This window comes from Sapajus apella, unplaced genomic scaffold (assembly GCF_009761245.1).
Source record: "Sapajus apella isolate SASKATOON/1434 unplaced genomic scaffold, GSC_monkey_1.0 scaffold261, whole genome shotgun sequence".
Taxonomy (NCBI): Eukaryota; Metazoa; Chordata; class Mammalia; order Primates; family Cebidae; genus Sapajus; species Sapajus apella.
The window spans coordinates 230,701-302,789 of record NW_022437201.1 but is presented as its reverse complement, the minus strand read 5'-3'; the positions used below and the strand labels follow the sequence as shown (position 1 = coordinate 302,789).

The following is a 72,089-nucleotide window of genomic DNA, read 5'->3' as shown; positions in this document are numbered from 1 at the left end:
ATGACCATTTTCACTATATTGATTCTTCCTAACCATGAACATGGAATGTTTCTCCATCTCTTTGTGTCCTCTCTTATTTCGTTGAGCAGTGGCTTGTAGTTCTCCTTGAAGAAGTCCTTTACGTTCCTTGTTAGTTGTATTCCTAGGTATTTTATTCTCTTTGTGGCAATTGTGAATGGAAGTTTGTTCTTGATTTGGCTCTCTTTAAGTCTGTTATTGGTGTATAGGAATGCATGTGATTTTTGCACATTGATTTTGTATCCTGAGACTTTGCTGAACTTGCTTATCAGTTTCAGGAGGTTTGGGGCTGAGACGATGGGGTCTTCTAGATATACAATCATGTCGTCTGCAAATAGAGACAATTTGACTTCCTCCTTTCCTATTTGAATGCCCTTTATTTCTTTTTCTTGCCTGATTGCTCTGGCTAGAACTTCTAATACTATATTGAATAGCAGTGGTGAGAGTGGGCATCCTTCTCTGGTGCCACATTTCAAGGGGAATGCTTCCAGTTTTTGCCCATTCAGTATGATATTGGCTGTTGGTTTGTCATAAATAGCTTTTATTATTTTGAGATACGTTCCATTGATACCTAGCTTATTGAGTGTTTTTAGCATAAAGGGCTGTTGAATTTTGTCAAAGGCCTTCTCTGCATCAATTGAGATAATCATGTGGTTTTTGTCTTTGGTTCTGTTTATGTGGTGAATTACGTTTATAGACTTGCGTATGTTGAACCAGCCTTGCATCCCCGGGATGAAGCCTACTTGATCATGGTGGATAAGCTTTTTGATGTGCTGTTGCAATCGGCTTGTCAGTATTTTATTGAAGATTTTTGCATCTATGTTCATCATGGATATTGGCCTGAAGATTTCTTTTCTTGTTGAGTCTCTGCCGGGTTTTGGAATCAGGATGATTTTGGTGTCATAAAATGATTTGGGAAGAGTTCCCTCTTTTTGTATTGTTTGGAATAGTTTCAGAAGAAATGGTACCAACTCCTCTTAGTATGTCTGGTAGAATTCAGCTGTGAACCCATCTGGACGTGGGCTTTTTTTGGGTGGTAAGCTCTTAATTGCTGCCTCAACTTCAGACCTTGTTATGGGTCTGTTCAGGGTTTCGGCTTCTTCCTGGTTTAGGCTTGGCAAGAGGCAAGTGTCCAGGAATTTATCCATTTCTTCCATGTTTTTTGAGTTTGTGTGCATAGAGTTGTTTGTAATAATCTCTGATGATGGCTTGAATTTCTGTGGAATATGGGGTGATATCCCCTTTATCATTTTTTATTGCATCAATTTGGTTATTCTCTCTTTTCTTTTTTGTTAATCTGGCTAGTGGTCTGTCTATTTTGTTGATCTTTTCAAAAAACCAGCTCCTGGATTTATTGATTTTTTTGAAGGGTTTTTTGTGTCTCTATCTCCTTCAGTTCTGCTCTGATCTTAGCTATTTCTTGTCTTCTGCTAGACTTTGAGGTTTTTTGATCTTGCTCCTCTAGCACTTTCAGTTTTGACGATAGGGTGTCAATTTTTGATCTCTCCTTGCTTCTCATGTGGGCACTTATTGCTATATATTTTCCTCTAGAGACAGCTTTAAATGTGTCCCAGAGATTCTGGTATGTTGTGTCTTCATTCTCGTTGGTTTCGAAGAACATATTTATTTCTGCCTTCATTTCATTGTTTATCCAGTCAACATTCAAGAGCAAGTTGCTCAGTTTCCATGAAGCTGTGCGGTTCTGAGTTAGTTTTTGAATTCTGAGTTCTAACTTGATTGCACTGTGGTCTGAGAGACTGTTTGTTATGATTTCCGTTCTTTTGCATTTGCTGAGGAGTGATTTACTCCCAATTATGGGGTCAATTTTAGAGTAGGTGTGATGTGGTGCTGAGAAGTATGTATATTCTGTGTTTTTGGGGTGGACAGTTCTGTAAATGTCTATTAGGTTTGCTTGGTCTAGGTCTGAGTCCAGGTCCTGTATATCCTTGTTAAATTTCTGTCTGGTTGATCTGTCCAATATTGACAATGGGGTGTTAAAGTCTCCCACTATTATTGTGTGGGAGCCTAAGTGTCTTTGTGAGTCATTAAGAACTTGCCTTATGTATCTGGGTGCTCCTGTCTGGGTGCGCATATATTTAGTATCGTTAGCTCTTCTTGTTGCATCGATCCTTTTACCATTATGTAATGTCCTTCTTTGTCTCTTTTGATCTTTGTTGCTTTAAAGTCTATTTTGTCAGAGATGAGAATTGCAACTCCTGCTTTTTTTTGCTCTCCATTTGCTTGGTAAATCTTCCTCCATCCCTTTATTTTGAGCCTTTGTGTATCCTTGCATGTGAAATGGGTTTCCTGGATACAGCACACCGATGTGTTTTGGCTTTTTATCCAATTTGCCAGTCTGTGTCTTTTGATTGGGGCATTTAGTCCATTCACATTTAGGGATAATATTGTTATGTGTGAATTTGATACTGCCATTTTGATGCTAGCTGGCTGTTTTGTTCCTTAGTTGATGCAGATTCTTGATTGTGTTGATGCTCTTTACCATTTGGTATGTTTTGGAGTGGCTGGTACTGGTTGTTCCTTTATATGTGTAGAACCTCTTTCAGGAGCTCTTGTAAAGCATGCCTGGTGGTGATCAAATCTCTGAGTACTTGCTTGTTCGCAGAAGATTTTATTTTTCCTTCACTTATGAAGCTTAGTTTGGCTGGATAGGAGATTCTGGGTTGAAAGTTCTTTTCTTTAAGGATGTTGAATATTGGCCCCCATTCTCTTCTGCCTTGTAGCATTTCTGCTGAGAGATCTGACATGAGTCTGATGGGCTTCCCTTTGTTGGTAACTGGACCTTTCTCCCTGGCTGCCCTTAGCATTTTCTCCTTCATTTAAACCCTGGTGAATCTGATGATTATGTTCCTTGGGGTTGCTCTTCTTGAGGAATATCTTTGTGGTGTTCTCTGTATTTCCTGGACTTGAATATTGGTATGCCTTGCTAGGTTGGTGAAGTTTTCCTGAATAATATCCTGAAGAATATTTTCCAGCTTGGATTCATTCTCTTCATCACATTCAGGTACATCTATCAAATGTAGATTTGGTCTTTTTACATAGTCCCACATTTCTTGGAAACTTTGTTCATTCCTTTTTACCCTTTTTTCTCTCTTCTTGCCTTCCCATTTTATTTCATTGAGTTGATCTTCGACCTCTGATATCTTTTCTTCTACTTGGTCAATTTGGCTGTCGATACTTGTGCATGCTTCTTGAAGTTCTCATGTTGCGTTTTTCAGCTCCATCAATTCACTTATATTCCTTTCTATTTTGTCCATTCTCGTTAGCATTTCGTCAAATCTTTTTTCAAGGTTCTTAGTTTCTTTGCATTGGGTTAGAACATGTTCTTTTAGTTCACAGAAGTTTCTTACTACCCACCTTCTGAAGTCTGATTCTGTCATTTCGTCACACTCGTTCTCCATCCAACCTTGTTCCCTTGATGGTGAGGAGTTGTCATCCCTTTTAGGAGGAGAGGTGTTCTGGTTTCGGGTGTTTTCATCCTTTTTGTGCTGGTTTCTTCCCATCTTTATGGATTTATCCGCCTGTCGTCTTTGTAGTTGCTGGCTTTCAGGTTGGGTCTCTGAATGGACATTCTGTTTGTTGATGATGAGGTTATTTCTGTTTCTTGGTTTTCCTTCTGACAGTCTGGCCACTCTGCTGTAGGTCTGCTGAGGTCCACTCCAGGCCCTGCTTGCCTGGGGATCACCTGCAGCAGCTGCAGAACAGTAAGGGTTGTTACCAGTTTTCTTCTTCTGCTGCCTTTGTCCCAGAAGGATACCCGCCAGGTTTCAGTCTGATCTCTCCTTTATAAGGTGGCTCTTTGGATATACAGGTGTCAGGGAGCTGCTTGAGGAGACGGTCTCTTCTTTATAGGAGCTCAAATGCTGACCTGTGAGCTCCATTGTTCATTCAGAGCTGCTGGGCAGGTACATTTAGGTCTACTGCAGCAGAACTCATAAACCGCTTTTTGTTCCCAGGTGCTCTGTCCCAGGGATTTAGGGCTTTATTTACGAGTTTCCATTATGCTGTTGCCTTCTTTTTTTTTCCTTCAGAGCTGCCCTGCCCAGCAAGGAGGCAGCCTAGTCACTGTCTGCCTGTAGAGGCTTTGCTGAGCTGCTGTGGGCTCCGCCCAACTACCGAGTGAACTTCCCTGCAGTCCTGTTTATATGGGTATAGTTAGAACTGCCTCAGCAAGAGTGGCCCGCCTCTTTTAAGGCGGAGCCTCCCTGTAGTGGCGGGTTGCCTTGGCAATGGCTGGCTGCCTCAGCAATGGCAGGTTGCCCTGGCAACGGTGGGCTGCCTCAGCATTGGTTGACTCCCTCCGTAGTGGCGGGCTACCTCGGTAATGGCGGACGCCCCTCCCCCACAGAGCTGGACTGTCCCTCGTTCAGCTGCGCTTGCTGTGAAACTCTCAATCCAGAGAGTTTGTGAATGCTGTTCTTTTGTGGGGGTGGGACCAGCTGAGCCTGCTCGCCTGGCTCCCTGTCTCAGAGCGTTTTTCTTTTTTTTTTTAAGTTGGTGTTCCAGTCGCCTGTTGAGTCGCTGGGGTCTGTTTGTTTTCCTGTGTCGCGACTCACTGCTCTGGCTTAAACAGCAGCACTGAGATTTGTGGCACTTTTTTTTTTTTTTTTGCCCTGGAATCTACTGTCCTGGTTCTCTGCTCAGTCCCCTTTTTCAACAGAGGAATGGGCGACTTCCCGTGGCTCCAATAGCCAGCCAGAAGGGCACCCGGACCGGTGTATTTTGTGTGGAGAACCGCTGCTCCGGGGCGCCGACAAAGCAGCCACGCAGGGCAAAGCAGCGGCGCCGGCCAGCACAGCCACGCTGACCGAAACAGCCGAGCTGGCGACCTGTGGAGCTCCTCTGCCTGGGAATTTCCTAGTCTGTGGGCAATAAAAATGTGGCATCCATTCACCCTCCGCGCTTTCACTGGGAGCTGCAATCCTGAGCTGTTCCTAAATGGCCATCTTGGATTGATCCTCCCGAAAATGAGTTTTATACACACACACACACACACACACACACAAAGAAAACAATTCAGCCTTAGTTTTACCATTCATGACAGCATGGATGAGCCTGGAGAACATTATGCTAGATGAAAAAAGCCAGATGCAGAAAGTAACTGCTGTGTGATTTCACTTATATGCAGGAAATCTAAAAAAGTTTAAGTCACGGGGAAAGAGTAGAAGGGCTGTTACTTGTGGTCAGAGGTGGGAAAAATGGGGAGATGTTTGTCAAGGGTACAAACTTCCAGTTGTAAGATGAATAAGTTCTGGAGAGTCAGTGTACACCATGGTGACTATAATTAATAATGCTATATTGTATACTTGAAATGTGCTAAGAGACTAGATTTTAGCTATTCTCACCATCCACACACACACACACACACACACACACGCACACAAACTTTGTAAGGAGTTGAATAATTTAGCTTGATTGTGTTAATTATTTTACAATGTATATCAAAGCATCACATTGCATACCTGAATATACACCATTTTCATTTGTCTGTAACTTCTCAATACAACTTTAAAAGGTAATTTTAAAAATTACATATATATATATATATATATTATTGTGTTTTAGGTTTGGGGTTACATATGAAGAACATGCAAGATCGTTGCATAAGTACATACATGGCAATGTGGTTTGCTGCCTTCCTCCCCACCACCTATATCTGGCATTTCTCCCCCTGTTATCCCTCCCCAACTCCCCACCCACCGCTGTCCCACCCCTAGATTCCCCCCACAGACCCCAGTGTGTGATGCTCCCCTCCCTGTGTCCATGTGTTCTCATTGTTCAACACCTGCCTATGAGTATGACCCCTATGCCTGTTCACTCTTTGGAAATATCTTATTCCAGAATCCAACAAAGTCTAGATTTCTAGACTTGAGCTTTGCATTCCAGGTGACTTGTGATACTCTGTTCCCAAGAAGGCTATGTGACATGGGTTCCATTTATAAATTAAACTTAATCAAAAGAAAACATCAATTTCATCTGTTAGAAGAATAATTTTGGTAGAAGAGGACACCTATATATTTTTCTAACTTTTCACATTATCCTTTCGTGTTTTAAAGAGGGAATTGGTGTCCAGTCTATTGGTTAGCCAATTCTCATAAACACAGTGTGGGAATAAAATAATGCCTGTGTTCTAAGGTTGTAGTGGATTCATGAAACATATCATTAAAAAATATAATATATGAAAATTTCACCATTGTTGTCATCTGGGGGGATACATATAATGTGTTTAAATATTATTCAATTCAATAGGAGAGTACATCAGTGAATACACCCAATAAAATTGTCCTTCTACAAAAAATAAATAATAAGGGCCTAAATTTGAAAGGAAGAAGTGAAATTATCTCTGTTCACGTATGACATAATCTTTTAAAAATATTTTTTATTTCAATAGCTTTTGGAGTACAAGCGATTTTGAATAGATGGATGAATTGTATAGCAATGAAGTCTGAGATTATAGTGCACTTATGACCCAACTAGTGTACATTGTACCCAACATGTAGTTGTTTTTACCCCTCACGCCCTTCCATGCTCCCACTTCTGAGTCTACAAAGTCCAGTATACCACTCTGTATGCCTTTACATGCCCACAGCTTGGCTCCCAGTTATAAGTGAGAACATATGGTATTTAGTTTTTTATTCCTGTGTTACCTCATTTAGAATAATCTTATATGCAGAAAACCCTAAGCATTCTTTTTAAAAGCCACTATAATTAATAAATAAATTTAGCAATGTTGCAAGGTTCAAAATCAACTCAAAAAAGCAGATTTTTTTCCTATGTTCTACTAATAGTGAACAGTACAAAAAGATAATTTAGAAACAATCCAATTTTCAATAGCCTCAAAAATAATAAAACACTTAGGGACTAACTTGACCAAGGAGATGAAAGACTTACACACTGAAAACTGAAACACATCACTCAAACAAATCAAAGAAAACACATAAACAGAAAAAGAAAAATCCTGTGTGGATTAGAAGATTTAATATTGTTTCAAGTCCGTACTGCCCAATCTATAGACTTAGTGCAATTCCTCTAAAATTCATGTGGAATCTCAAGGACCCTGAATAACTGCAACAATCTTGAAAAGGAAGCGCAAAGTTGGAGGTCTCACTTTTCCTGATTTTAAAATACACAAAAATGCTACAGTAATCAAAACATTGTGGTACTGGTTTAAAAACAGACATATAGGCCAATGGAACAGAATAGAGATCCCATAAATAAACTCTTGTATATATGGCCAAATGATTTTCAACAAGGGTGCCAAGACCACACAGTGAAAAAAAGAACAGTCTTTTCAACAAACACTGTTGATAAAACTGAGAACCCACATGCAAAAGAATAAAATGGGCCAGGTGTGGTGGCTTCCACCTGTAATGGCAGCTACTTGAGAGGCTGAGATGGGAGGATTGCTTAAGTATAAGAGTTTAAGGTTGCAATGAGCTTTGATTAGGCCACCGTACTCCAGTGTGGGTGACAAAGAGAAGCCACTTCTCTTAAACAGAAAAAGAGTAAAGTGGAATTCTTACCTTAAGCCATATACAAAAATTAACTAAATATGGATTAAAGACCTAAACAGAAGACCTAAAACTATAGACTCTTAGAAGAAAATTGCATTAGTCTGTTCTCACACTGCTATTAAAGACATACCAGAGACTGGGTAATTTTAAAAAGAAAGAGGTTTAATTCTTCATCATGGCTGGGAGGACCTCAGGAAACTTACAATCGGGAAGTTTCTCAGGAAGGAGAAATGCCAAGCAAAAGGGGTAAAAGCCCCTTAAAAACCCATCATATCTCATGCAAATTCACTCACTATTATGAGAGCGGCATGAGGGTAACCGACCCCATGATTTAATTACCTCCCACCAAGTCTCTCCCATGACACATAGGGATTATGGGAACTACAATTTAGGATAAGATTTGGGTGGGGACACAGCCAAACTGTATCAAAAACATAGGGAAAAAACCTTCATGACACTGGATTGGTAATGATTTCTTGCATATGACAACAAAAGCACAGGCAACAAAAGCAAAAATAAACAAATGAGACTATATAAAACTTCTGTAAATCAAAGGATACAAATAGAGTGGAAAGGCAATGTACAGAATGCGAGAAAATATTTTCAAATTATAATCTGATACAGGATTAATATCCAGAGTATATAAAGAACTTTTTCAGCTCAACAACAACAAATAACCCCATTTAAAAATAGGTAAAACCAAGCAATCTACAGATTCAATGCTATTTCTACCAAATTACTAATGTCGTTTTTCACAGGATTAGAAAAAACTATTCTAAAATTCATATGGAACCAAAAATGAGCCTGAATAGTCAAGGCAATCCTAAGCAAAAAGAAGAAAGCTGGAGGCATCACATTGCTGAACTTCAAACCATACTACAGGCAACACTAACCAAAAGAGTAAAGTACTGTTATAAAAATAGGCACATAGACCTATGGAACAGAATAAGGACCCCTGAAATAATGCCACACACCTAAAACCAACTGATCTTTGGCAAAATCGACAAAAGTAAACAGGGAGGAAAGGACATGCCATTCAAAAAATAGAGCTGGAAAAACTGGCTAACTATATAAAGAACAACAAACCGGGACCACTATCTCTCACCATATGCGAAAATTAACTTAAGATGGATTAAAGACTTCAATGCAAGATCTTAAACTATAAAAGTCCTAGAGGAAACCCTAGAAAATAACCTTCTATACATTGGCCTAGACAAAGAATTTATGACTAAGTTCTCAAAAGCAAATGTAAATAAAACAAAAATGGACAAATGAGATCTAATTAAACTAAATAGCTTCTGCACAGCAAAAGAAACTATCAACAAACAGACAACCTATAGAATGGATGGAGAAAATATTTGCCAACTATGCATCTGACAAAGGACTAACATCCAGAACTATAAGGAACTTGAACAAATCAAAAAGAATAAAACAAATAACACCATTAAGAAGTGGGAAAAGCACATGAACAAACACTTATCAAGAGAAGACAAAAAAGCAGCCAAAAAAACATATGAAAATGTACTCAGCATCACTAATCAGAGATATGAATCAAAACCACAATAAGATATCATCTCACACCAGTCAGAGCGGTTATTATTAAGAAGTTGGAAAATAACAGATGTTGGCGAGGTTGTGGAGAAAAGGGAAAATTTGTATACTATTGCTGGGAATGTAAATCCATCCAGCCACGGTGGAAAGTAGTCTGAAGATTTTTCAAAGAACTTAAAACAGAGCTACACATCCAAAGAAAAACAGATCATTATATTAAAAAGACACATGAACTCATATGTTCATCACTACACTATTCACAACAGCAAAGACAAGGAATCAATCTAGGTGCCCATCAATGATGGATTAGATAAAGGAAATGTGGTACATATACACCATAGAATACTACACAGCCATAAAAAAGAATGAAATCATGTCCTTTGCAGGAGCATAGATACAACTAGAGATCATTATCTTAAGTGAAAACTAAATATCACATGTTCTCATGTATAAGTGGGAGCTAAACATTGAATACATGTGTACACAAAGACAGGAACACTAAACAATGGAGATTTCAAAACAGGGAAGAAAGGAGGGGAAGAAGGGTTGAAAAACCATCTATTGAATACTGGGTTTACTACTTGGGTGACAGGAACCAAACCTCAGCATCATACAGTATACTCATTTAACAAACCTCCACATGCACCCCCTGAATCTAAGACAAAAGTTTAAAAACTGGCAAAGGACTTGAATAGACATTTTTCCAAAGCTGATCAAATGGCCAAAAGGCCTATGAAAAAAGATGCTGAACATTACTAATCATTAGGGAAATGCAAATTAAATCTACATATCACCTCACATTTATTAGGATGGCAAATATCAAAAACAAAAATAACAGGTGTTGTCAAGGATGTGGAGAAAGTGGAACCTTGTGCACAGTTGGTGGAAATGTTAAATGGTGCAACAAATATGAAACAGAGTATAGTGGTTCCTCAGGAAAGTAAAAACAGATTTAACCACATGATACAGAAATCCCACTTTTGGCAATATGCCCAAAAAAATTTTAAGGAAAATCTCAAAGAAATATGTGTACTCCCATGTTCATTGCAGCACTATTTACCAAAATAAAGAGGTGAAGAAATCCAAATATTCATTGAAGGATTAATGGATAAATAAAATGTGGTATAGACACTCCTATCCAACATAGTATTGGAAGTTCTGGCCAGGGCAATCAGGCAAAAGACAGAAATACAGGGTGTTCAAATAGGGAAAGAGAACATCAAATTATCTTTGTTTGCAGATGACACGATCCTATATCTAGAAAACAGCATCATCTCAGCCCAAAAGCTTCTTAAGCTGATAAGCAACTTCAGAAAAGACTCAGGATACAAAACCAACATGTAAAAATCACTACCATTCCTATACACCAACAGGCAAGCAGAGAGCCAAATTATGAATGAACTTCCATTCACAATTGCTACAGAAAAATACAATACCAGGAATAAGACTAACAAGGGAAGTGAGGGACCTCTTCAAGGAGAACTACAAACCACTGCTCAAGGAAATCAGAGAGGACACAAACAAATGGAAAAACATTCCAAGCTCATGGATAGGAAGAATCAGTATCGTGAAAATGGCCATACTGCCCAAAGTAATTTATAGATTCAATGCTATACCCGTCAAACTACCATTGACATTCTTCAGAGAATTAGAAAAAAACTATTTTAAAATTCATATGGAACCAAAAAGGAGCCCGAGTAGCCAAGGCAATCCCAAGCAAAAAGAACAAAGCTAGAGGTACCATGTTACCCAACTTCAAACTATACCACAGGGCTACAGTATAAAACAGCATGGTACTGTTGCATGAACAAACACATAGACTAATGGAACAGAATAGAGAATTCAGAAATTACACCACACACCTACAACCACCTGATCTTCAACAAACCTGACAAAAACAAGCAATGGGGAAAAGACTTCCTATTTAATAAATGGCGCTGGAATAACTGGCTAGCCATATGCAGAAAATTGAAACTGGACCCCTTCCTTAAACCTTATACAAAAATTAACTCAATATGGATTAAGGGCTTAAATGTAAAGGCCAAAACTATAAAAACCCTAGAGGAAGATCTAGGCAATACCATTCATGACATAGGCACAGGCAAGGATTTCATGACAAAAACACCAAAAGCAGATGAAACAAAAGCAAAAATTGACAAATGGGATCTAATTAAACCAAAGAGCTTCTGCACAGCAAAAGAAACTATCATCAGAGTAAACAGACAACCTACAGAATGTGAGAACATTTTTGCAATCTATCCACCTGCCAAAGTCTAATATCCAGAATCTACAAGTAACTTAAAATAATTTGAGAAAAAACAAATCATCCAATTAAAAAGAAGGCAAAGGACATTAACAAACATTTCTCAAAAGAAGACATTTGTGTGGCCAACAAACACATGAAAAAAGCTCAACATCACTGATTATTAGAGAAATGCAAATCAAAACCACATCAAGATACCATCTCATACCAGTCAGAATGGTCATTATTACAAAGTCAAAAAACAACAGATTTTGGTGAGGTTGCAGAGAAAAAGGAATGCTTTTACACTGTTGGTGGGAGTGTAAATTAGTTCAATCATTCTGGAAGATAGTGTGACGATTCCTCAAAGATCTAGAACCAGAAATATCATTTGACCCAGAAAACAAATAACACCATTAAGAAGTGGGAAAAGCACATGAAAAAACACTTCTCAAAAGAAGACAAAAAAGACAAGATGCATACACATGTTTGTTCACTGCAGCACTATTCACAATAGCAAAGACATGATATCAACCTAAATGCCCATCAATGATAGACTGGATAAAGAAAATGTGGTACATATACACCATAGAATACTATGCAGCCATAAAAAAAGGCTGAGTTCATGTCCTTTGCAGGGGCATGGATGAAGATGGAAACCATCATTCTCAGCAAACTTTCACAGTAACAGAAAACCAAGCACTTCATGTTCTCACTCATAAGTGGCGGCTGAATGATGAGGACACATGAACACATGGTAGGCAAGAACAACACACACTGGGGCCTGTCAGGGGAGTGGGTAAAGGGAGGGAGAGCATCAGGAAGAATAGCTAGTGTATGCTGGGCTTAATATCTATGTGATGGGTTGATCTGTGTATCAAACCACCATGGCACACGTTTACCTATGTAACAAACCTGTACATCCTGCATATGTTCCCTCTAACCTAAAATAAAAGTTAAAAAGAAAGAAAGAAAGAAAGATCCACAGGATAAAAGGCATGCTTGAGTGGAAAATAGGAGATGATATCTAATACACATGCCTTTCCATTGCCGTCACTCAAATGACAAGTGCTGGGGGAATTTTTAGGCTACAGTCCCCCCCCTCCGGGAACTATAGAGGTTTTTCCATTATATTCTCTATCAGATAGCTTTTGTGCCCATCTTTGACACCAGTTGTTTTCTGGTCTTGGCATGCCTGACCTCACAGTGCTTTACATCAGCTGTGATTCTCCTCCTTTCTGCCCTTGGGCTTCCCTAACCCTGTATGGTAAGAGGCTTGTGGGGATCCAGGCAGCACTCACCCCATGGAGCAACCCTTGACTGATGGGGGTTGGATGTCAGTTGATAAATACTCTCTTCTTCCATTCTTCACGTAGATAATTTTGAGGCTCCTTCTACTGAGAACAGAAGGTTGCAATAGCATTAAGTCCCAGTTTTTCATAGCACAAACCCACGCAATAATGTGACTTGCTGTCAGCTTTTCTCCCTTAATTGTTTCCCTCTTCCCAGTGTCCCAATCCTGTGCCCTGGTACCAATATTCTACATAAACTGCCTGCACACAAACCATTGTCTCAAGCTCTGATTTCTGGGAGGAACCAGCTGAGATTCTTTTAACACTCAAAGTTACACAGAAGGCAACTAAGGTCAGCCTGATGATTTTGCTTTTTTATGGATAACTACTTTTTTTCTGGATGCTTGTGGGATTTCTTCTTTATCATTAAAGTTTAACAATTCTATCAGTAAAAAAGAAAATTTAGCATATACGCATATAATGGAATGTTATTACAAGTTAAAAAAGAAAGAAATCCTGTCACATGCTATAGCATGGATGAACCTTAAGGATGTTATGCTAAATTCATTAAGGCAGTAACAAAAAGACACATATTGTATGATTCCAATTATATGAGGTATCTGATGTATTCAAATTCATAGATGCAGAAATTGGAACTGTACATACAAGAGGCAGGGAGGGAAAGTGGTAAATGGGGTTTTTGCGTTGGCAAGAGTCAGTTCTGCAAGATAAAAAATTTCTAGAGATATGTTGCACAACAATGTGAATGAATGTACCTAACATTATCAAAACTTTAAAAATGTCTAAAACGATAAATTTCATGTTATATTCATTTTTACAACAACTAAAAATAAAATAAATGAATAAGAAATTGAGGGAGGAGGACACAAGATGGCCAAATAGGAACAGCTCCAGAGTGCAATTCCCAGCAAGAACAGTGCAGAGGGTGAGTGCTCACTGCATTTCCAAACAAGTTTTCACTGTCCAAGGACCAGGAGATTCCCAGCCAAAAAGTGCCACAAGTTTTCAGTGCAATGGTTTCAGCCAGTGATGGGTCGGCGCACAGAAACTCACTCTGGGAGGCTGTTTCGACTGGTGCCTGGAATGCCTGGGAAACAGAGCCTCCCATTCAACTGAAAGGAAGTGGGCTGAGACAGGGAGCCAGGCAATCTGGATCAGTGGGTACCACCCCAACAAAACAAGCAATCTGAAATGCTCTGGGTTGAGAGTTTTGCAGCAAGTGTAGCTGCACCCAAGACGGTCCAGCTCAGTGTGGAGAAGGGTGTCTCCCACTACCGAGACAGTCCACCACTACCAAGGCAGTTCACACAGCAGCTGGGCAGAGCCTGTGGCAGCTCAGCAACACCTCTGCTGGCAGACTGTGACTAGACTACTCTGTGAAGGGCAGGACATCTATGAAAAAAGGAAGCACGACAGGAATTTATAAATAAAGCCTAAATTTGTAGGACAAAGCACCTGGGAAAAGAGGCGATTATGAGTTCAGCTGCAGCAGACTTAATGGTACCTGCCCAGTTACTCTGCATGGAACAATAAGGGACAGACTGTCTTCTCAAGAAATTCCCCGATCCCTATATTCCCAAAGAGACACCTCATAAAGGAGAGCTCCAGCCAACATCTGGTGGATATACTTCTAGGACGAGGATAGCAGAGGAAGAAACCAGCAGCAACCCTTGCTGGTCTGCAGCCCCTGCCAGTGATCCCCAGGCAGGATCTGGAGTGGACCTCCAGCAGTCCTGCAGCAGAGGGGCCTGACTGTTAGAAGGAAAACCAAGAAGCAGAAATAAATAGCTTCAACATCAACAAAAAGGATGTCCACTCAGAGACCCCATCCAAAAATCACCAACTACAAAGACCACAGGTAGATAAAGCCACTGAGATGGGAAAAAAACAGTGCAAAAAGGAAGAAAATACCAAAAACCAGAACACCTCTCCTCCAAGGGATCACAACTCCTCACCAGCTAGGGATCAAAGATGGATGGAGAATGAATCTGATGAATTGACAGAAACAGACTTGAGAAGGTGGGTAATAACAAACTTCTTAGAGCGAAAAGAACATGTGCCAGCCCAATGCAAAGAAACTAAGAACCTAGAGAAAAGGTTAGATGAGATGCTAACTAGAATAAACAGCTTAGAGAAGAATATAAATGACTTGATGGAGCTGAAAAATACAGCAAGAGAACTTTGCGAAGCATACACAAGTTTCAATAGCCAAATCGACCAAGCAGAAGAAAGGATATCAGAGATTGAAGATAATTCAATGAAATAAAACAAGAAGATAAGAATAGAGAAAAAGGAGTGAAAAGAAATGAACAAAGCCCCCAAGAAACATGAGATTATGTGAAAACACCTAATCTACACTTGATTGGTGTACCTGAATGTGACAGAGAGAAAGAATCCAAGCCGGAAAACACTCTTCAGGATATTATCCAGGAGAACGTCCCCAACCTAGCAAGGCAGGCCAACATTCAAGTCCAAGAAATAGAACACCACAAAGATATTCCTCAAGAAAAGCAACCCCAAGGCACATAATCGTTAGATTCACCAGGGTATAAATGAAGGAAAAAATGCTAAGGGCAGCCAGTGAAAAAGGTCGGGCTACCCACAAAGGGAAGCCCATCAGACTCACAGCGGATCTCTCAGCAGAAACCCTACAAGCCAGAAGAGAGTGGAGGCCAACATTCAACATCCTTAAAGAAAAGAACTTTCAACCTAGAATGCCATATCCAGCCAAACTAAGCTTCATAAGCAAAGGAGAAAGAAAATCCTTTATGGACAAGCAATTGCTGAGAGACTTCATCACCACAAGGACTGCCTTACAAGAACTCCTGAAAGAAGCACTAAACAAGGAAATGAAAAACCAGTACCAGCCACTCCAAAAATGCACCAAATGGTAAAGACCACTGACACAATGATGAAAATGTGTCAACTAATGGGCAAAATATCCAGCTAGCATCAAAATGGCAGGATCAGATTCACACATAACAATATTAACCTTAAATATAAATGGACTAAAGGCCCCAATCGAAAGACACAGACTGGCAAATTGGATAAAAAGCCAAAACTCATCAGTGTGCTGTATTCAGGAAACCCATCTCATGTGCAAGGACACACATAGGCTCAAAAGAAAGAGATGGAGGAAGATTTATCAAGCAAATGGAGAACAAAAAAAGCAGGAGTTGCAATCCTAGTCTCTGATAAAATGGACTTTAAACCAACAAAGCTCAAAAGAGACAAAGAAGGGCATTACATAATGGTAAAAGGATCAATGCATCAAGAAGAACTAATGATCCTAAATATATACACACCCAATACAGGAGCACCCAGGTACATAAAGCAAGTTCTTAATGGCATAAAAAGAAACTTAGACTCCCACACAATAGTAGTGGGAGACTTTGCCACTCCACTGTCAATATTAGACAGATCAATGAGACAGAAAATTAACAAGGACATCCAGGACTTGAACTCAGATCTGGACCAAGCAGACCTAATAGACATCTACAGAAATCTCCACCCCAAATCCACAGAATATACATTCTTCTCAGCGCCACATGGCACCTACTCTAAAACTGAAAATATAATTGGAAGTAAATCACTCCTCAGCAAATGCAAAAGAATGAAACATAACAAACAGCTTCTCAGACCACAGTGCAATCATATTAGAACTCAGAATTAAGAAACTGACTCAGAACCACACAACTTCATGGAAACTGAACAACTGGCTCCTGAATGTCGACTGGATAAACAATGAAATGAAGGCAGAAAGAACGATGTTCTTTGAAACCAACAAGAACGAAGACACAATGTACCAGAATCTCTGGGACACATTTAAAGCAGTGTCTAGAGGGAAGTTTATAGCAATGAATGCCCACATGAGAAGCAATGAAAGATCTAAAATCGACACCCTATCATCAAAATCGAAAGAGCTAGAGGAGGAAGATCAAAAAACCTCAAAAGCTAGCAGAAGACAAGAAATAACTAAGATCAGAGCAGAACTGAAGGAGATAGAGACACACACAAAAAAATCCTTCAAAAAATCAATAATTCCAGGAGCTGGTTTTTCAAAAAGATCAACAAAATAGACCGCTAGCCAGATTAATAAACAGTAAAAGAGAAAAGAATCAAATAGAAGCAATAAAAAAATGATAAAGGGGATATCACCACTGACTCCACAGAAATACAAACTACAATCAGAGATTAATACAAATAACTTTATGCACATAAACCAGTAAACCTGGAAGAAATGGATAAATTCCTGGACACTTGCACCCTCCAAAGCCTAAACCAGGAAGAAGTTGAAACCTTGAACAGACCAATAACAGCACCTGAAGTTGAGGCAGCAATTAATAGCCAACCAACCAAAAAAAGTCCAGGTCCAGAAGGGTTCACAGCTGAATTCTACCAGATGTACAAAGAAGATCTGGTACCATTCCTTCTGAAACTATTCCAAACAATACAAAAATAAGGAATCCTTCCCAAATCATTTTATGAGACCAACATCATCCTGATACCAAAACCCGGCATAGACTCAACCAAAAATGAAAACTTCAGGCCAATGTCCATGATGAACATAGATGCAAAAATCTTCAATAAAATACTGGCAAACTGATTGCAACAGCACATCAGAAAGCTTATCCATCATGATCAAGTAGGGTTCATTCTGGGAATGCAAGGCTGGTTCAACATACACAAGTCTATAAACGTAATCCACCACATAAAGAGAACCAAAGACAAAAACCATATGATTATCTCAATAGGTGCAGAGAAGGCCTTTGACAAAATTCAACATCCATTTATGCTAAAAACTCTGAATAAACTAGGTATTGATGGAACGTATGTCAAAATAATAAAAGCTATTTATGACAAACCAACAGCCAATATCATACTGAATGGGCAAAAACTGGAAGCATTCCCTTTGAAATCTGGCACTAGACAAGGATGCCCTCTGTCACCACTACTATTCAATATAGTATTGTAAGTTCTAGACAGAATATTAGGCAAGAAAAAAAATTTTAAATATATTCAATTAGGAAAAGAGGAAGTCAAATTGTCTTTATTTGCAGACGACATGATTGTGTATTTAGAAGACCCTACTATCTTAGCCCAAAATCTCCTTAAACAGATAAGCAACTTCAGCAAAGTCTCAGGATACAAAATCAATGTGCAGAAATCACAAGCATTTCTATACACCAATAACAGAAGAACAGAGAGCCAAATCATGAGTGAACTCCTATTCACAATTGCTACAAAGAGAATAAAATACCTAGGAATACAACTAACAAAGGATGTAAACGGCCTCTTCAAGGAGAACTACAAACCACTGCTCAAGGAAATAAGAGAGAACAGAAACATATGGAGAAACATTCCATGCTCATGGTTAGGAAGAATCAATATTGTGAAAATGGCCATACTGCCCACAGTAACTTATAGATTCAATGCTATCCGCATTAAGCTACCAATGACCTTCTTCACAGAGCTGGAAAAAAACACCTTAAACTTCATATGGAACCAAAAGGGAGCCCGCATAGCCAAGATAATTCTAAGCAAAAGGAACAAAGCTGGAGGCAGCACGCTATCTGATTTCAAACTATACTACAAAGCTACAGTAATCAAAACAGCATGGTACTGGTACCAAAACAGAGATATAGACCAATGGAACAGAGCAGAGGCCTTGGATGCAACACAACACATCTACAACCATATGATCTTTGACAAACCTAACAAAAACAAGCAGTGGGGAAAGGATTCCCTGTTTAATAAATGGTGTTGGGAAAACTGGCTAGCATGTGCAAAAAGCAGAAACAGGACCCCTTCCTGACACCTTACACTAAAATTAACTGCAGATGGATTAAAGACTTAAACATAAGACCCATAAAAACCCTAGAAGAAAACCTAGGCAAAACCATTCAGGACATAGGCAAAGGCAAGGACTTCATGACTAAAACACCAAAAGCATGGGCAACAAAGCCAAAATAGACAAATGGGACCTAATTAAACCCCAGAGCTTCTTCACAGCAAAAGAAACAATCATTAGAGTGAACTGGCAACCAACAGAATGGGAAAATATTTTTGCAATCTACCCATCTGACAAAGGGCTAATATCCAGAATCTACAAATAACTAAAACAGATTTACAAGAAAAAACCATACAAACCCATCCAAAAGTGGGAGAAGGATATGAACATACACTTTACAAAAGAAGACACATATTAGGCCAACAAACAAATGAAAAAATGCTCATCATCTGTGATTATTAGAGAAATGCAAATCAAACCACATTGAGATACCCCCTCATGCCAGTTAGAATGGAGATCATTAAAAAATCTGGAGATAACAGATGCTGGAGAGGATGTGGAGAAATAGGAACATTTTTACACTGTTGGTGGGAGTGTAAACTAGTACAACCATTGTGGAAGACAGTGTGGCAATTCCTCAGGGCCCTAGAAATAGAAATTCCATTTGACCCAGCAATCCCATTAATGGGTGTATACCCAAAAGATTATAAATCATTCTATTATAAAGACACATGTGCACGTATGTTCATAGTGGCACTGTTTACAATAGCAAAGACCTAGAACCAACCCAAATGCCCATCGATGATAGACTGGACAAGCAAAATGTGGTACATATACACCATGGAATATTATGCAGCCATCAAAAACGATGAGTTCGTGTCCATTGTAGGGGCATGGATGAACCTGGAAAGCATCATTCTCAGCAAACTGACACAAGAACAAATCAAACACCGCATGTTCTCACTCATAGGTGGGTGTTGAACAATGAGAACACATGGACACAGGGAGGGTAGCATCACACACTGGGGTCCCTGAGGGGGAGCTAGGGAAGGTACTGCAGGGGGTGGAGTGTTGGGGCGGGATAACATAGGGAGAAATGCCAGATGTAGGTGATGGGGAGGAAGGCAGCAAACCACATTGCCATGGATGTACCTATGCAACAACCTTGCATGTTCTTCACATGTACCCCAAAATCTAAAACGTGATAAATATATATATATATATATATATATGAAATCAATGACATTTGCAGCAGCATACAAAGAATGCCTGGGAATAAATCTACCACAGGATGTGGAAGATTTGTACACCAAAAACTATAGAACATTTCTGAAAGACATTAAAGAAAACTTTAAAAAAATTTTTAATAAATGTTTTCATGGATCAAAAGACATTATTCTCAAAATATCAATGCTATCTAAAATGATGTACAGATTCAGTTCAATCCCTATCAAAATTTCAGTGGCCTTTTGTGTAGAAACAGAGTAGTAGAACCATAAAATGTATGTAAACTCCCAAAGGAAACTTAATCACCAATATAATCTTGAAGAAAAATGTTGGAGGAATCACAATTCTCAATTTCAAAAGTCACTACAAAGCTACAGTAATCAATAGTGTGGTACTGGCATAAAGACAGACACATAGACCAATGGAATATAATAGAGAGTTCAGAAATAATCCCTTGCATACAATTTTCTGAAATTTTATTTTTAATTGACACATAAAAATTATACATATTTATGGAGCATGAAGTGATATTTCAATAAATGTATACAATGTTGTAATGGCCTAATTGGGGTAATTAGCATATATATCACCTGAAACATTTACAATTTCTTTGTGTTGGGAACATTCAAAATCCCTGTTTCTAACTATTTAAAATATAAAATAAATTATTGTTGGAAAGTGTATTAGTTTGTTCTTATGCTGCTCTGAAGAAATGCCAGAGACTGGGTAATTTATAAAGGAAAGAGGTTTAATTGACTCACAGTTCTGCATGGCTGGGGAGGCCTCAGGAAACTTACAATCATGGCAGAAGGGGATGCAAACATGTCCTTCTTCACAGGGTGGCAGGAGAGAGAAGTGCTGAGCAAAGGGGGAAAAGCCCCTTATAAAACCATCAGATCTTGTGAAAACTCATTCACTACCACAAGAACAGCAGGGTGTAACTGCACCCATGATTCAATTACCACCCACTGAGGGTTATGGGAACTACAATTCAATATGAGATTTGGATGCACACACAGCCTAACCATATCAGAGAGCTTCCTGGTAGCTGAACATTTGGAGGTTCCTGGAGCATGGCATGCCAACCTCAGTCTACACATCTCTTCATCTTTATCCTTTGCAATATCCTTTATAATAAACCCATAAAGGCACTGAAGACATATGCTTGTGAGACAAAGGTGTCTACAAAACTATGGGCAGTACAAGAGCTTCACTTTATATTGAATAGTACCCAGATACTAAGGAGCAGAAAAACCAAGTCCTAACTCTGCAAGAATGTCAAGACAAGTAGATGAACTGAAATATTGATTTTCACCAAAAACAAGGACATCAGCTATTAAAGAAGCATTTTGTGCTCATCATCATTGGTCATTAGAAAAATGCAAATCAAAAGCACACTGAGATACCATCTCACACCAGTTAGAATGGCAATCATTAAAAAAAATGGAGACAACAGATGCTGGAGAGGATGTGGAGAAAAAGGAACACTTTTACACTGTTGGTGAGAGTGTAAATTAGTTCAACCATTGTGGAAGATAGTGTGGCGATTCCTCAAGGATCTAGAAATAGAAATTCCTTTTGACCCAGTAATCCCATTACTGCGTATATACCCAAAGGATTATAAATCATTCTATCATAAAGACACAAGCGGCTGGGCACTGTGGCTCATGCCTATAATCCCAGCACTTTGGGAGGCCGAGATGGGTGGATCACGAGGTCAAGAGATCGAGACCATCCTGGTCAACATGGTGAAACCCTGTCTCTACTAAAAATACAAAAATTAGCTGGGCATGGTGGCGCACGCCTGTAGTCCCAGCTACTTGGGAGGCTGAGGCAGGAGAATTGCTTGAACCCAGGAGACAGAGGTTGCAGTGAGCTGACATCACACCATTGCACTCCAGCCTGGGTAACAAGAGTGAAACTCTGTCTCAAAAAAAAAAAAAAAAAAGACATATGCACACATATGTTCATTGCTGCGCTCTTTACGATAGCAAATACCTGGAACCAACCCAAATGCCCATCGATGATAGACTGGACAAGGAATATGTGGCACATATACGCCATGGAATACTATGCAGCCATCAAAAACGATGAGTTCGTGACCTTTGTAGAGACATGGATGAACCTAGAAACCATCATTCTCAGCAAACTGACACAAGAGCAGAAAACCAAACACCGCATGTTCTCACTCATAGGCGGGTGATCAACAATGAGAACACTTGGGCACAGGGAAGGGAACAACATTCACAGGGCTAGGTGGGGGGGGAGGGGAAAGGAGGGAGGACAGTGGGGGGGGGGGCAGGGAGGAGGGGGAGGGATAACACCAGGAGAAATGCCTGATATAGGCAACGGGGCGGGGGGAGCGGGGGGATGGAGGCAGCAAACCACCATGGCATGTATGTACCTAAGCAACAATCCTGCAGCATGCAGGATGTGCACATGTACCCCAGAGATCAAATACAATTAAAAAAAAAAAAAGTCCTTTCTCTTCCAGTCCTAGGCGCTTCGGGAACCGCGGCTTAGGTGCAGACATGGCCAAGTCCAAGAACCACACAACACACAACCAGTCCCGAAAATGGCACAGAAGTGGTATCAAGAAACCCCGATCACAAAGATACGAATCTCTTAAGGGGGTGGACCCCAAGTTCCTGAGGAACATGCGCTTTGCCAAGAAGCACAACAAGAAGGGCCTAAAGAAGATGCAGGCCAACAATGCCAAGGCCATGAGTGCACGTGCCGAGGCCATCAAGGCTCTCGTACAGCCCAAGGAGGTTAAGCCCAAGATCCCAAAGGGGGGTGTCAGCTGCAAGCTCGATCTACTTGCCTACATTGCCCACCCCAAGCTTGGGAAGCGTGGTCGTGCACGCATTGCCAAGGGCCTCAGGCTCTGCCGGCCAAAAGTCAAGGCCAAGTCCAAGGATCAAAACAAGGCCCAGGCTGCAGCTCCAGCTTCAGTTCCAGTTCAGGCTCCCAAAAGTGCCCAGGCCCCTACAAAGGCTTCAGAGTAGATATCTCTGTCTGCCAACGTGAGGACAGAAGGACTGATGCGACCCCCCGGGGCTGCCGTCTGCATGGGGCTGGGGTCCTCCTGTGCTATTTGTGCAAATAAACATGAGGGAGGAAAAAAAAAAAAAAAGCATTTGGTTACTTTTCTTAAAGGTGAGAGTGGAGTGAGGATATTTTTTCCTGTTTGTGGAAAAGCAGTTGACATGAAATATTTTGCAGACTGGGGACACAATGATTGGTGTGGAAATCATTGAACTTGGGATATGATTTTTTTGTAACAGAGCAGAATTTTTATTACTCAGAAAAGCCAATCACTGAAATTCCTGGAGCCAAAGTGTTTAAGAGTTCTTCGAGGAGCATTTCATTGTACTGTTGCTGTATATTTTTTATTTTCCTACAACAAATATTGGCAAATTTGAGAGGATTTGGGATAGAAGAGCGTTAGTTGCCATTAATCCAGGTGATCACAAATGCTATGCAAGTATAATGTCATCCAACCTGTGAAAAGGGTTTCAGTACCTCATGTGTGTTCTTCCTTATGATCCAACTAAACATGCAGACCCACAATTTTATATTTTACTTGCTGAAACTGAAAGGCTGTTCAGCACAGTTTGTAATATTCACTATCTTGAGAAGGTTGATGCTTTTGATGAATGACATAAAAGTTTGGGAACTGATTGCATTTTTGAAAAGTTATATCTACTTATAGAAAAGTAAATGATATGTAAATAAAGTAACACCAAAATGTTTTTGAGTTTCTGAGCAATTGAAAATTATGCTGAGGCCTCAAAATGTAATGGATGAATTTTTAATTGCTTATAAATAACATAGTAGATCCTTGCTCAAAAATGCATAGAATCTTTTAGAAGAACACATGGACTAAAATGTTAAAGTAGCTTCTTTGAAGAGGAGAATATGATGGTGAAAGATTATACCTGTGTAATAATCATATAGACTGAAGGACTTTTTAAAAACCAGTCAGTTTCAACGTTATCCCCATCAAGCTACCAATGACCTTCTTCACAGAACTGGAAAAAAACACCTTATACTTCATATGGAACCAAAAGAGAGCCCGCATAGCCAAGTGAATTCTAAGCAAAAAGAACAAAGTGGGAGGCATCACACTACTGGACTTCAAACTATACTATAAGGCTACAGTAATCAGAACAGCATGGTACTGGTACCAAAACAGAGATATAGACCAATGGAACAGAACAGAGGCCTCAGAGGCAACACAACATATCTACAACCATCTGATCTTTGACAAACCTGACAAAAACAAGCAATGGGGAAAGGATTCCCTGTTTAATAAATGGTGTTGGGAAAACTGGCTAGCCATGTGCAGAAAGCAGAAACTGGACCCCTTCCTGACACCTTACACTAAAATTAACTCCAGATGGATTAAAGACTTAAACATAAGAGCTAACACCATAAAAACCCTACAAGAAAATCTAGGCAAAACCATTCAGGACATAGGTGTAGGCAAGGACTTCATGACAAAAACACCAAAAGCATTGGCAACAGAAGCCAAAATAGACAAATGGGACCTAATCAAACTCCACAGCTTGTGCACAGCAAAAGAAACAGTCATTAGAGTGAATCGGCAACCAACAGAATGGGAAACATTTTTTGCAGTTTACCCATCTGACAAATGGCTGATATCCAGAATCTACAAAGAACTAAAACAGATTTACAAGAAAAAAAAACAAACAAGTCCATTCAAAAGTGGGCAAAGGATATGAACAGATACTTTACAAAAGAAGACATACATGAGGCCAACAAACATATGAAAAAATGCTCATCATCACTGGTCATCAGAGAAATGCAAATCAAAACTACATTGAGATACCATCTAACGCCAGTTAGAATGGCGATCATTAAAAAATCTGGAGACAACAGATGCTGGAGAGGATGTGGAGAAATAGGAACACTTTTACACTGTTGGTGGGAGTGTAAATTAGTTCAACCATTGTGGAAGACAGTGTGGCGATTCCTCAAGGACCTAGAAACAGAAATTCCATTTGACCCAGCAATCCCATTACTGGGTACATATCCAAAGGATTATAAATTATTCTACTATAAGGACATGTGCACACGAATGTTCGCTGAAGCACTGTTTACAATAGCAAAGACCTGGAACCAACCCAAATGCCCATCAATGATAGACTGGATAGGGAAAATGTGGCACATATACACCATGGAATATTATGCAGCCATAAAAAACGATGAGTTCATGTCCTTTGTAGGGACATGGATGAACCTGGAAACCATCATTCTCAGCAAACTGACACAAGAGCAGAAGATCAAACACCGCATGTTCTCACTCATAGGCGGGTGTTGAACAATGAAAACACATGGACACAGGGAGGGGAGCACTACACACTGGGGTCAGTTGGGGGGAAATAGGGGAGGGATGGTGGGGGGTGGGGAGTTGGGGAGAGATAGCATGGGGAGAAATGCCAAATATAGGTGATGGGGAGGAAGGCAGCAAATCATACTGCCACGTGTGTACCAATGCAACAATCTTGCATGTCCTTCACATGTACCCCAAAACCTAAAATGCAATAAAATAAATTTTAAAAAAAGTCAGCATGTGTTATTTGTATAATTAAAAAATAAAAGAAAAATGTAATCCGTATTATATAAATATAACAGACCTAGAAAAACCAACATTATCATTTTTTTGAGACAGAGTCTCACCCTGTGACCCAGACTGAAGTGCAGTGCACAAACATTGCTCACGGCAGCCTCAGCCTCCTGTGTTCAAGCTATCCTCTCACTCAGCCTCCCAAGTAGCTTGGATGACAGGCACATGCCACCATACCCAGCTAATTTTTTCTTTAAATTTTACAGACGAAGTCTTGCCGTGTTGCCCAGGCTGGTCTAAAACCCTGGGCTCAAGCAATCCTCCCACTTTAGCCTCCCAAAATGCTGGGATTACAGGCTGAGCCACCACACCTGGCAGAAAAATGGACAATCTTTATGAAATTTAGAATGATTCATGAAGGTAACACTTCAATGGAGTTCAAGATGGTCCCAAAAGTTATATAAAAGACTAGCTTTTACTGCAAACACTTGTGTTTTTACTCAAATTCCAGTATCCCTTTCCACATATTTTCTTCATACATAGTTTTATCTTAACAGAATCAAGAAACAAATAAATTGTAATTAAATAATGTAGTCTTTGTGAAGCAAAATATTCCCAAATTGTAATAATTTTGTTAAAAAATTATTCTTAACTATAGTCACCTTATAATGCTGTCGAATATAGTATGTATTCCTCCTGTCTGAATTTTGTATCCATCAATCAACCTCTCCCTATCCTTTCCCCCTCCCTACCCTTCCCAACCTCTAACAATCGCAATTCTACTCTTCCAATACTTTTATGAGCTCAACATTTTTTGGCTCCTACACAAGTAAAAACATATAGTATTTATCTTTCTGTGCTTGATATTTCTTCTTCTTCCTGTTTTTTTTTTTTGTTTGTTTGTTTGTTTTTTTGAGACAGATTCTTGCTTTGTTGCCTAGGCTGTAGTGCAGTGGCATGATCACGGCTCACTGTAGCCTTTACCTCCCAGGTTCAAGCAATCCTTCCACCTCAGCCCCCTAAGTAACTGGGATGACAGGCATGTACCACTACCCCCAGCTAATTTCTTAATTTTTTGTAGAGACAGAGTCTCATTATGTCGCCCAAGCTGGTCTTAAACTTCTGGGCTCAAGTGGTCCACCCACCTCAGCCTCCCAAAGCGCAGAGATTACAGGTATGTGCCACTGCGTCCAGCTGTGCCTGATATTTCACTTAGCATAAGGTTCTCTAGGCTTATCCATATTGCAATGAATGATAGGATTTCACTCTGTTTTAAAACTGAATAGTATTCCATTATGTATATATACCACGTATTTGTTATCCATTCATCTGTTGACAGACACTTAGATTGATTCCATATCTTGACTATTGTGAATAGGGCTGCAATAAACATGGGGATTCAGAGAGCTCTTTCCTTTCCTCTGGATAAATGCCCAGTAGTAGAATTGCTGGATCATATGGTAGTTCTATTTTTAACTTTTTGAGGAACTGCCATACTGTTTTCCACAATAGTTATAGCAATTTACATTCTCACCAATAGTATAAGAGTTCCTTTTTCCTCACATCCTCACCAGCATTTGCTATTTTTTTTCTTTTTGATATTATCCATTTTAACTGGGGTGAGATAATATCTCATTATGATTTTGATTTGCATTTCTCTGATGATTAGTGATGTTGAAAATTTCTTTTGTACATGAATTGGCCATTTGTATGTTTTCTTTTGAGAAATCTCTATTCATATCATTTGCCCATTTTTATTAGATTATCTGTTTTTTTTCCTGTTGAGCTTTTTGAGTTCCTTGTATAGTCTGAATAATAATCTCTCATCAGATGAATAGTTTGCAAATATGTTTGCCCATTCTAGATACTGTCTCTTCACTCTGTTGTTTTCTTTACTGTGCAGCACCTTTTTAGTTTGATATAACCAAGTTGTCTATTTTTGCTTTTGTTGCCTGTGTTTTTGAAGTTTTACTCATAAAATCTTTGCCCAGCAAAGGTATCCTTCAGAAATAAAACATTTCATAAACAAGCAAAAAAATAAGGTAATTCATTGCCACTAGGCCAGACTTACAGGAAATGCTCGAGAGAGTTTTACATCTGGAAGTGAAAAGATGATCATGAAAACGTGAAACTATAAAACTCACAGGTAGAGCCAACACACCAAGGAGAAAAAGAAAAAAGTCAAATATTATCACTACAGGAAACCACCCAACTGCAAAAATAAACAGTAAGAGAGGAAGTAAGGAACAAAGTACACAAAACAACCAGAAAATAATCAATAAAATAAAAGGAGTCCTCACCTAATCAATAACAACCTTGAATATAAATGAATTACATTCCCTGTTTAAAGGATATAGATAGGCTGAATGAATTTTTTTTAAGACACAACTATACACTGCCTACAAGAAACTCACTTCATCTGTGAAAATACATGTACACTGAAAGTGAAGGGATGGAAAAAGATATTCGTACAAATGGAAACCAAAACTGAGCAGGAGTAACTGTGCTTTTGTCAGACAAAAGAGACTTCAAATCAAAAGCTGTAAAATAAGACAAAGAAGGACATTATACAGTAAAAAAATCATTCAATGAAAGAATATAACAATTGTAAATATGTGTTTGCACTCAATACCAGAGCACCCAGGTATATAAAGCAAATATTATTAGAGCTAAAGGGATAACAAGACTCCAATAAATAATAGTTGAGGACTTCAACACCCCACTGTGCAGCCCTGTAGGTAGATGTGGTAGGATATTGACAGGGCTCCAGGGATGCAGGGATGCAGGGACTATTGGGCATCAAATGCAGTACATACTCTGGAGACTCTGTGCTCAAAATGGCACCATGCTGCAGAAGCCTGAGTCCCAGTGAGTCCTGGGGTCATGGGGAAACACAGTGTGAATACCCTCTCTGAAAGAATGCAGTCACATGAACTCTAGGCAGCTCCCTTACTGGATTCAGGCCCTATGAGGGCTGTCAGGCTCTCCTGTAGCTAGGATTGCAGGCATCCATGGTGAGACTGTGCAGTGCTGGGGATTTTCTGCTTACCTTTTTCCCACAGTGGGGAGTGCCTCTTGACTCCAAAGCCTATTTAGGCCAGGTGCTTCATTTCCCTCTTTATGCTGCCATCTCAAGTTTCTGTGCCTCAAAGGGCCTTCATCACCTCCTTGTTGAATTCTGGTGCATACTGAAATTTGCATTCTTGCTAAAATTTATTTGTAACCTCCAAATCAATACTTGCAGCACTTTTGTGGTCATTTGGAGACATGCATAGATCAACAAAAATCTGAGTCACCTGAAACACATGTTCCCAGCTGAGACTCGCCAAGATAATATTGTCTTTTTTCAGCTCTCATATGTAAAAACATACCCATTTCAAGTTCTGTTTGATCTTCTCTGTGGGCTAAAAACAGAGAGGCAGAGGTAAAAAGAATCACGCTCTCTCTCTCTCTCTCTCTCTCTCTTCTCCCTTCCACCCCCCCCCGCCTCTCTCTTTTTCTCTTCCTCTCTGTCTCTTCCAATAATACCAAGTATGTTCTTTCTGAGACCCTCACCTGGCTGACTATAGAACTCTTCCTTAATATATATGAAATTCCCTGGACAGTGTTTACATGTTCCAGAAATCCATGGGGGTTGTTACTTGTCACCTCCAGCTTAGTTGGCAGCTCCAGCCTTCTCTAGTGGGGAACTGTCAGGGTCTCCATCCAATTCTGCCCGCTACTACTCTTTCCTTTCCCAGACCTACCTGTTCCTTCACTCACAAAACACTGTTAACAGCAGACTGTAAGGTTTAACAAACATGCTACCCATTTTAGGAAACTAGAGTATATTACAATGCACAAAAGGGTGATACGATGGGTTTTGCATATCATGGAATGTCCACTACTTATGCCCTGACCTACCACAATATTGCAGGAGTCTAATTACTTCATCAAACTGTGATTTCACTTGTCTCTGCCCCACATTCTCTAAGACTAGAATACTAATTCCCATTCTCTCTGGCCCAGCCAAAAAAGAGGCAACATCTTAATCTCTGCCAAGATATACCTTATATTATCAATACAGCTTTTTATATTATTCAGCTTAGTATTTACTACCTTAATTTGAAGCATCTACATATAAATTATGCCCCAGTGCATGGCTTTTTTTCAAAATAATATATAGATACGTCTATTTTGATGGCTGCATAATGAAAAAGGCTTGTAAAAGTGGATTCCCTCAGAATAGAGTGTCTCTTTCAAGCTCAAGTTTCAGCTGAAAACAGAGTGAGAAACAGATTCCACCTGAAGCATCTGGAAAAAGTTGCTGGCACCCTAACAGAGTAGGCCTTTTATGGCTCATAGTAACTCATTAAACAGTGCCTATTAGTAGTAGTATCTATCTTTTCTATAATACAGTTCAAGCTAGATTGAGAAAACTCAAGTTGTCACCCCATTGCACATTCAAGCTTTGCCTCTTGAAACAGAGGATGCTTTAAAATAACCAGTACATATTATTTCCTCTTCAAATGTCATCATTCCTTGGGGTCCCAGACTGGCAACCCTAAGCAACATGGATGTAGGTCTGTGAGACTGTCAGTTTTTTGTTGATCCAGAACCATTCATTGTATGCATACTATGCCTCTTATATTGTTCAAGAGATTATATCTCAATCAATGATGTTAATTTCTCCCTAGGGAGCTTCTGGTAGTGTGTGAAGCTTGTCACAGTGACTGGGAGAAAGGATAAAAATCTTGCAGTGTGTGGGACAATCACGCAAAATGAATTTCTCTATCAAAAGTGCCAATAGTGTACTATGGAGAAACTGCTGGATAGTAGGGATATAGCAATGAACCTACACAAGGTTGTGATCATCTCTCACAGAGACTAAGCCTAGCTTTAATCACCTCAAACTCTGATAAAATAGTCTGTTCCTATCTTAATTGCCTTCCAGAAACAGAGGAAGATAACATCTTTATATGCCTTAAATTTTCATTATAATTCTTCAGACATAGTATTTGATTGTTGATAAACAGTTACCAGGCATAAGAGGGGACAACACCAAGTGACCCAAACCAAAGGGCAAAAAAAAAAAAAAAACCAAACAAACAGATAATGCAAAAGTAAAGCTAGATAAGACATCTCTGAGAATGTTACATTTCACCTACCACCAAAAGATGATGAGAAATCAGCCATGTGAACAGACCAGAAATAGTATTTGGGACCTTTGGAAATCAGTTGATAGAACCAGGTGGTAAAGGGTTTGCCTAATTCTAGAAGTCAAAGGAATGCCAGAGTGACTGGAGTGTAATTAAAGTAGTGAGTAATAGTAGGATAAATTGGAGGATGAGAAAATCATGAGATGTAGTCAGAGACTAGGTAGGGGCCAAATCATATAAGATCTTGTTGTTCATGCCAAGAAGTCTACAATTTACTCTAATTAAAATGCAAAGCCAACAGAGGGACTCAGACAACTGAGTTATCATGTCACTCAATTTAAATGATCACTTTTTAGTGTAAAAGACAGTGGGAAAAAATGGAACAAAGGAGTCCAGTTAGGAAGTCAATCACCTCCTAACTTAGGTTGTCTGAGTAAACGATCAGTGGTAGCCTAAACTAGGGGACTAACAGTAGAGATGGAGAAAGTGGAGATGAAATCTGGATATATTAGAAGGCAGAGCTGGCAGGAGATGCTGAATCAGTTAACATAAGATATAAAGGTAAAAGAAGTAAAACCAAGGATGACACCTAGGTTTTTGATCTGAGAAGAGGGATGGTAGCTTTACTGGTATAGGTAAGACTTCAAGAAAGTTACATATTTTGTTTTGTTTAGATGAGGATCATGAGTTCAATTTTAGTCATGCTAACTTCCAGATGCTGAGTCTGGACCCCAAAGGAGTGATCAAAGCTAGAGACACAGATTTTTAAATTTTCTGGCCATTTCTATTCATTCTTTATTTTCAGTCTTCTCAGTATCTGAAGCACATTTCTTCAGAGAGTTCCAACCACTGTTTAAATGATGATGAGAGGTGGTGCCCCCACCTCCCACAACAGAAACCAAGCTAGACCATACACTCCAACTCTTAGCTTTTGAAAGCTTGTATAGATTGTGACCATCGAATGCTCTCAACCAGGATTTTGAAAACCCAGAAAAAAATAACAAAATATTTATGTTTGGAGCATAAAACATCCAGCAACAGAAGCATTACAAGTCAAGTGTCAACAGCACCAGGTAGCCAGAGTAGCAGTGTTGCAAGTAAGAATGCCTCAACTAGACTATTTCTCAAGCATGACTTTCATGGTAGTTTCTACTTCCCAGGATAGCATGGATCCTGCTTGCTGTTTAATCCTGGTTCACCAGCCTTCCTGTTGATTTCCTGTATAGCTCAGTGTCCTTACATAAGATTCCATTTCAGTAATCTAGACTATTTTTCTGTTGTTTGCAACAAATAAACCTTATTGATAAGGAAGTTGGAAGATGTAGATGTTAAGTACAGCAATAAAGTGAAAAAGAAATTTCCTAGAGAGAAAATGTAGAAAAGGAGAAGATAACTCAAGGCTACAACCTGGAGCACACCGATACGTAGGAGAAGCTTAGCAGCAAATGAGCTAATAAATAAGTCAAGGAAAACAGTTCAAGGGGAAGGAAGAAAACCAGAGGAAGGTATTTTCATGGAATACAGGAAAAGAAACGATAAATTTTTAAGGAAGAGTATTGTTTAGTGCCTCTAAGAGGTTAAACAAGGAAAAAGAAATTGCCATTCAATTTAACAGCATGCAAATTATTAAAGACCATGAAAAAAAAGGCATGTTTAGAGGGCAGGAGGGAGTATAAGAGTGATTGGAAGGGGGTGGAAGACAACCAGTTAGACAACTTATCAGAAACGTTTTGCTGTGAAGGGCAGCAGATATACAGAACAATAGCTGGTAGGGAAGTGCCATCAAGGGAAGGTATTTGTTTAAAATGGAGGACAGTGGAACTTAAATTGTATATTGATGGGAATAACCACTAGAATAGGAGAATTTGAAGATGCAAGAGAAACAGTTGTTATCTGTAGGAGTTAAAACTTTTAAAGAGTGGGAGATAAAGATTAGATCAACTGGAGATACTGGCGTTTTAAAAAATTGTGACCCATCAGCCCTGTTTCACACCCTTACATGCTGATAACCTACATCTCAACGGATGGCAACATTGAGAATGAGGGATTGGCAAGGCAGAGATGTCCAGAAGGTGAGGAAATGAGGTTTGAAGTCCAGGAGATCCAGACTGAGTAACAGAGGCTAATCTAGACTGACAAGTACAGATTTTAAGGAATGTGGTTTGTCCATTCAGCAGTTGATGGACATTTGGGTTGTTTTTACTTTTTAACCATTGTGAGTATTTCTGCTACAAACATTCATGTAAAAGTCTTTGAATGAATGAACATTTCTGTTTTCATTTGGAAGATACTCAGGAGTAAAATTTCTGGGTTATATTTTTATCTTTCAGAATTGTTTTTAATGACTGGGATTATTTCACTTATTTATGAAGGGTTGTTATTCTGCTCCATTGTTCAATATGTCTACATTTATACCAATACCACACCTTCTTGATTATTGTGGCTTTATGGTTTTTACATACACACACACATACATATATACACACACATATACACAACTGCACATATTTAATGCAAGCAATTAGATAAGTTTAGACATAGGCATATACCATAAATCCATCATTACAATTAAAGTAATTAACATATATCCATCATCTCCAAAAGTTTCCTCAGGACTCTCCTTTTATTGTAGTAAGAATGCTTACTATGAGGTCTATCCTCTTAGCAACTTTTAAAAGTGCACAATACGGTATTGTTGACTATAGGCACCAGCTTGTATAGCAGATCTCTAGAAGTTATTCACCCCACATAACCGAAACTTTATACACATTTAACATATCCCCCCTTTCTTCCTTGCCCCAGCCCCTACAACCATCATTTTACTCTCTGCTTCCATGAGTTTGACTATTTTAAATATCTTCTATTAGTGGAATCATTGAGTATTTGTCCTTTGTGAATAGCTTATTTTACTTAGCATAATGTTCTCTAGGTTAATTCACATAGTCACATATGGCAGGATTTACTTCTTTTTAAAGACTAAATAATATTCCATTGTTTGTATATGCCACAGGTTTTTTTTTTCCTTATCCATTCATCTGTCAATAGACATACAAGTTGTTTTCATATCTTGACTATTATGAATAATGCTACAATGAATTTGGGAATGCAGCTATCTCTTCAAGATCCTGATTTCAATTCTTTCGGATATTTAATGAGATGTGAGATTGTTGGATCATATGGTAATTCTATTTTTAATTTTTCAAGAATACTGTTTTCCTCAATGTATACCAATTTACATTCCCATCAACCTTGTGCAAGGGTTCCCTTTTCTCTACATCCTAGTCAACATTTGTTATCTCTTGTCTTTTTTATAATAGCTATCCTAACAGGTGTGAGGTGATATTTCATTGTGGTTTTGTTTTCTCTGATGATCAGTAATGTTGAGCACCTTTTCATATATCTGGTGGTCATTTGTGTAACTTCTTTGCAAAAATGTCTATTGAGCTTCTTCGCCCATTTTTCTTTTCTTTTCCTTTTTTGTTTTTTTTCTCCTGAGATGGAGTCTTGCTCTGTCACCAGACTGGAGTGCAGTGGTGCGATCTCAGCTCACTGCAGCCTCTGTCTCCCAGGTTCAAGCAATTCTCCTGCCTCAGCCTCCTGAGTAGCTGGGACTACAGGCATGCGCCACCACGGCCAGCAAATTTTTTTTGTATTTTTAGTAGAGACGGGGTTTCACCACATTAGCCAGGATGGTCTCGATCTCTTGACCTCGTGATCTGCCTGCCTCACCCTCCCAAAGTGCTGAGATTACAGGCATGAGCCACCCCACCCGACCTCTTTGCCTATTTTTAATTGGATTATTAGGAGTGGGTTTTTTTCTGAGTTTTCTTTATTTTTCTTGTTTTGTTTTTGCTAATGAGTTGTAGGACTTCCTCACAAATTTTGAATATTAACCCTTTATCAGGTGTATGGTTTACAAATGTGTTCTCTCATTCTGTCAATTACATTTTCATTTCATTGATTGTTTTCATTGCTGTGCAAAAGCTTTTTAGTTTGATGTAACCCTACTTGTTTATTTTTGCTTTTGGTGTCATGTGCAAAAAAACAATATTGTTGAGAACAATGTCAAGGAGATCTTTTTCCTATTTTTTGGTAAGAGTTTAAGGTTTCAAGTATTACATTTAAGTAATTAATCCATTTTGAGTTAATTTTTTTAAGTAGTGTAAAATAAGGGTCCAATTTCTTTTATTTTTTTTCTTTTCTTTTTTTTCTTTTGCCTGTGGATATCCAGTTTTCCCAATACCATTTATTGAAGAGCCTTTCCCTATGATGTGTTTTTGACACCTTTGTCAAAAATAAGTTGACTGTAGATGCATGAGTATTTCTGGGCATTCTATTTTGTTCTATTGGTCTGTGTGTCTGTTTTATGCCAGTACCATGCTGTTTTGCTTTCTACAGCTTTGTAATGTAGGTTGAAACCTGGAAGTGTGATGCTTCTAACTTTGTTAGTCTTTCTTAAGATTGCTGTGAAATCAGAGTCTTTCATGGTTTCATACAAATTTTAGTATTTTTTATTAATGTGAAAAATCAGATGGGAATTTTGATAGGATTTTCATTGGATTGCTTTGAGTAGTATGGACATTGTAACAATGTTAATTCTTCCATTTCAATAACTCAGGATATCTTTCCATTTATTTATATCTTCAATTTATTTTTATTATATCTTCAATTTCTTTCATCAGTGTCTTATAGATTTCACTGTACAGATATTTCACCTCCATGATTAAATTTATTTCTAAATATTTTATTCTTTTGGATGTTACTGTACATAAGATTGCTTTTCCAATGTTTCTTTCTGATTGTTCATTGATTAATTCTATCACTTCTATGGATTCCTTAGGATTTTCTATATACAAGATCATGCCATCTTCAAATAGAGATAGTTTTATTCCTTCCTTTCTAATCTGAATACCTCTTATTTATTTTGCTGAACTACTTGCACTGGTTATAACCTCCAGTAAAATGTTGAGTAAAAATGGTGAGAGCAGACATCCTTGTCATGTTCCTGATCTCAGGGGGAAGGCTTCAGTCTTTGAAAAGAAGTATGATGTAAGTGGTTGATTTTTCATAGATGTTCTGTATCATGTTGAGGAAGGTCCCCTCCTGCTCCTAGTTTTTTAGTGTTTTTATCATGAATGAATGTTGGATTTTGTCAAATCCTTTTTCTGCATTTATGGAGCTGGTCATGTATTTTTTAGTTTTGTTTTATTAATATGATGTATTATATTAAGTGATTTTTTAATATTAAATGAATCTTGCATTCCTGGGATGAATCCCATTTGGTCATGGTGTATAACTCTTTTTATGTGTTGCCATATTCTGTTTGCTAGTATTTTTTTGAAAGTGTCTGTATCCATATTCATAAGAGATTTTGATCTGTAGTTTTGTTTTTTTTTTTCCTTGTGGTGTATTTGGTTTGGGTATCAGGGCAGAAAAAGTCATAAATTCTGGCACGGTAGCTCTCGCCTGTAATCTCTGCACTTTGGGAGGCAAAGGCTGGCAGATCACCTGAGGTTGGGAGTTCGAGACCAGCCTGGCAACGTGGAGAAACCACGTCTCTAGCAAAAATACAAAATTAGCCAGTCATGTTGGCAGATGCCTGAATTTCCAGCTCTTCAGGAGGCTGAGACAGGAGAATTGCTTGAACCCAGGAGGCAGAGGTTGTGGTGAGCCAAGATTGCACCATTGCACTCCAGCCTGGGAACAAGAATGAAACTCTGTCTCAAAACAAAAAAGTCATAAATTCATAAAATGAGATGAGAAGCATTTCTTCTTCTATTTTTTGGAAGAGTTCAGGAAGAATTCGTATTTTAAAAAATGGTTGAGAGACTTTAATGATGAAGTCATGTGGGCCTGGTCTTTTCGTTATGGGTAGTTTTAAATTATTGATTCAAGCTCTTCACTTATTATGGGTCTATGAAGATTCATACTTGAATCACTTTCAGCAGTTTGTGTTTTCAGGAATTTTTCCATTTCATCTAAGTAATCTAATTTGTGGGTGTACAGTTATTCATGGTATTTCTTTCTACTCCTTCTTACTTTTGTAAAGTCAGTAGTAATCATCCCTCTTTAGTTTCTGATTCTGGTAATTTGTGTCTTCACACCCTTTTTACTTGGTCAGTTTAGCTAACAGTTTGTCAATTTTGTTGAGCTTTTCAAAAAACTAGCTTTTGGTTTCTTTGATTTTCTTGATTGGTTTCCTATTCTCTATTTCATTAATTCCCATAATAATCTTTATTATTTCCTCTGTTTGCCTAAGGTTTGGGTTGTTTTCCTTGTTGTGTCTTAAGGTGGAAGGTTAGGTTATAAATTTGTAGTCTTTCTTCATTCTTAACATAAGTATTTACAGCTATAAATTATCCTCTAAGCACTGAGTTTGTTGCATTGCATAAATTTCATTATTCTATGTCGTCATGTTATTCATTTCAAGAGATTGTCTAATTAATTTCCCTTTTGATTTTTTCTTTGATCCATTGGCTACTTAGGAGTATGTTGCTTAATTTTCACATACACGTGAGTTTCCCAAATTCCTATTATTGATTTCAAATTAAATATTTGTGGTCAGAGAACATACTTTGTATGATTTCTTTCATTTTAAATTTACTGAGATTTTGCCTATGGAATAGCATTTGCTCTATCCTGGAGAATGTTCCATATGCACTTGAGAAGAATGTATATTCTATTGTTGTTGAATAAAAGGCTTGATGGCTGTTAGGACTTATGGCTTTATAGTGTTATTCAAACCTAATTCCTTGCTAATCTTATGTATCATCATTCTATCATTATTGAAAATGGGATATTGACATCTTCAATAACTATTTTTGAATTATATATATTTTTACCTTCATTTCTGTCAGTTTTTACTTCATGTGTCTTAGTGCTCTGTTATTAGGTGCATATATAATTGTTATACCTTTCTAATGCATTGACTCTTTTATCATTATAAAATGTTCCTTTCTGTCTCTAGTAACACACTTTTTGGGTTAAAGTTTCCCTTGATTGATAATGGTATAGGTACTCCAACTTTGCTGTGGTTGCTACTTTCTTTTTCCCTCCCCTTTAGAAGGTTTTATACTTTGAGTCTCTAATCAGAACAAGTCACATGACTCTGCCTTACCAAGTGGTTGTGTGGGAAATCAAGATCAGAAAATAGATTATTTGGTAAAGGCTATTGTGATTTACATAGGCACTAAATTGCAGAGAAATTTGACTGAGTTAAATGCAATGTTACTCCCTCACCATATATGGCAAATAAAAATAAAAATGTAGAATGGGATGAGGAGGAGCAAGATGACAGAATAAGAGCCTGCACCATTTGTCCCACATGCAGGAACACCAAATTTTAACAATTGTCTGCACACAGAAAAGCACCATTGCAAAAAATCAAAAATCAGGCAAGCAATCATAGTATCTGCTTTTTTTTTTTTTTTTTTTTTGAGATGGAGTTTCTCTCTTGTTACCCAGGCTGGAGTGCAATGGCCTGATCTTGGCTCACCACAACCTCCGCTTCCTGGGTTCAGGCAATTCTCCTGCCTCAGCCTCCTGAGTAGCTGGGATTACAGGCACACGCCACCATGCCCAGCTGATTTTTTTTTTTGTATTTTTTTTAGTAGAGACGGGGTTTCACCATGTTGACCAGGGTGGTCTTGATCTCTTGACCTCGTAATCCACCGGCCTCAGCCTCCCAAAGTGCTGGGATTACAGGCGTGAGCCACTGTGCCCGGCGCAGTAACTGCTTTTAACTTCATATCATCGAAAGAGGCATTGAAGAGAGTCAGAGAGACAGTCTTGAGTCACCAGTGCCACATCTCCTTCATCCCCCAGCAGTGGCCATGCTGCATGGAGACTCTGTGCAGTTGAGGGAGGGAGAGTGCAGCAACTGGAAGACTTAACATCGAACTCAGTGCTGCTCTATCACAGCAGAGAGGAGAGCAAAACTGTGCTGGGTTCAGCCAGCACCCATGCAGAGAGAGAGCATTTGGACGAGACTCAGACAGAGAAATGCCCACTCCGGTAATTGGAACTTGAGTTTCTTGGCAAGCCTTGCCACTGTGGACCACAGTGCTCTGGGGTCCTAGGTAAACTTGAAAGGCAGTCTAGGACACAAGAACTGCAATTCCTAGACAATTCTTACTGCTGGGCTGGGCTCAGAGCCAGAGGACTAGGGTGGCACATGACATAGGGAGACAAGCTGGGCAGCTAAAGGAGTGCTTGCACCATACTTTCCCCAACCCAGGCAGTGCAGCTCACAGCAACAAAAGTGACTACTTCCTTCTGCTTAAGGAGCGGAGAGCAAAGAGTAAAAAGGAAACAGGACTTTGTCTTGCATCTTGCATACTAGCTTAGCCACAGTAGGATTCTGATTGACTCTGACTCAGGCAGAATCAGTCATGAGGCCCCCATTCCAGGCCCTAGCTCCCAGACAGCATTTCTAGATATACTCTGGGTCAAAAGGGAACAAGCTGCCTTGAAGGGAAGAAACAGTCTTGATAGGATTCATCACCTGCTTACAAAAGAGCCCTTGGGTCCTGAATAATCAGCAGCAATACCCAGGTAGTATGCCATGAGCCTTGGGCTGTGAGACCTGCTGGCTTCATGTATCACCCAGCACATTCCCAGCTGTGCTGTACGGAGAAAGACTCCTTCTGTTTGAGAAAAGCAGAGTGAAAAGTTAAGGAGACCTTGTCTCGCACCTTAAGTATCAGCTTGACTACAGTGGGGTAGAGCAAGAAGCAGGCTCTTGGGGTCCCTAGGTCCAGGCCTAGAATCTTGAACAGCATTTCTGGGCCTTCTCTGGGACAGGGAAGAGATCATTGCCCTGAAGGGTGAGTTTAAGCCCTGGCATCATTCACCACAAGCTGACTGAAGAGCCCTAGGGCCTTAAGTGAACAATGGCAGTGGCCTGGCAGAAATCCCCATAGGCCAGTGGTGGTGGTGACCACAGGGAAAGGCTCCTCTGCTTACGGAAAGGGAGGGAAGGACTACATCTTGTGGTTTGAGTGCCAGCTTAGCTGCAGTAGCATAGAACATCAGGTAAATTTCTAAGGTTTTTTTTTTTTTACTCAAATCCCTGGCTTCCACACAGCATCTCTGGACCCACCTGGGGCCTAGAAGAATTCACTGTCCTGAAGGGAAGAACACAAATCTCATTGACTTTGCCATCTGCTGATGGTAGAGCCCTAGGGCTGAGTGAATATAGATGGTAGCCAAGTAATGGTTACCAAGGGCCTTGGGCAAGACTCAGTGCTGTGCTGGCTTCAGGTCTGACTCAGTGAAATCCCAGTAGTGTAGTCACAGGGGTCCATGCACCATCACACTCCTAGTTCCACATGGCTCAGCAGAGAGAGAGAGAGAGAGAGAGTCCCTATTTGTTTGGGAAAAACTAAGGGAAAAGAACAAGAGTCTAGACCTGGTAATTCAAAGAATTCTTTTGGATCTTATCTAAGACCACCAACACGGTAACCAATAACCAGTGTTATTGGGCTTGGAGCCCAATTCCTTTAGAATACCTGGAAAACCTTCTCAGTAATGACAGGAACAAGCCAGCCCAGACTGTGAAGACTACAATAAGTACCTAACTCTTCAGTGTCCAGACACTGATGAACATCTACAAGCATCAAGATCTTCTAGGAAAACATGACCTCATCAAATGAATTAAACAAGACACCAGTGACCAAACCTGGAGAAACAGAGATATGTGACCTTTCAGGTGAAAATTCAAAATGGCTGTCTTGAGGACCTCAAAGAAATTTAAGATAATACAGAAAAGGAACTCAGAATTCTATCAAATAAATTCCACAAAGAAACTAAAATAATCATAAAGAACCAAGAAGAAATTCTAGAGTTGAAAAATGCAATTGATATACTGAAGAATGCATCAGAGTCTGTTAATTTATCAAGCAGAAGAAATAGTGAGCTTGAAGACAGATTATTTGAAAATACACTGTCAAAGGAGAAAAAAATAAAAAAGAATGAAGCATGCCTACAAGATCTAGAAAATAACCTAAGAAGGGCAAATCTGAGAGTTATTGCCCTTAAAGATTAAGTAGAGAAAGATATAAGAATAGCAATTCATTCAAAAAAATAGTATCAGAGAACTACCCAAACCTAGAAAAAGTTATCAACATTCAAGTACAAGAAGGCTATAAAGTACCAAGCAGATTTAACCCAAAGAAGACTACCTAAAGGCATTTAATAATCCAACTCCCAAAAGTCAAACATAAAGAGACGATCCTAAAAGTAGCAAGGGAAAATAAATAAATAACATACAATGGTGTTCCAATACATCCAGCAGCAGACTACTCAGTGGAAATCAAACAGGTCAGGAGAGTGTAACATGACATATTTAGAGTATTGAAGGAATAGAACATCTGGTGAATATATCCTCAAGAATGAAGGACCAATAAAGACTTTCCCAGAAAAACAAAAGCTGAGAGATTTCCTAAAACCAGATTTGTTGTACAAGAATTGCTAAAGAAAGTTCTTCAATCAGAAAGAAAACTATGTTAATAAGCAAGAAGAAATCATCTGAAGGTACAAACTCACTGGTAATAGTAAGCACAAAGGAAAGCACAAGATAGTATAACACTGTGATTTTAAAGTGTAAACTACTCTTATTTTAAGTGGAAAGACTAAATAATGAGCCAATAAAAAAACACAACTTTTCAAGACACAGACAGTACAATAAGACATAAAGAGAAACAACAAAAAGTTAAAAAGTGGGGAGATCAATTTAAAGTGTAGAGTTTTTATTCATTTTCTTTTTCATGTTTGTTTATGCAATCAGTGTTAAGTTGTCATCTGTTTAAAATAGTGGGTTATAAAATAGCATTTGAAAACCTCATGGTAACCTCAAATTGAAAAACACACAATGGATACACAAAAAATAAAAAGCAAGAAATTAATTCATACCACGCAAGAAATCACCTTTACTAAAAGAAAAACAGGAAGGAAAGAGAAAAGGTAGAGAAGACCACAAAAGAGCTGGAAAACAAATAAAATATCAGGAGTAAGCCCATACTTACCAATAATAACATTGAATGTAAACGGAACAAATATTCCAATCACAAGACATACACTGGTTGAATGGATTAAAAAAAAAAAGAAAAGAAAAACAAGACCTAAGGATCTGTTGCCTACAGGAAACACACTTCACCTATAAAGATACATATAGACTGAAAATAAAGGGATGGAAAAAAGTATTCCACGCCAATGGAAACCAAAAAAAAGAGAAAGAGTAGCTATAGTTATATCAAACAAAATAGATTTCAAGATAAAAAATAAGAGACAAAGAAGATTATTATATAATGACAAAGGGGTCAATTCAACAAAAGGATATTACAATTGTAAATACATAGACACCCAACACTGGAGCAACAAGATATATGAAGTAAACATTATTAGAGCTAAAGAGAGAGCTGGACCTCAATACAATAATACTCGAAGACTTCAAAGAAATATCAGACTTAATCTGCATTATAAAACAAATGAACATAATAGATATTTATAGAACATCTCATCCAATGGCTGCAGAATACACATTCTTCTCTTTAGCATATGAATCATTCTCAATGATAGACCATATGTTAGGTCATAAAATAAGTCTTAAAACATTTAAATAATTAAGATAATGTCAAGCATCTTCTCCAACTACAATGAAATAAAACCAGAAATCAATAACACGAAAAGTTTTGGAAACTACATAAACATATGGAGTTAAACAATGTGTTCCTGAATGACCAATAAAGAAATTAAGGTCAATAAATTAATGGTCAATAATTAATGGTCAATAAAGAAATTAAGAAGAAAAATTTAAAAATTATTGAAACAAATTATAATGGAAACACAACATACCAAAACATGGGACACAGCAAAAGCAGCCCAAAATTAGGAAAAGAAAAGATCAGAGCAGAAATAAATGAATTTGAAAGAAATAAAAGATACAAGAAGAAAATAAAACTACAGGCCAATATCCCTGATGAATGTAGATGCAAAAAGTCTCAAAAAATTAGTATCAAGCCAAATACAAAAGTGCATTAAAAGGATCATATACCATGACCAAGTGGGATTTATCCCTGGGATACAAGAATGGTTCAACACATGCAAATCAATCAATGTGATACATCTTATCAACAAAATGAAGGATAAAAACCATATCATAATTTCAATTGAAAATGAAAAAGCATTTGATAAAATTCAACATCGCTTCATGCTAAAAATCCTCAAAAAAGTGGGGCTAAAAGGAAAATACTTCACCATAATAAAAGCCATATACAACAGATCCACAGCTAGTAGAGTAGTGAATGGGAAAAAAAATGAAAGCCTTTTCTCTAAAATCTGGAATGTGACATTGATGCCCATTTTCACTACTGTAATTTAACATAGAACTGGAAATCCTAGCTAGAGTAATTAGACAAGAGAAAGAAATAAAGGGCATCCAAATTGGAAAGGAATAAATCAAATAATCCTTGTTTGAAGATGATACTATCTTATATTTGGGAAAAGCCTAAAGATGCCCCAAGGAATCTATTAGAACTATTAAATAAATTTGGTAACATTGCAGGACACAAAATCAACATACCAGTAGCTTTTCTATATGCCAATAGTGAATAATTTGAAAAAGAAATCAAAACATAATCTCATTTACAATAGCCAAGAGTAATATTAAATACCTAGGAGACAACTTAAAGAAGTGAAAGATCTCTACAATGAAAACTATAAAACTATATATAGATTGGAAAAATCAATATTGTCAAAATGTTCATACTATCCAAAGCAATCTACAGATTTAGTGCAATCCCTATCAAAATAGTAATGACATTCTTTACAGAAATAGAAAAACAATCTTAAAATTTATATGGAACCACGGGAGACCAGACTAGCCAAAGCTATCCTAAGCAAAAAGAACAAAACTGGAGGAATCACATTACCTGATTTCAAATTATACTACAGAGCTATAGTAACCAAAACAATATGGTACTGCCCCCCAAAAGACAGGTAGACCAATGGAACAGAATAGAGAACCCACAAACAAATGTACACGCCTGAATTCATTTTAGACAAAGGGACCAAGAATATACACTGGGGAAAAAAACAATCTCTTCAACAAATAGTGCTGGGAAAATTGGATATTCATATGTAGAAGAATGAAAGTAGACCCCAATATCTCACTATATATAAAAATCAAATCAAAATGAATTAAAACTTTGAATGTAGGACTTCAAACTATGAAACTACTAAAGAAAAAATTGGGAAAAATCTCCAGAACATTGGTCTGGGCAAAGATTTCCTGAGCAATACCCACAAGCACAGGCAACCAAATCAAATATGTACAAATGGAATCACATAAAGTTAGAAAGCTTCTGCACAGCAAAAGAAATAAGCAACAAAGTAAGAAAGAGCTCAAAGAATGGGAGAAAATATTTGAAAACTACCCATCTGACAAGGAATTAATAACCAGAATATAAGGCATTCAAACAGCTCTGTAAGCAAAAGTCTAATAAGATCATGTCACCTGCAAACAGATACTCTTACTTCTTCCTTCCCAATTTGAATGTGTTTTATTTCCTTCTCTTGCCTAATTGCTCTAGCTGCATCCAGTACTGTGTTAAATAAAAGTGGTAGGAATAGGCATCTTTGTCTTGCTCCATATCTTACAGAAAAAGCTTTTGGTTTTTCATCATTGAATATGATGTTTGCAGTGCATTTTCGTATATGACCTGTATTATTTTAAGTTCCTTTTATACCTTATTTGTTGAGAGTTTTTAGCATGAAAGGGTCTTGAATTTTGTCACATATTTTTGTGCATCTATTAATATGATCATGTGATTTGTACCCTTCATTCCATTAATATGGTGTATTACATTGATTGATTTGAGTATGTTGAACCACCCTTGCTTCTTAGGCTAACTTCCACTTGGTCATGGTTTATAATTCTTTTAATGTGCTATTGAATCCTATTTGTTAATATTTTGTTGAAGATTTTTGTTATCTCTAGTCTGCAGTTTTTCTTTATTGATTTTATCTCTGAATGATATATCCACAGTTGTAAGTGGGGTCTTAAAGTCTCCTACTACCATTGTATTGCTATGTTTTTCTCCCTTCACATCTGGCAATGTTTATATATTTAGGTGTCTTGATGATATGTGCTAATATATTTATAATTTTTATATTTTACTGTTGAATTGACCCTTTTATCATTATTTAACAATCTCCTTTGTAATTACATTTATAGTGACATTTTTTACAATCTATTTTGTCTAAGTATAGTGTCTCAACAGGCAGAGGAGAAAGAACAGGGTCTAGCTGCTATATTAAAAAGTTCCTGGAATCCAACTGTTTGTTAATCATTTTTCTGCTCATGCCCACTGAATTGCTTGGCTCAGGCAGGAAACTTGGTGAATAGAGGCCTGGGACAGGTGAGAAAACATGTCTGTCTATTGTCTTTGTCTTCTTGTGGTGACAGGTTAAGGCAAACAACTGAGACAGGCTGTTAGGGAAACCAAAGCTGAATCTGAGTCATGACAAAAATAACAAGTGAAACTTGAGACACAAGTTAGATTAGGGAAGCTCACTCACAGGTGTGCAATTCTGAGCAAATGAGCACAGTGACTCAGTCTGACTGGAGTGAAAGTAGCTGTGGTTGTTGTGGTGACGAGGAATGCTATGAGGCTGGAAGGAAAGTAGGACTCAGATTACAGAAAGAGTACATGCATGTTGTGTTTGGGGTGTCTTTATCATTTAAATATCAGTACATAGCTTTTCTTTCATTATTCATATTTCACATTCTCTTTACACTTTGAACTATGTTAACAATTTACTTAGAGCTAACTCTTTTCATTTGAAAATTCCTTTTTAAAATTGAGAAAGAGCATCGCTGAAATCTGTTAAGTCTTTGATGTTTTGAGAAGGGTAACAGATTTGGAACTGTCAAATCCTGAATACCAGAGACAAGTTGCATTTTATTTATTCCAGTTTATGGGTAAGATATGTAGATAGCTTTGACTATGGCCTAAACCTCTTGCTGTTTCCAAATCATAAATAAGTTAGATTTAACTTGTATTAAATGCATCTCTGCCCCTCCAAAAATCAGTCTCCCTTTCTCTGTCCAAACATGACCCTTTGTCCTGTTCCCTTATCTCTATTCTGTCTTTACCCTGGACTTTGACATTGTGGACATATCTAGATTTTACCGACTTCTATTAATCTGCAAATACGGGTCATTCTGCTCTTATAAAAATTATTATCCAGCTCTTCTTGCACTTTCCTCCCAAGACACATATAAATAATGAATAATGTTTACATGCTCACAGACCTAGGTTTTTCTCTGGTGATGTGCCCCATTATCTTTTCTCTCTGAACGCCTGGACTTGATCCCATCCATGTCCCTGAGTCATTTATGGGTAGCCAAAGACCAACTCAAAATCTCTTTTGTTTACAGGTGTTCACCACAGAAGAATAAATACCATCCTTCTGTGAAGTAGTGTCCTCATCTTTCCTTCTAGGTAGAAACACAACTACTCTAGAAGTGAGAGAACAGAGCTCAGCAAGGAATCGACACACAAGCTTCCTGCAAGGACATCCTGCAGCAATTATGAAACTGTATTGTGCAGAGAGGTGACAGTTAGGAGATTCTTCCTACAATGTCATTCATCCACTCCTATTCAACAAATATTTATTTATCTTCTATGGTGTACCAAGTGCTGTTTTAGATGCTAAAAATATAGTAGTGAATAAGGTAGGTAAAATTACCTGAATTTGTGGAGCTTATATTATAATTGAGGAAGATAGGTAAAAATATAAATAAATAAAATGCATAGGATTTTAATGGTGATAAGCACTAAGGAGAAAGGTAAGGCATGGAAGTGAGATGGGAAGGCTGAAGGGATTACAGTGTTAGGTAGGGTTGTTGGAGATGGGCTAACTGTGTAAGTGATTAGCTGAGTAAATAACTGAAGGAGGTAAGGTAGAAAGTCATTTGGATATCGGTCGTGATGGTAATGATGATGGCAGTTGTGGTGGATATTTCAGGCAGAGGAGACATCAACTGCAGTTTTCCAAAGAAAAATTCTTCCTGACAGTTTTGCTAAGAGCCAGAAGGGTGGTGCAGATGGGGCAACGTGAATGAAGGGGAAAGCAATAGGCGATGAGGGCACAGATTTTATGGTAGTTCATATCATCTAGAGCCTTGCAGGCTATTGTATGAACTTTGGCATTAACTCTGAAAGAGATGGAAAAATTACTGGAGGGTTTTGAACAGAAAGGTTATATTATGTAACATGCTTTAATAGAATCCTCTGGCTGCTGTACTGAGGACTGAAGATGGGGAAAGATTGAAGCCAGTTAAGAGACTATTGTGAAAATCTAGTGAAGGAGATTAAAGTACTTTAGACGAGAATGATAGCAGTGGTAATGGTGAGATATATTCGGGATATATTTAGAAATGTAAGTCCTTTCATAGTTTCCTATGGATTAGATGTGGACTGTGGGAGAGTCAAAGATGGCTACAAGGTGTTGGGGCTAAGGAAAAAGAAGAATGGATTTGCAATTAACTGGAGTGTGAAAGACTGTGCGATTTCAGATTTGGCAGTGACAGAATCAGGAGTTAGATTTTGCACATCTTAAATTTGCAATCTATTGCTTTTCATCAAAATTTTTATTTCAGAAAAAATCACGAAACATACAACTAACCATTTTAAAGTAATTTAGAGTCATCTAGCATACTTACAATGTTGTACAACTAGGACCTTGACCTGGTTCTGAAATATTTTCATCACTCCAAAAGGAAACCCTGAACCCATTAAGAATTTGCTGGCCATTTCCTTCTCCCTCAGTCCCTGACAACCACTAACCGCTTTCTGTCTGTATGTATTTAACTGTTCTGGATATTTCATACAAATGGAATCATACAATACTTGGCATTTTGTGTATGGTTTCATTGATTTAGCACGTTTCTGAGGTACATCTGTGTTGCATCATGCATTTGTACTATATTCCTTTTTATGGCTCAATAATATTTCTTTAAAATTTTTTAATTTTTTAATCTTTACCTATTTATTTATTTGGAGACCAAGTTATGAGACTGGCTGGTTTTTGTATTTTGGGTAGAGGTGGGTTTTTGCCATGTTGCCCAGGCTGGTCTTAAATTCCTGGGCTCAAACAATCTGCTCACCTCAGCCTCCCAAAGGGCTGGGATTACAGGCATAAGCCATCGAGGCCAGCCATCAATAATATTTCACTGTTTAGGTATACCACAATTGTTTGTCTATTCATCAGTTGATCAAAATTTCATTGATTCCATACTTTGACTATTGTGACTAGTACTGCCATGAACGTTGGTGTACAAGTTTTTAGGATTTTTTTTTTGAATATCTGTTTTCAATTATATTGGACATACAATTACAACTACTCCAAGTCCACTTTCAAATGACACTATACCACTTTGCAGGCAGTATGAATACCTCATAATAACAAAATAACCTTAATTTCTCCTTCCTATTCCTCGTGTCAATGATGTCATTCATTTCACTACATATAGGCATACATAAGCATATATATGATATATATATTCACCTACATAATCGATTATATTGCTATTATTTTGAAGAAACTGTTATCTGTTAGATCAACTAAGAATTTTGAAATAAAATTTTTCATTTTACCTTGACTTATTCCTTCATGGTTTTACTTTATTCATGTAGATCAGAGTTTCTGTCCTTTATAATTTTCCTGCTCTCTAACGAACTTCTAACATTACTTGCAAGATAGGTCTACTGACAATAAATTCCCTCAAGTTTTGTTTGTCTAAGAAGGTCTTTATCCTGAGTTCATGTCCTTTGAAGGGACATGGATGAAGCTGGAAACCATCATTCTCAGCAAAGTGACACAAGAACAGAAAATCAAACACCACATGTTCTCACTCATAAGTGAGTGCTGAACATTGAGAACACATGGACACAGGGAGGAGAACATCACACACCAGGGCCTGTCAGGGGGTGTGGGAGCTAGGGGAGGGATAACAAGGGGTGGGGGGATTGGGGAGAGATAACATTAGGAGAAATACCTAATGTAGATGACAGGGAAATGGATGCAGCAAACCACCATGGCATGCATATACCTATGTAACAATCCTGCACGATCTGCACATGTACCCCAGAACTTAAAATATAGTTTTTAAAATCTTCATTTAAAAAAAGGAAAGTCTTTATCCTTCGTCTTTGAAGGATAATTTTGCAATTCTAGGTTGGTGGGCTTTTTCCTCAACACTTTGAATATTTCACTCCACTATCTTCTTGTTAGCAAGGCTTTTGAGGAGCAGTTGGATGTATTCTTATCTTTGTTACTCTATAGGTAAGATTCCCCCCACCCCTTTGGCTTATTCCAGGATTTTTTTCCTTTGATTTTCTGCAGTTTGAAAATGATATGTTTAGGTGTCACTTTTTGGCATTTATCCTGCTTGGTGTTCTCTGGAGTGAGAATCTCCCCAGATAATGCCAGACACGAAACCACTTGGATCTGTGGTTTGGTGTCTGGTCTTATTTAGGAAAACGCTCAGTCATTATTGACTCAAATATTTCTTCTATTTCTTTCTTTCTTTCTCTTTCTTGTATTCCCATTATGCATATGTTATACCCTTGTAGTTTTCCCACAGGTTTTAGATAGTCTGTTCTGTTGTTTTATTTGTTTTTGTTCTCTTTGCTTTTTCGTTTTTGAAGTTTCTATTGATATATCCTCAAGCTCAGAGATCCTCTACTCAGTTGTATCTCATCTACTAATAAACCCATCAAAGGCATTCTTTATTTCTGTTACAATGTTTTTTATCTTAAGCATTTCTTTTTGATTCTTTCTTAGGATTTCCATTTCTCTGCTTACACTGCCCATCTCTTCTTGCATACTGCCTACTTCATTCTTTAGAACCCTCAGCATATAAACTGTGTAGGTTGTTTAAATTCCTGGTCTGATAATTTCAACACCCTGTCATATCTGGTTCTGTTGCTTGCCCTAATGTTTTGAAATTGTGGGTTTTTTTCCTTTCGATATGCCTTGTAATTTTTTCTTAATAGCGAGACATGATGTACAATGTAAAATGAACTTCTGCAAATAGTCCCTTAATAATGTGGTAGTAAAGTGTAGGGGAGAAGAAGCATTCTATGGTCCTATGATTAAGTCTCAGTCTTTATGTACTCTGAGTACTTTGGTGTATTTCATAATGGTTCCTTTTTCCTTCCCACTCCTGAAAGCTTGAGAAGATTTTTCTCCAATATTTACTATGGCAACATGGTTGTGCTCCTGGAGGTAAATCTCATAATATTGTAAAAACCCTCTTTCACTGGGTCCTCCTGAAATTTTTATTTCTTAGATTTGCCTGCACTGAACCTTCAGCAATTATTTAATTACAGGTTAGATTTTCCTACCCTAGTACTGGTTCCTGTGGCAGTTTCTGCTTATGAGTCACGACTCCGTATTTACCTGTCTCTCTAAACTTGGAAGCAGGAGTTTTCCTGTGTCCTCCCCTATCTTACAGATCAAAGAAGAGTTGTTGACTTTTTCTATCTATTCAGCTTTGTAGTTGTTAGGAGTGCATGGATTTCCAAGCTCCTTACATGCAAAGCAACAAACCAGAAGTCCATACCTAGCTTTTAACAACAACAACAACAACAACAAAAATGAAAAGAAACACCATAGAGGCAAGAAGGAAAATACTCTGAAGGGACATACCAATTATCAGAATCAGACTCAGATATGAAATGGGGAGAATGTTTTAGACAACTAATTTAAAACAACTGTGATTAATATATTCAGGCTTTAATGTAAAAGTAGGCAACATGCATGACCAGAAAGGTGGCAATTTTAACAAAGAATCAAAAGGAAATGTTACAAATAAAACATACAGCAACAGAAATGAAGAATGCCTTTACAAGTTTGTGAGTAGAATGGACACAGCCGGCCAGGTGCGGTGGCTCACGCCTGTAATCCCAGCACTTTGGGAGGCCGAGGCAGGTGGATCACCTGAGGTCAGGAGATTAAGACCAGGCTGACCAAATTGGAGAAACCCCATCTCTACTAAAAATACAAAATTAGCTGGGTGTGGTGGCACGTGCCTGTAATCCCAGCTACTCGGGAGGCTGAGGCAGGAGAATCGCTTGAACCTGGGAGGCAGAGGTTGCAGTGAGCCAAGATCGTGCCATTGCACTCCAGCCTGTGCAACAAGAGCACAACTCCGTCTCAAAAAAAAAAAAAAAAAAAAAAAAAAAGAATGGACATACCCATGAATAGAATCAGTTAACTTGATGATAAGCCAATAGAATCTTTCCAAACTAAAACACAAAGATAAAAAAGAATTACAGGAAGAAAAAAAAACAGAGTAGAACATACAGGGACTGTGGAACAATAGCAACAACTATAACATACACATAATTGTAATACCGGAAGGAGAAGAAAGAACAAATGTCACAGAAGAAATATTTGAATAAATAGTAGACAAGAACTTTCCAAATTAATGACAGATACTAAACCACACATTCAAGAAGCTCAAAAAGCACCAAACAGTATAAACGTGCAAACATGCACTACACACACACATACACACACATATTATATCTAGACATATCACGTTAAAAGAGAAAAAGATCAAAGACAAAAAAAATTCAATCCATTTATCAAAGTGTCTACAGTTTCTCAATGTAGATATATGAAATGATAATAAATTTGCAAAGGAAATTTTTTAAAAAGCAACCCATAACATTGGTGAAGCCAATGTGCAGGTAAGGTTATTTTATGGAGGTGTAGGTAAGGTTATTTTGTGGAGGTGCAGGTAAGGTTATTTTAATATCAAAGGAACACATAATGATAAAGAAAGGTTTTGAATACAAAAAGAGGAGGCAGGAGGAAAGTTTTGGAGGTGATGGATGTGTTCATTACCTTGATTGTGATGATGGCTTATAAATGTATGCATATCTCCAAATCCATCAATTTGTATATACTAAATATGTCCATGTTTTTGTATATCATTTATACCTCAATAAAGCTGTGAAGAAAGATAGAGAAAAAGAAAGAAAGGTAAAGAAAGAGAGAGAAGAAAGAAAAAGAAAGCATGGAAGGAAGGAAGGGTTTGAATTGAATGATAGATTCCACTTACCAGAATTTGTTCTACCATTTAAAACATAAAAGACATTTGAGTTTTGCAGAGAAGATTTGCATGAGATACACATAGAGCAGTTCTACTGTCTCTGTTCTCCAGCAACTTTACATCACTGTCTCTGTGGAGATGGCCTACTGCTTCCTTGATCCTGTTCACAGTTGTGAGAGTTTACAAAGCCACTAAGGAGTTTTGTCATATATTCACTAAATTATTTTTCCCTCCAACTGTAAAGGAAATTTGTTTCATATATAAACACTTTGGAATACAGGGAGAGCATAAAGAATCCATCCACTCATCGATAACCATTGCAATATCTTTTGGACACTCTTATAAACATTTAAGAAAACCACTGCACACAAGATAATATATTATCCAGTATAGAATCTATTTTAGTCCATTTAGTGTTGCTATAAAGGAATATCTGAGGCTGTGTAATTTATAAAGAAGAGGAGTTTATTTGGCTCATGGTTCTGCAGGCTGCACAAAAAGACACCAGCATCTGCTTCTGGTGAGGGCCTCAGACTGTTTCCATTCATGGCAGAAGGTGAGCGAAGATGGCCTGTGCAGAGATCACGTGGTAAGAGAGAAAGCAAGAGAGGAGAGGGAGGTGCCAGGCCCCTTTTAACAACCAGCTCTCTTGGAAACTATCAGAGTGAAAAATCACCCATTACAGTGAGGACAGCATCAAACCATTCATGAGGGACCTGCCCAATGACCCAAACACCTCTCATTAGCCCCACCTTCAACACTGGAGATCAAATTTCAACATGAGGTTTGAGGGGGCAAACATCCAAACTATAGCAGAATCCTAAATATTTCTTTGCTACACATTATAAAATGAGGGCTTTCCCCTTTACAATTCAAATTATTTCTAAACACCATTTAACGATTGATTGCCCAAAACTAGAGGGTAAGAATTGTCATGTGTTGCCTAACAATTTCTTTATTGCCTTTTATTTTATTTAAATAATGCAACATTGGACTTTTTGCATATTTGGCCACACTTAACACATATTGCTAAATTTTTCCTTCACTAAGAACATATAATAGTGCCATGCACTGTATTCATTATAACATTGAATAATTTTTAACTGTTGATAATTTGGTAGCTGAAAAATATCTCATTGTTTTGACTTAAATAATATTTATTTGATTATATGTAAGTGCATATCTAATTATATATACTTTATATTTAATACTTTTGTAATTATTTTAAAATTTGCTTTGAGAATGTATGTGATTCACACAATATTTAATTAACATTTGAAAAGAATTAAGACAAAAAGGAAATGGGTAGAAAAAAATAAAATTAATATGAAGAAGTTAAAACACAGAAGGGATACCCTTAAGTGAACCACAAACATGACCCTAAGCTTTCTAGCAGCCAATTTAAAGAGGGAAGCATAAGAAGACAGAGTGTAGACTGGTGGTGGCTGGAGGCCAGCAAAAAGTCCAATGTTGTATTTTTTTTTCTAAAAAGTCCAACAGTGCATTATTTAAATAAAATAAAAACAATAAAGAAATTGTTATGCAACATATGATGATTCTTACCCTCTAGTATTGGGCAATCAATCATTAAATGGTGTTTACAAAGAGACTAAATCATTAAATAGTGTTTACAAAGAGAGGTTGATTAAAGGGTACAAATATACAGTTTGATAAAAGAAATAAGACTTTGTGTTTGATAGGTCAGTAGGGTAACTATCCAATCTATTGTATATTTCAAAATAGCTAGAAGAATACCTCAAATCTCATTGGGTATTGTGAATAAAATTGCTATGAAAATGAGTGTGCAAATATCACTTCCAGACCCTGCTTTCAATTCTTTTAGATATATATGCATATATCAAATCTTTCCAGCATAAAGACAAATATTTAAGGTCATGTATATCCCAATTACAATGACTTGACCTTTACAAATTACGTGAATGTATTAAATTATCATATGTACCCCTCATGTTTGAACTTTGGACATTTAGATAATCTTGATTTGTATCTTCTCCATTTTTCAATAATTTCTAGAACTACAGGAGAACTCTGTCCCTTCTCTGAATCTCACACACAAAAAATTTCCTCTGTTTTTATCCCTTTTTTTTGTATTGTGGTAAAAACATAGCATTTGTGTTTTTAATTTAAAATTGTGTGTAATGTGTACAGTGTGATGTTTTGATATAAATAAACAGTAAACTGATTATTACAGTCAAGCTAATTAAAATATCTATCTCTTCACATAGTTACATTTTTTTACGGTGAGAATACTCAAGATCTAACTTTTCAGCAAATTTCAAATATCTACATATGTGTTAACTATAGTCCCCATGCTGTACATTAGATCGCTAGAAATCATTCATCCTACATCATTGAAACTTTGTATCCTTTGGCCACCATCTCCCATTCTTCCCCTCCTCCTATAACTACCATTGTACTCTCTGCTTCTATGAATTCAACTTTTCAAGATTCCACATGTAAATAAGATCACACAGTAATTTTCTTTCTGTGTCTAGGTTAATTCAAGTAGCATAATGTCTTCCAGGTTCAACCATATTGTCACAGATAGCAGGATTTTCTTCTTTTCTAGGGCTGAATAATATCCCCTTGTATATACATTGTTATGCAAGTTGACCAAAACCATGTAACCAGTAGTGGAAGAAAGAGATGATAAACCAAGGACTGTCTAACTCCTGAGAAAGCACTCTTAAGCACCATAAAATAGTGTAGCTAACATTTATTGACTGTATACTATATGTCAAGCAGTACTTTCTTTAAATGTGTTATTTATTTTAGTTCATATGACAAACCTGTAAGTTAGATTGGTACAAATACCCATGTTTTACTGATAAGCAAATCACTGTTATTAAGGATGTTATTTACCATCAAAACAAAGGAATTGCATCATTAGCAGGAACAGTTGTATCTCTCACAAGCAATTGGTTTGTTATGACTTTATGATCACTGTAGACCATGGAAAATATTCACTAAGTGCCTTCTATGTGCCAGGTCCTTGTTTAAGATTCTTCAGAAACATAAAACACAACACCCACATATTTCTTCCCTTTTTAATCTTATATTCTAGTGGAAGAAATATTCTGTAAATAATCATATAGTGCATTACAAAATAAGAGTTGTGTAGAAGAGAAAAATAGAGCATAGCAAAGGGGATCAGAATATTCTTGGGGTACTCACTTGAGCTAATGCTTCACTATGAGGGAATTAGTCCCACGGCTGTATTATAGAAGAGTATTTCTGTCAATGGAAACAGCTGAGAAAATACTTAAAGCGGGAGAGCAAGCCTGGTGTATTTAAGGATCTGGAAGGAAGCCAATGTGGCTGCAGTGGAGTGGGAGAGAGGGTGAGGCAGTGAGGTCATAGAGGTGATAAATGAATACATTTAGACCTTATAAACCACTGTTACAAGTTTAATTTTACTCTGAGTTTGATAAGAAATATGGAAAGATTTTGAGCAGAGAAGTGACATGAGGTGTCACAGGATCCCTCCAGATGCTGTGTGGGGAGGAGACCGCCGTATCAGGGTCAAAGCAGGGAGACCAGTTGTATTAGTCCATTTTCCAACTGCTATAAGGAACTACCTGAAACTGGGTGATTTATGAAAAAAATGGGGGGGCTTAATTGACTCACAGTTCCACATGGCTGGGAGGCCTCAGGAAATTTACAATCATGGTGCAAGATGAAGGTGAAGCAAGGACCTTCTTCACGTGGCTACAGGAGAGAGAGAGCAAGGGGGAACTGCCAAACACTTTTAAACCATTAGATCTCATGACAACTTACTCAATATCATGCGAACAGCATGGAGGAAACTGCCCCCATGATCCAATCACCCCCCACCAGGTCTCTCCCTCAACAGGAGGGGATTACAATTCAAGATGAGATTTGGGTGCAGACACAGAACCAAACCATATCGCCAGTGAAAAGGCTATTGTAATGGTCTGCATGAGAAATGATGGTGGTTGGAACCAGAGTGATAACTATAGAACTGGTAATAAGTGGTCAAATTTTAAATATATTTTGAAGATAAAAGCAAAATATTTTCCTGACAGGTTGGTTGGATATCGAATGTGAAGAGAGAGAAGGAGTCAATGATAATTAAATTAACAACTAAATGTAAACAAAATATTTAAAATGATAACAGTAGTTACATTAGTGTAAGATTACAGACTTTATTTTGTTCTTCATTCTCTTATATATTTTCCAGTTTCCTAGAATAAATATAAATGGTTTCTACAACTAGAAGAGAGTAAATGTATTTTTTAAATAAAACAATACTAAATCACATATTTTTCAAATATGAGATTGGTGGCCAACTGTGGTGGCTCATATCTGTAATCCCAGCACTTTGAGAGGCCAAGGCAGATCACTTGAGGCCAGAAGTTCGAGACCAGCTTGGCTAACATGACAAAACCCTGTCTCTACTAAAAATACAAAAAATTAGCCAGGTGTGGTGGTGCACGTCTGTAATCTCAGCTACTTAGGAAGCTAAGGTATTAAAATCGCTTGAACCCAAGAGGCACAGGTTTCAGTGAGCCAAGATTGCACCGCTGCACTCCAGCCTGGGCAACAGAGTAAGACTCTGTCTCAAAAAAAAAAAAATGAGGTTGGCAAATATTTAGAGAATAGTGGCCAGTGTTGGTGACAATACAGTAGAACTGGCATTCACACATAGCTGTAGCATAATGAATTGGTACAGCTATTCTGGAGAGAAATGTATACATGCAAGCTTTAGAAATGTTCATATAGTCACATATCAATGATTCCAGTTTTAGGAATTAAATGCAAGAAAATGATCAGAGATATACTTTAATATTTAAAAGCAAAAATATTCATTTTTCATATGCAATCGTAAAAATTGGGAAACACCTGAGTGTCCAACAATATGGAATTCTTTTACTATATTACATAGAATTTAAATACACAGTTAGCATACTTTTCTGCTGTTACAAAAAAACACATCTTTTTGAATAATATTTTCATGGCATTAGGAAAGAGTGAGGAAAAACACAATTTAAGAAATAAAATTAAGCATCTTTAAGATTAATCCTAGAGAGCATTTGTAGATGTGGGAAGCCTGGGGACACCCCTCCCACCAGTGGCCATATTCTCAGACACTATCTCTCACTAGTCAGAATGGCTATTATTTGAAAGCCAAAAATAACAGATGCTGGCAAGGCTGCAGAGAAAACGAAATATTTATACACTGTTGGTGGGAATGTAAATTGGTCCAGCCACTGTGAAAGCAGTCTGGTGATTTCTCAAAGAACTTAAAACAGGGCTACCATTCAGCCCAGCAATTCCAGTACATACCCAAAAGAAAATAGATAATTATTTTTTCTAATTTCCAACTTTTATTTTAAGTTCAGGGGTGCATATGAAGGATGTGCAGGTTTGTTACCTAGGTAAACGTGTGCCGTGGTGGTTTACTGCACAGATCATCTCATCACCTAGGTATTAAGCCCAGCATTCATTAGCTGTTCTTCCTGATCCTTTCACTCTTCCCACCCTCAACCCTCTGAAGACCCCAGTGTGTTATTCCCTCCCCTATGTGTACATGTATTCTTCTCATGTAGCTCCAGCTTATAAGTGAGAACACGTGGTATTTGGTTTTCTGTTCCTGCATTAGTTTGCTAAAGATAATGGCATCCAGCTCCACCGATGTCCTTGCAATGGACATTATCTCACTTCTTTTTGTGGCTGCATAGTATTCCATGGTATATATATGACATTATCTTTATCCACTGTATCGCTGATGTGCATTTTGGTTGATTCCATGTCTTTGCTATCGTGAATAGTGCAGCAATGAATGTACACATGCATATATCTTTATAATAGAATGATTTATGTTCCTTTGGGTATATACCCAATAATGAGACTGCTGTGTCAAATGGTAGTTCTGCCTCTATGTCTCTGAGGAATCACCACACTGTCTTCCACAATTTTTATGGTGTTAGGTCTTATGTTTAAGTCTCTAATCCATCTGGAGTTAATTTTAGTGTAAGGTGTCAGGAAGGGGTCCAGTTTCTGTTTTCTGCACATGGCTAGCCAGTTATCCCAACACCATTTATTAAACAGGGTATGCTTTCCCCACTGCTTGTTTGTCTCAGGTTTGTCAAAGATCAGATGGTTGTAGATTGTGACGTTGCCTCTGAGGCCTCCGTTCTTTTCCATTGGTCTATGTCTCTGTTTTGGTACCAGTACCATGCTGTTTTGATTATTGTGGCCTTGTAGTATAGTTTGAAGTCAGGCAGCGTGATGCCTTCAGCTTTGTTCTTTTTGCTTAGGATTATTTTGGCTATGCGAGCTCTCTTTTGGTTCCATATGAAGTTTGAGGTGGTTTTTTCCAGTTCTGTGAAGAAGGCCATTGGTACCTTGATGGGGATAGTGTTGAATCTGTAAATTACTTTGGGCAGTATGGCCATTTTCACAATATTGATTCTTCCCAACCATGAGCATGGAATGTTTTTCCATCTGTTTGTGTCTTCTCTTATTTCCTTGAGAAGTGGTTTGTAGTTCTCCTTGAAGAGGTCCTTTACCTCCTTTGTAGTTGTATTCCTAGGTATTTTATTCTCTTTGTAGCAATTGTGAATGGCAGTTCGTTCTTGATTTGGCTGTCTTTAAGTCTGTTATTGGTGTATAGGAATGCTTGTGATTTTTGCACATTGATTTTGTATCCTGAGACTTTGCTGAAGTTGCTTATCAGTTTCAGGAGATTTTGGGCTGAGACAATGGGGTCTTCTAAATATACAATCATGTCATCTGAAAACAGAGACAATTTGACTTCCTTCTTTCCTTAGTGAATATCCTTTATTTATTTTTCTTGCCTGATTGCTCTGGTTAGAACTTCCAATACTATATTTAATAGGAGTGCTGAGAGAGAGCATCCTTGTCTAGTTCCAGATTTCAAAGGGAATGCTTCCAGTTTTTGCCCATTCAGTATGATATTGGTTGTGGGTTTGCCTTAAATAGCTTTTATTATTCTGACATACATTCCGTCACTACCTAGTTTATTGAGAGTTTTTAGTATAAAGCGCTGTTAAATTTTGTCAAAGGCCTTCTCTGCATCAATTGAGATCATCATGTGGTTTTTGTCTTTGGTTCTGTTTATGTGGTGAATTATGTTTATAGACTTGCGCATGGTCAACCAGCCTTGCATCCCCGGATTGAAGCCTACTTGATCATGATGGATAAGCTTTTTCATGTGCTGTTGCAATCAGTTTGCCAGTATTTTACTGAAGATTTTTGCATCTATGTTCATCATGGATATTAGCCTGAAATTTTATTTTCTTGTTGAGTCTTTGCCAGGTTTTGGTATCAGGATGATGTTGGTCTCATAAAATGATTTGGGGAGGACTCCCTCTTTTTGGATTCTTTGGAATAGCTTCAGGAGGAGTGGTATCAGTTTCTCTTTGTATGTCTGGTAGAATTCAGCTGTGAATCCATCTGGACCTGGGCTTTTTTTAGTGGGCAGGCTATTAATTGCTGCCTCAACTTCAGACCTTGTTATTGGTCTATTTAGGGTTTCGACTTCTTCCTGGTTTAGGCTTGGGAGGGTGTAAGTGTCCAGGAATGTATCAACTTCTTCTAGGTTTACTGGTTTATGTGCATAGAGTTGTTTGTAATAATCTCTGATGGTGGTTTGTATTTCTGTGGAATCTGATTGGTGATATCCCCTTTATCATTTTTCATTGCATCTATTTGATTATTCTCTCTTTTCTTTTTTATTAATCTGGCTAGTGGTCTATTTTGCTGATCTTTTCAAAAAACCAGCTCCTGAATTTATTGAATTCTGAAGGGTTTTTGTGTGTGTGTGTGCCTCTATCTCCTTCAGTTCTGCTCTGATCTTAGTTATTTCTTGTCTTCTGCTAGCTTTTGAGCTATTTTTTTATCTTGCTCCTCTAGCTCTTTCAACTTTGACTATAGGGTGTCAATTTTAGATCTTTCCTTGCTTCTCATGTGGGTATTTATTGACGTAAATTTCCCTCTAGACACTGCTTTAAATGTGTCCCAGAGATTCTGGTATGTTGTATCTTCGTTCTCATTGGTTTCAAAGAACATCTTTATTTCTTACTTCATTTCATTGTTTATCCAGTCAACATTCAAGAGCCAGTTGTTCAGTTTCCATGAAGTTGTGCGGTTCTGAGTTAGTTTCTGAATTCTGAGTTCTAATTTGATTGCCCTGTGGTCTGAGAGACTGTTTGTTATGATTTCCGTTCTTGTGCATTTGCTGAGGAGTGATTTACTTCAATTGTGTCGCCCGTTTTAGAGTATGTGTGATGTGGTGCTGAGAAGAATGTATATTCTGTGGATTTGGGGTGGAGAGTTCTGTAAATGTCTGTTAGGTTTTCTTGGTCCAGGTCTGAGTTCAAGTCCTGGATATCCTTGTTAATTTTCTGTCTCGTTGATCTGTCTAATATTGACAGTGGAGTGTTAAAGTCTCCCACTATTATTGTGTGGGGGTCTAAGTCTCTTTGTAGGTCATTAAGAACTTGCCTTATGTATCTGGGGGCTCCTGTATTGGGTGCATATGTATTTAGGATCGTTAGCTCTTCTTGTTGCATTGATCCTTTTACTATTGTGTAATGCCCTTCTTTGTCTCTTTTGATCTTTGTTGGTTTAAAGTCTATTTTATCAGAGACTAGGGTTGCAACTCTTGCTCTTTTTTTGCTCTCCATTTGCTTGGTAGATCTTCCTCCATCCCTTTATTTTGAGTCTATGTGTATCCTTGCATGTGAGATGGGTTTCCTGGATACAGCACACTGATGAGTTTTGGTTTTTTATCCAGTTTGCTTGTCTGTGTCTTTTGATTGAGGCATTTAGCCCATTTACATTTAAGGTTAATATTGTTATGTGTGAATTTGATCCTGCCATTTTGATACTAGCTGGTTGTTTTGCCCATTAGTTGACACAGTTTCTTCATTGTGTCGATGCTCTTTACCATTTGTTACATTTTGGGAATGATTGGTACTCGTTTCTTTCTATGTTTAGTGCTTCTTTCAGGAGCTCTTGTAAAGCAGGCCTCGTGGTGATGAAATCTCTGAGCAATTGCTTGTTCATAAAGGATTTTACTTCTCCTTCGCTTATGAAACTTAGTTTGGCTGGATATGAAATTCTAGGTTCAAAGTTCTTTTCTTTAAGGATGTTGAATATTGTCTCCCACTCTCTTCTGGCTTGTAGGTGTTTGTTTGTTTTTTATTTGAGACAGTGTCTTGCTCTGTCACCCAGGCTGAAGTGCAGTGGCAAAATCACAGCTCAGTGCAGCCACCACCTCCTGGGCTCAAGCAATCCTCCCATCTTAGCTGCCTGAGTAGCTTGAACCAGAGGTGTTTACCACCATACCCAGCTAATTTTTTTTTTGGTTTTGTAGAGACAGGGTTTCACCATGTCACCCAGGCTAGTCTTGAACTGCTGGACCCAAGCAATCTGCCCTCCTCAGCCTCCCAAAGTGCTGGGATTATAGGCATGAGTCATCATGCCTGGCTGACACTTCTCAAAAGAAGACATACAAGTGGCCAACAAACATGAAAAAATGCTCAACATCACTATCATTAGAAAAACACAAATCAAAATCACAATCAGATACCATCTAACACCACTCAAAATGGCTGTTATTAAAAAGTTAAAAAAAAAAAAAAAAACAGATGCTGACAAGGCTGCAGAGAAAAGAGAATGCTTATACACTATTGGTGGGAATGTTAATTAGTCCAGCCATTGTGGAAAGCAGTCTAGGCATTTCTCGAAGGACTTAAAACAGAGCTGGACATTTCTCAAAGACCTTAAAACAGAGCTACAATTTGACCCAGCAATCCCATCACTGGCTATACACCCAAAAAACCAGATCATTATACCAGAAAGAAACGTGCACTAATATGTTTATTACCATGCTATTTACAATAGTAAAGACATGGAACCAACCCAGGTGCCCATCAGCGGTGGACTGGATAAAGAAAATGTGGCACATATACACCATAGAATACAACACAGCCACAACAAAAGAATGAAATATATGGATGCAACTGGAGGCCATTATCCTAAGTGAATTAATGCAGGAACAGAAAACCAAATACCTCATGTTCTCACGTATTAATGGGAGCTAAGCATTGGGTACACATGGGAGTAAAGATGGTAACAATACACACTGTGGACTACTAGAGGGTGGAAAAAGGGAGTGGAGCAAGGGCTGAAAAACTACCTATTTGGTACTATGCTCATTACCTGAGTGATGGGATCATTCATATTCCAAATCTCAGCATCACGCAATATACCCATGTAAGAAACTTGCACATTTACCTCCTGAATCTAAAATAAATCTTGAAATTACAAAAAGAAATTTGAGCCTGGGTCTTCCTAACTCCAAAGCTCACATTCTGCTCGCGCTGATCTGGGGAGCAAGGCACTCTTCCCATTTGAGTGACAGACCTCTTCCACTGCAGCATTTGTTCCAAACAAGCAAAGTTTGTGTTCTAGGAGGCCCAAGCTCATGCTCTGCTTTCAGGAGGAAATGAGCAGAGGCTCCCAACCTCCCTGCTGTAGGTCCATCCAGATGTGGGAATTGCTCCTTGGTGTCCACTCTGTGCCCAGAACATCAGGCCTCTTCCTTATCAGAGACACAATCGCAATGTCCCTGAGGCCTTCCTGGTGCTCACTGGAGCAGTCAGGACAATCAGACCTATGTGTCTGAGCCATGGCAAGCCCTGGTTCCTTTCAGGGCTGAGGCCTGGGCAGCTGTGGTCTTATGGAGAGAAACTGGGCTGGGCTTCAGAATTCCAGGGATGGAGTGCCTAGCTTGTCTGTCTGTCTCGAGCTGTGTGACCCCGCTCAGGCCACTCAATTCTCTGAGCCTGGTTTTTCAATGTGCAAAGTGGAGTGCACGGTAAGTGAATCTTATCCAAGGACGCACATGCTACTATGCTTCCAGAATGACTGGAGAAACTCAAAAAGGCAGAAAATTAAATACAGATGTGAGATGACTCAAAATGAACTGATACTTTTCCAAAATTCAAGACAGATCTTTGTGCGGTTAACATTTGTTCTGGCATCAACTCATGCCAGAAGCCTGCATATGAAAGGAAGCTAATCGTAGGAAGGACTGCAGCATTTGGTCCCCAAAGGCCAACGTCAATTCTGTCTGGCTGGATGACTTTCCTCATCTGTTGCATAGCAACCTCCCCTGTCAGGTTCATGCTTTTCTTCAGCACTTCCTCTGTAATGTGTCTACAGTAAAAGGTAAACAGATTCAGGAAAGGAGCTTTAAAACAGCATTTTATATGTTTCCTGCTCCCAAATCTGCATCTCCAGTACTAACTTGGCCTGTGATTTTTAGCTCGATAATCCAACTGCCTATCTCCATTCTGCAGTTGGAAATCTCTCAGTACTTTCAAATTTAACGTGTCTCAAATTGATATCTTATAATATATCCTTCTCAAAAACATCATATATTCCTTCACATGACTTTATCAATCCTGAATACCACCAACATACATTCAGATTCTCAAACCAGAAACTTATGAGTCTTCCATCACTACTTCCTTTACCTGATCTCCTATCCTGTACTAAAAATATCACAAAATCCTTAATATTCTACCACATATATATATTAGCTTCTCTCTCTATCATCCTAGTTGAGGCCACTGGCATACTGAAAGAGTCTCTGAAGTGACTTCCCTGCTTCAAATCCTTCCGCTTTCTACAATCAGTTACCCACAGAGTATCTAGAGTAATTGCTTTAAAATATAAATATTTACCAAGCAAATGGAAAGCAAAGAAATCAGGAGTTGCAATCTTGGCCTCTGATAACACAGGCTTTAAACCAAAAAAGACCAAAAGAGACAAAAGGGGCATTACATTATGGTAAAGGGATCAATGCAACAAGAAGACCTAACTATCCTAAATATATGTGCACCCAATACGGGAGCACCCAGATTCATAAAACAAGTTCTTAGAGATCTACAAAGAGACCTAGACTTCACGCAATAATAGTGGGAGTCTTTAACATGACATTGTCAATATTAGACAGATCAATGAGACAGAAAATTAACAAGGATATTCAGGGCTTGAACTCAGGTCTGAACCAAGCAGACCTAATAGACATCTACAAAACTCTCCACCCAAATTAACAGAATTTTCTCAGTACCACATAGCACTTATTTTAAATTCGACTACATAATTGGAAGTAAAACACTCCTCAGCAAATGCAACAGAACAGAAATCATAAGAAACAGACTCTCAAACCACAGTGCAATCAAATTAAAAATCAGGATTTAAAAACTCACTCAAAACCATGCAACTACATGGAAAGTGAACAACCTGCTCCTGAATGACTACTGCATAAATAAGGAAATTAAGGCAGAAATAAAGAAATTTTTTGAAACCAATGAGAACAAAGAGACAACGTGTCAGAATCTCTGGGACACAGCTAAAGTAAACAAGGGAAATTTATAGCGCTAAATGCCCACATCAGAAAGTGGGAAAGAACTAAAATCAACACCTTAACATCACAATTAAAAGAACTAGAGAAGCAAGAGCAAACAAATGGTGAGTGCGAAGGTGGAGGTCCTGTGGAACAGCAGGGACTACAATTTGCAGTCAACATCAGCGCCGTCATGTTTCTTCTTCTATTGCCTTTTTAATAATAAATTTTGGTATTAATTTTAGGGGTTGCATCTTTAACTTATCACAGGCTATTAGCGTTAATATTTACCACTTCACATAAAGCACAATACATTTACAATAGTAAAAATTCATTCACTTCTCTCAATTGTGTAGTTGTGGACGTATATTTTATTTCTACATTCATTATAGACTCCACAATAGAATTTTTTTGCTTTAAATAATTTTCCTTTTTATAATTAAGAGAAAATAAAATGTAATATTTTATGGTTACCTGCATATTTACCATTTCTGATGCTCTTTATTCCTGATTTTAGATCAAAATTTCCATTGAATCCCATTTTCCTTCAACCTAAAGAACTTCATTTAACATTGCTTGTAGTACTATCCTGCTGGTAACAACCTCTCTTAGTCTTCACTTCTCACAAGAGATTTGTATTTCACATTCATTCTTCAAGTACGTATATAACATATATGTGATATAAAATGTTGGTATAATAGATAATTTTTTTCATTTTGCATTTTACATATATTGAAGAAAACTAAGGCAGCAGTATTGTTTTGGAGTAATGTAAAAATCTTGTTCTAACTCTTGATTGCTAAATCTAAACCCTTCTTCCTCTTCTTTCATGTTTTTCTGACTTGGTACTAGGACTAAAAACCTAATCATTAGTGCTTTCCAGATGCACAACAATAGGCCACCAAAACCAAGGGCCTCTAGTATCCATTAGACAACCCTGGCACCTCTCTTATCATCCAGTTAGGAGTTAAGAAAGTAGCTTAGATTATCCAGGAGGCAAATGCAGAGAGAGGAAAGGGATGGGGAATCAGCTATTACACACATTGTTCTGCAGGGAATCGATGTCACCTACCTGGTGACTTGACTTAACATTTCTTTGTAACTTCACACCTTTCACAGAGGGTTGAGGAACCCTAAGGAAATACAGCGGCAACTGTATTGGAAACACAGTGAGATTGGAAAAGATTGGAAACACAGTGTCAACCCGGCAGGACCAAGAGAAGCTCACGTTAGAACAGAAAGAGGAGACCCGGAGGCTTTCAACTAGGGAAGTTCCTTGGTAAAGTTCTCCATGATAGGGGTGTTGAGATGCATCCAGTTTTCCCAATTTGAGAATATTTAGAGACCATAGATATGCTTCTGAAGAGAGACCTCACACCACACAGGGAAATAAGTGAAAGTGCCATTGCTCTGCCTCCAACCCTAACCAGAGCAGCACTAGTTAGAGGGCAGCGTTTCCTTCCTGACCCAAGCATAACATCATGCCCCACGGATTTCAGAAGGAACAAATAGTCAAGGAGCACTGACAATTTAGAACAGGCAAACACCAAATTGGAACAGCCACAAGGAAGACAGAGAAGAATCACCAAAAATAAGGCACTGCCTAGGACCTTTAGGAGAGAATACATCAGAGAATTAGAAAAGGAGAGGCCAGGCGCAGTGGCTGTCGCCTGTAATCTCAGCACTTTGGGACGTGGAGGCAGGTGGATCACTTGAGGTCAGGCTTTTGAGACCAGTCTGGCCAACAGGGACAAACACGTCTCTACTTAAAAAACATACAAAAATTAGCCAGGCGTAGTAGCGGGCGCCTGTAATCCCAGCTGTCCGGGAGGCAGAGGCAGAAGAATCGCTTGAACCCAGAAGGCAGAAGCTGCAGTGAGCCGAGATCGCGCCATTGCACTCTAGCCTGGGAGACAGGGCGAGACTCCGTCTAAAAAAAAAAAAAAAAAAAAAAAAAAAAAAAAGGCCTTTCGTGGGGAGTCCATGTGCGCAGTTGGTGGCGCTATTCCTGACCAGTAGCACCCGAGCCCCGGGTTTGACTGAGTCCATGCTGCGATGGACCCCAACACACAAGTCTGAATTTTGTCTCAACACTGCTCCAGATTAGTACGTCGGAACAGCTGGATTTACCTGTGAGACAGGCATGTGTTATCTGTTTGAAAAACATAGCACAGTATTGGCCTGATCGAGAAAAAGGACCAGGGGTCCTCTTATACTATTCCAGAAGAAGATCGCCGTTGTATTCGAGAAAATATTGTAGAAGCCATTATCCATTCTCCTGAGGTCATCAGGGTACAGCTTACTACATGCATACATCACATCAAGAAACATCATTATCCAAGCTGCTGGACTGCCATTTTGCACAAAATTGGCTTTTATCTTCAGTCCGATAACAGTGCTTGTGGGCCAGGAATTCTTGTTTACCTTTATCAGCTTGTGAAAAATTATGAGTATAAAAAACCAGAGGAGCAGAGTCCATTGGTAGCAGCAATGCAGCATTTTCTGCCGGGTGTAAAGGATCGTTTTATCCAGCTTCTTTCTGACCAGTCTGATCAGTCTGTCCTCATCCAGAAACAAATATTCAAGATCTTCTATGCTCTTGTTCAGCACATTTAATGGATTAAAAAGAGCATACACCTGCGATGCAGAACACGAGAATGACAGTGATGATGATGATGAAGCTGAAGATGATGAAACCGAGGAACTGGGGAGTGATGAAGCTGATATTGGTGAAGACGGACAAGAATATTTGGAGATTCTGGCTAAGCGGGCAGGTGAAGAGGGAGATGATGAAGATTGGGAAAAAGATGATGCTGAAGAGACTGCTCTGGAAGGCTATTCCATAATCACTGATGATGAAGATAACCCTGTTGACGAGTATCAGATATTTAAAACTATTTTTCAAACTATTCAAAATCGTAATCCTGTGTGTTATCAGGCTCTGACTTACCGTCTTAATGAAGAACAAAGAAAACGGTTACAGGACATAACAACTTTAGCTGATCAAAGAAGAGAAGCCCATGAATCCAAAATGATTGAGAAGCATGGAGGATACAAATTCAGTGCTCCGGTTGTGCCAAGTTCTTTCAATTTTGAAGGCCCAGCATCAGGGATTAATTGAATTAGTTATTTCTTCCCTGCTGTGTGATTGTAGTAAAGAGCTTGTGTTCCTCCCAGCAGTGGTTCCAGAACTGGTTCATGTTATCTATTCTAAACTAATGATCAATAGATGGACAAAAAAAAAAAAAAAAACAATCACCACCGCAGGAGATGGTACCTGATCATGCAACCGGGCACTGGAAAAGAAACCAGCAGGATTTCGGAGGCGGGTGGGATGGGGAAGTACCTTAGGGGGCGTATTTTATTTATTTTTTGAAGACAGTTAGATCTTGACTCTGAAGCTTCAAAGTGACACTGTTGAAATCTGAAACAAGAGGGAATGTCATGAAGGCAGCTGTTCTTTTTCTGAGGAAAGAATAGGTATGGGCTACAGGACTTTTTAAAATGTCTTATTTACAGTATGAATCTCAAAGGTAGATGTAATTCTTACACCTTTGGGTGTTTGTCCAATTTCTGTCTCTTCCTCACCATTGGGTATCTATTCTTTATATGTAAATAAGATAAGGTAATCTGATAGCCTTATTCAGTCTTCATCTTTTTCATTCATCATTGTTCTTATGTAGAGGATTGGACATTTATCGTAGCACTACATATCTAATTATAAAAACCTGTAAATGAACTAGCACTTTCATATTGAAACAAACCTGCTAGCCGTGTATAAAGTAGCAAAATGTTTGCTCTTTATAAAAAGATGTAATGGGGTGGGGGGGCAAGGGTAATTTCAAGTTATTAATTTAAAAAAGATTAGTAATTTTGTACCTGGTAACTTTGTGGTGCATTCACCTCTGATAGTGACTTGAATTGGGTATGTAAAAAGGGGTTAGTGATATTTCATTGCTGCTAAAAATGACAACTCCCTCTGTGTCCTGTTTTTCTTAAAGCTGTCAGTGTACAAGTGGGTATTGAATACCAGACTTTACTGTAAAAAATAAGGTGGTATCTAGAGCATGTAAATTGGATATAAAGTTCTACTCTTAAAGAGTTAATCTAAGAGTATGGCTAAACATCTATATATGCAGTCTACTAAAAGAACTTAATTCAGCTATTATGTCTTGATTTAATTGCAGTTTCTTTCCTAATATAACAATTTTTTCCTCATTGGCCTGTTTTTAATCCTGTACCTAGAAAGAGTACAAAATGCACACTTAAAAATTAATGTTTAACACTTACCTACTCCCCCTTCCCCATCTCTTCTACCCGTGTTGTTGATCGTGGTATCTGATCTAACCAGATAGGCTGAAGGCACATGGTTGCCTCCAAAAACCACTATTGATAGCACTGCAAAAACAAGCCAGCAAAAAGACAGTGTAGAGAGGTTGGCTTGCTTCCCTCTCTTCCTAGCTGCATATTGAAAAATAAGCCTTTATTGATCTTAAACATCTGTCAGATGAGTCATACATTGGGTTACTTTTTATATACATGTATACACAAAATATTTCAAATTGAAAGCAACATCTTAATGGATTCCAAACTATTACAAGCTGTTGCCTAAAACAGATGAGAAAAATTATAACTGTAAAAACAAATGCACATATTGCTATTTAAAATGCATAATTAAGAAAACCCATTGATGTTGTGTTTTTCTTGTATACCAATAATTAAGCCACTACTGTTGGCACTGTTTGGTTTTCTATTTTAACACTGAAGGAGTGAAAGTGTTTCCTATATTTATGAATTTACTACTAAAAACTTGACAAAAAAAGAAAAAAAATGTCTAAAATGTGTGGGCAAAAACTGTTAATCAAGTGTGTTTCTACTCCCCACTCCCACCCCCTGAAAGTTGGACACTAACTGTATACGCTAGGTTGCTTCAGGGGATTTCACTCTTATATATGTCAACAAAAATGAAGTAGTTGTATATATGCAACATTGTGTACAGAAGGGAGATAACGAATAGTGTTAAAGAAACATTCTCCAGGGAAAATATGGCACATACACACCATGGAATATTATGCAGCCATCAAAAATGCTGAGTTCATGTCCTTTGTAGGGACATGGATGAACCTGGAAACCATCATTCTCAGCCAACTGACACAAGAGCATAAAATCAAACACCGCATGTTCTCACTCATAGGCGGGTGTTGAACAATGAGAACACATGGACACAGGGAGGGGAGCACTACACACTGGGTTCTGTTGAGGGGAAATAGGGGAGGGACAGCGGGGGGTTGGGCGTTGGGGGAGATAGCATGGGGAGAAATGCCAGATATAGGTGATGGAGAGGAAGGCAGCAAATCACACTGCCACGTGTGTACCTATGCAACAATCTTGCATGTTCTTCACATGTACCCCAAAACTTAAAATGCAATTAAAAAAAAAGAAACATCCTTGTCTTCCTTTACATTTTGTTCCCAAATACCTAGTCTACTTTTTAAATTTTCAGACTTCACTGCTTTTTGAATTCATAATTCTAATTTTCACATTATTGTTAATGGAAAATCATATCTAACGAAGATTTTAGTTATTCCTATGCACAGTTTGAAAAAAAGAAAAGAACAGAGAACTCTATCTTAATGAAGGTGCCGGTTAAGAGTGGGTGGTGACTCTCAGGAGAACAGGGAGAAAAATGGGCCTGCAAAGGAAGTTTGATCAAAACATAGAAAATCTTAAAGGCACATGACACCGAGTTCTATGTTTATCCTATAGGTGATAGTTTAAAAACATATTAACAGGGATATGTTTTTACAAAGCTAATACTACCAGCACTTTAGGGAATTAACTTCTTTCACATAGTGAATAGCATAAACTACTGCATTTGTCATTGCTGAAAAGTTTCTTTTGGGAATATTTTGAATATTTTTTGATGAAGTATCCATACCCTTTTCTGGGACATTCGGGTGTTATCTAATCCTCTCTCTTAGCAAAATACTCATGCTGGTATTTTAAATTCATTAGATAAAATAAATCTACTAAATAGGAAACTTAAATTCAGGAGCCATGAAAATGTTATTCCTCTGGCACAAATAAATATTACTAACTATGACTGTTAAATAACAGTATCTTGGTGCAAAGCTGCAAGATACTGTTACAGGTTTCTCACGTTAATTTTTTTTTTTTTTTGAGACAGAGTTTCACTCTTATTGCCCAAGCTGGAGTGCAATGGTTTCACTCTTGTTGCCCAGGCTAGAGTGCAATGGTACAACCTTGGCTCACTGCAACCTCCGCCTCCCGGTTTAAAGCGATCCTCCTGCCTCAACTTCCCAAGTAGCTGGGATTACAGGAGCTTGCCATCATGCTTGGATAATTTTTTGTATTTTTAGTAAGGACTGAGTTTCACTATGTTGGCCAGGCTGGCCTCGAACTGCTGACCTCAGGTGATCCACCTGCCTCGGCCTCCCAAAGTGCTGGGATTATAAGACGTGAGCCACCACACTGAGCCTCATGTTAAACTTTTTAATTCATCATGAGCTGGTATTGTTCATACAAACTAATAAAGTCTTTTTGTCAAGACTTACAGTATTCAGATAACCTGAAATGGAAAAGTGCCTCCCATCCTGAAACTGCTTTACTGCATCAATCTTAGGTTTGTCATAAGGTTATTCAAGTCCCTTTCATGAGCACATATTAGGAATACTTATTTTATTACCATTCCACTAGAGCTCAACATGAGTGATGGTACCATGTGATATGAGTATGATCTCACAAGTGGATTTATTTTGAGATGGCAGAGGAATGTAACTCTACCAGAGCCTATGGTAACAGGTAATTGATTTCCCAATGGTGGAGATACTGTTGTGTAATAGACAGTTGAGGATTTATTATAGAGACTCTAAAGCAGGCTCTACCTGTCACGTGAAGGTGTAATTGGAAACTGACCACCAAAGAGAAATTTATTCATCCTATTTTGACTGTGCTTATATAAATATTTGACATCAGCCTGTGTGAGGTTTGTGTGCAAGAGAAAATGTATATTGAAAAGTGGTAGCAATGCTGCAGGAAAAAATTTCAAATACACAATTTTCTGAGAGCTGAAAGTTATTTCATAAAAACATAAGAGCGATATGTGTTCTCTCAAGGAAATCAAATAATGTGAGGTACATAGAATAACACAGTGTGCAAAGAAAGCTAATAATTAGTTAAATATATGTGTGCAGTTACTAAAGATGAACTAAAGATGGACTTAACTGTCCAATTCTAACTGTAATTAAGACAACTGAGAAATGGCAAAAATTAGCAAGTTCACCTGGGATATGTTTGTCAGGGTTAAATTGTTGAGAAGTAAAATGGTATCTAAATGAGGATAATCTACTTACTGTGAGACTAGATTAAAAGCCAGAAACTGGTACCTGAGGATGGTGCATGAAACACAAAAAGAAAAGTAAACAATAGGGAAACTAAGAGTTCAAGAGGCCTCCGATCAGTCTTTTTATTCAAGTTTCCTGTTTTTGCATCACCATGAATTCTAAGAAGGCAGGGCACAGGTGACATTCTGATACGAATTCAGGAAATGAAAGCAGATGCCAGTAAGGCTAAGTAGCATAGAATACCCTAATGAATAAATGGGGAAGAAACAAAAAGGAGAACAGGGAGGGAATAGTGACTCTGCAAATAATTGAAACTTACTAAGAACTATGGAAAGTTACTCTTGTCTTTTCATACATGAAGTCCACCAATCATGTCTGCAAATACCTAGGGCTGACATGTGGATGGAGGCATGGCATCACCTGAGAGTATGTCTATTTGAGTGAGTATGTGTGACATTTCAATGTAGATTATGACATTTTGGTCACCAACTGTACCACCTGCAGTAGAGTGAGAGACATTCAATTATGTGGCATTACTAGTAAGAATCTGACAGTGTGGGATCAGCATTTGTTCAGAGGATACAAGAATGTCCTACTCCTATGTTACACTGCTTTATTGCCCCCCACTTAGGGATTTCCCTGAAAGAGACATGCACACAAGGGCCTGAAATATTATTCACTGGGCCAGTTCCCATGACCCATCCATGCAGAGTCTTCAGGTCAAGTTGAATTAAAGCACAGGTTTAGGCACAAGAATGAAGTGGGA

The 72,089-nt window shown here is 38.2% G+C and overlaps 1 protein-coding gene and 2 pseudogenes across 1 annotated transcript; all 3 read left to right on the top strand.

The window, feature by feature from the left end:
• The first annotated feature begins 20,866 nt into the window (after window positions 1-20,866).
• Window positions 20,867-23,397, top strand: LOC116545356 (annotated as a pseudogene).
• Window positions 22,146-22,794, top strand: LOC116545357 (60S ribosomal protein L29-like). Its single transcript, XM_032271904.1, has one exon. It carries the CDS (start codon window positions 22,206-22,208, stop codon window positions 22,680-22,682), a length of 477 nt encoding a protein of 158 aa, XP_032127795.1. The 5' UTR covers window positions 22,146-22,205; the 3' UTR covers window positions 22,683-22,794.
• A 43,155-nt stretch (window positions 23,398-66,552) lies between the features above and the next one.
• Window positions 66,553-67,195, top strand: LOC116545351 (annotated as a pseudogene).
• The last annotated feature ends 4,894 nt before the right edge of the window (window positions 67,196-72,089 follow it).

Coding starts and splice junctions, on each gene's coding strand:
- LOC116545357 (XM_032271904.1), top strand. CDS start 22,206: ATGGCCAAGTCCAAGAACCACACAACACACAACCAGTCCCGAAAATGG.